The sequence below is a fragment of the Equus przewalskii genome, chromosome 25, assembly GCF_037783145.1.
Source record: "Equus przewalskii isolate Varuska chromosome 25, EquPr2, whole genome shotgun sequence".
In the NCBI taxonomy this organism is placed as follows: Eukaryota; Metazoa; Chordata; class Mammalia; order Perissodactyla; family Equidae; genus Equus; species Equus przewalskii.
In genome coordinates this window covers 7555823-7627911 of record NC_091855.1, presented here as the reverse complement: position 1 = coordinate 7627911, position 72089 = coordinate 7555823, and the positions used below count along the sequence as shown (strand labels likewise).

At 43.5% G+C, this 72089-nt stretch overlaps 1 protein-coding gene, 1 long non-coding RNA gene and 1 pseudogene across 2 annotated transcripts; 2 read left to right on the top strand and 1 right to left on the bottom strand.

Moving 5' to 3' along the window:
- The first annotated feature begins 15574 nt into the window (after positions 1–15574).
- On the top strand, positions 15575–15789 carry LOC103563707 (SNRPN upstream reading frame protein-like; annotated as a pseudogene).
- Positions 15790–37234: 21445 nt separating this feature from the next.
- On the bottom strand, positions 37235–40110 carry LOC139079446 (uncharacterized). The gene is made up of 3 exons (XR_011533147.1): positions 39885–40110; positions 39115–39685; positions 37235–38970 (listed from the first exon to the last, which is right to left on the bottom strand). It is a non-coding gene; the product is annotated as an uncharacterized lncRNA (long non-coding RNA).
- Positions 40111–41578: 1468 nt separating this feature from the next.
- Positions 41579–46770, top strand: SIX1 (SIX homeobox 1). The gene is made up of 2 exons (XM_008539156.2): positions 41579–42957; positions 44909–46770. The coding sequence occupies exons 1-2, from the start codon at positions 42398–42400 to the stop codon at positions 45201–45203; spliced, it is 855 nt and encodes a 284-aa protein (XP_008537378.1). The 5' UTR covers positions 41579–42397; the 3' UTR covers positions 45204–46770.
- The last annotated feature ends 25319 nt before the right edge of the window (positions 46771–72089 follow it).

Genomic DNA, 72089 nt, shown 5'->3' with positions numbered 1-72089 from the left:
TCTGCCTGGAGTACTCCCAGAGTACCACGGCTGTTCTTATCCTTCCTCCAGAAACCCCACTTCCAATACGCTCACTACACTGTTAGGGTAACTGCCAAAATCAGAAACTTCCAAATCTGTTAGAGAAAATGTTCATCACCAGGAATTATATTAATTTCTAGCCCCACCTCAAGAACCCTTAAAAAGGTTTCTTGGAGTCTAAAGTCATAATAAGCTTTGCCCAACATGTGTTCCAAAGAACATCAGTCCCTTAAAATGCTCACAAAGGGGCTGGCCCTGTGGCCGAGTGGTTAAGTTCGTGGGCTCCTCTTCAGTGGCCCAGGGTTTCACCGGTTTGGATCCTGGGCGTGGACATGGCACTGCTCATCAGGCTACGCTGAGGCAGCGTCCCAAATGCCACAACTAGAAGGACCCACAATTAAAAATATACAACTATGTACTGGGGAGATTGGGGGGGGAGGCGGGAAGAAAGAAGATTGGCAACAGTTGTTAGCTCAGGTGCCAATCTTTAAAAAAAAAAAATGCTCACAAAATCCACAAAAATGGATTAAGTTTTGGCCATTAAAGTGATCACTTAAGTTTTGGAAAAGCCTTTCTTGGAAATGTATTTTTTGCCACTCTTGAATGTCATACTGTGCACAAGCATATGAAATTCTTTGATAAATCTTGCAGTAAAGAAATGTGATATGATTCTGTGCGTCCCAATCATCTTGACCCTACCCCTTTTACTCTAGCAATATCTCAATAGATCTTATTATCTGAGAAGCTAGTGTTCTACAGAATCTATTTCGTGAAATCTTAACTCAGAAGGAGGACTCTCAAATGAGGAAATTTCTGGTATTATACAAGCCAATTAGAACATACATTTTAGGCCTCTGTAGTGCCTATCATACCATATGACATTATGTAAGTATATCAGTTAGTATACAGGCCAATCTATTGTTCCAGAGGCCCCAAATTACAGTGACTTCAATAAGATACAAATTTATTTCTCTAACATAGCAATCCAGAGGTGAACAGTCTAGGTTGACAAGGCAGTTTTGCCTCATCAGTTCATCTAGGATTCCAGGCTGGCAGCTGGTCTCTGGGACCTCAACATTGATTTCCAATCCCTGTCATTTCCCAACCCACAGGAAGAAAGTCTGGAGGAGGAGCTTCCTCTTTCAAAAACGATAGAGATATTGCTTGTATCACTTCTTCCATATCACTGGCCGAAACCTACTCACACGTCCCATGCCTAGCTCCAAGGGAAATAGAGTCTCCAGCTGAGTGGCCATATGCCCTACTAAAAGAGGAGATAACTCTGTTCCTAAAAGGAAGAAGGGACCACAGACACTGGGGTTCAATGAGCGGTCTGCCGCTGTATTTAGCCTACCTTCTTGAAGCTATGGACTCTCCCTTTTAGATAATAGAACGGTAGTTATATAAATGAGTCAGGAAATGCCACTTTTCCACTACAGATCTATAGATCCTGCTTCCAATCAGAATGATAAACATCATCTTCAAATTATCCTAGTCTTCTATCTCCTTAAAAAGTTTGAGGCAATGCGCAATTCCTCGTTTGAAATACAACTTGAAATTGTTCATTTTTTAATGTTCAGACTCATTAGTAATCAAAGAAATGTAAGCTCCTTGAGGACAAGGAAAGTGTCTTACTACTGTTAGAAAAATGTTCCACACTACAAGTGCTTGGAAAGTAAATGTTGCATAAATGAATAAGATGCAAGCTTTAAAAGTGATATACTATTATCTCCTATTAAATTATTAAAGATTTAGGGGCCGGCACCATGGCCAAGTGGTTGGGTTCGTGTGCTCCGCTTCTGCAGCCCAGGGTTTCAGCGGTTTGGACCCTGGGTGCCGACATGGCGCCGCACATCGGGCCATGCTGAGGCAGCATCCCACATGCCACAACTAGAAGGACCCACAACTAAAAAATACGCAACTGTGTACTGGGGAGATTTGGGGAGAAGAAGAAGAAAAAAAATTGGGAAAGATTTAAAATGATGATGCTTAATGCCGATGAAGACAAAATAAGGCAGACAATTTCACATATTGTAGATGGAAGTATAAATTAGACCAACCTTTCCAGGGGGCAATTTGTCAAATTACAACTAAAAAAAGAAACAAATTTTTGTCGATCACATGGACAAAGATAGAAAAATTCATTAATACATTATCTTGGTGAGAGTATCAGGAAGCGTGCTCTTTCCTGTATTACTGATGGGAGTCTATTTGGGGAATGCCTCGCACAATAAAAATGTGCATACTCTGACTCAGTACTCTCTCCTCTAGAGATTTGTCGTATAGATATATTCACACATTTGTGATACTCCTAGTATAAAGGTACACAATGCAGGCTTGTTTGTAGTGGCAAAAGCTTGGAAAAAGCCTAGAAGTCCATTATTGGAAGGGGACAATGAAATGCCATGCAGCTATTAAAAAATATGTTGTTAAAACTGTGAAAAGCAAAGTACACAAGAGTATTTCTACAATACCATAATTTGATGTGTTTCTTAGAAATTGGCAGAGGAAGGGGCTGGCCCCACGGTCGAGTGGTTAAAGTTCTGCATGCTCTGCTTCAGCAGCCCAGGGTTTGCAGGTTTGGATCCCGGGTGTGGGCCACACACCGCTCATCAGCCATGCTGTGGCGGCATCCCACATACAAAGTTGAGGAAGATGAGCACGGATGTTAGCTCAGGGCCCATCTTCCTCACATACACACACAAACGGGTAGAGGAAGACACACACATATACATATGCAGAGAGCGGGAGAGGGTCTAGGGAAGAAGAAACACGATTCAAGGTCAGAGATGCAAGGATAACTTGTCCACTTTTATATCCTTTTCAATTGTTTAATTCTTTTTATCATATATCATTTTTTCAACAAAAGTAGAAAACTTTCAAAATCACTATTCATACTCTTTGGCTCAAATTCTCTTTCTAGTTTTATATATCCAAAAGAAAAAACTTGCAATACAAACAAAAATTTATGCCCACAATGCATCAAAAACTTAGAAATAACCTACCTGTCCAATATTATGGGAACAGTTTTGAAAGCTATAATTATCTAATAACCTTTTCAAAGATACTGGAAAATGATATAATGAAAAAACAAAAATAGCTTAGTAAAAAGACCACAGGTGCATATGATAGAACGTTATCAGTTGTTGCCACTGAGGAGTAGCACTATGGATGTGTATCATTTCATTTCTTTATACTGTCTTATTTGATACCAGTCAGGGCTCTTCTGATTCTGACAGAAACCAAAATCAAACTGGCTTAATTAAAAGGACATTTATTGGCTCACTGAACTAGTTACTAGGACTGACTGGAACAGGGACTCTTTCCAACTCTCCTTTCTGCTCCCCTCTACACACTGGGGTCAATGTCTCCTTTGGTAGATCTGTGTTCTCCACAAGGCTTATAACTCTGCTGCCAGTAACTCCTGAATTCACATCTTCTAGTTTTGCTACTAGAGAAGCAAAAAACGTTCCCCCATTCTTTGAGGGTGGGGCAAATCCAGCTAAAATAACCCCAATGAAAAATTCTCATTGGCTCATTTTAGATCACATGTCCAACCATTACCCAATCACAGTGGCCAGGGTAGTGGTAGTAAGAGACTGTGATTGGTGAATTTGGGTCCTGTATCTACTCTTAGACAATCACTGTGGACAGGAAGGCAGGCTTATGAAAGAAGACAACACCAAAGGGAGGGAACAGGATGTGTTCTGCTTGAGTTTGGGGCAAGTCAGCACAGCCCACATTCCTCACAATGTAGCAGAATTTTTTAAAAAAGGAAGAAGACAGGATACCCACTCTGGCCAGAGGGTTAGTGTGATGAGGAGTGTGATGTACCTAGAAAAGAAGAGAGCTGCTGGGTCATCAAAATAACAACTGTCCGTTGCACCATATTTTTTCTTTCTTTTCTTTTCTTTCTTTTATTTATTTTGTGTGTGTGTGAGGAAGATTGGCCCTGAACGAACATCTGTTGCCAATTCTCCTCTTTTTTTGCTTGAGGAAGATTGTTGCTGAGCTAACATCTGTGCCAATCTTCTTCTATTTTATGAAGGATGCCACCACAGCATGGCTTGACAAGCTGCGCTAGGTTGAACCCAGGCCGCCGCAGGCCCCCTGTTGCACCCTGTTTGCACTGAGCATGTTTTACTTGGATAACCAGGAAAAAAGTTTTAAAGCGAAAAAAGAACCTACTCTCTTCCCCTCCCTCCTGCCCTGGGGTTTAGCGGTGCCTCTGGAGTGCCTCCTTACAGGGCTTCTGGTCACCTGAAAAGACAAGTATAGTCTCCTTCTGGCTAGAACTTGAAATCAGACTGGCTCTCCCTTAAATGAACTGGAAGATAGTTTTCTGAAATTCAGAACCTGGTTGGTTGTCTTTTTTGCAAGTTACCTTCCAGGCAGCAGAAACCCAGCTTCCATCTGAGTCCTATCCTATGGTTTGAAATTTGGGGTGAGGCTTGATTCCGAAGGCCCTGGTTTCTCCATCTCCCTGCCTCTCCTAAACTAGCCGAGTATCGGTTTATTGACCTTCACAGCACAATACAAAATACCCTTGTTTGCTTTGGCCTGTCCTGATAGGCAAGAAATCCTGTCTGAGTTTGCCTTCTGCTGTTTGATTTGCTAATTCTATTGTGTATTTTAGTCACTTTCTGTACACATCACTAGACACCTTTCTCAATGACTCATTATATCAATGTTTTGGGAAAAAAAAAAAAAGATTATATAACATGCTCTACTTTCTTATGACTTAATTCCCTTCCTTCTATAAAATTACAAGAGTAGGCACCAACCCGTAATTAGAATATACTTGTTACAAATTCAATTCTGAGTCCAGCAGAAGCAACTACTATTATACTAGATATAGGATAAAAATTACATAGAATTATAAAAAGTTGAAGATGAAACTCATCCATTCATTTTTAGTTTTCATTTGGTAAAATACACATGACATAAAATTTCCTGGTGTAACCCTTTTTCAGTGTACCGGTCAGTGGTGTTAAGTACATTCACTATGCTGTGTAACCAATCTCCAGAATTCTTTTCATCTTGCAAAACTGAAACTCTATACCCATTAAACAACCATTTCCCATTGCCCTCTCCCCTTAGCTCCTGGCAACCATCCTTTTATCTTCTGACTACATGAATTTGACAACTCTAGGTAGTTCATAGAGTTGGAATCATACACTCTCTGTCCTTTTGTGACTGGCTTATTTCACTTAGCATAATGTCCTCGAGTTTCTTCCATGTTGTAGCATATGTCAGAATTTCATTCCTTTTTAAGGCTGAATAATATTTCATTGTATACATAGTCATGTCTCACCTAACGACGAGGATACATTTCGAGAAATGCAACATTAGGTGATTTCATCATTGTGCAAACATCATAGCATGTAGTTACACAAACCTAGATGGTATAATCTACTACACACCTAGGCTATATGGTACTAATCTTATGGGACCACCATCATATATATGGTTTGTCGTTGACTAAAATGTCATTATGTGGTGCATGACTGTATATACCACATCTTGTTTATCTGTTCATACCTCAATGAACACTTCAGTTGCTTCTATCTTTTGTCTATTTTACATAATGCTGCTATGAAAATGGGTGTACAAATATCTCTTTGAGACTCTGCATTTCACTCTTTTTGGTATACACCCAGAAGTGGAATGCTGGTCATACGGAAATTCTATTTTTGAGTTTTTGCGGAACTGCTATACTGTTTTCCGTAGTGGCTGCACCATTTTACATTCCTACCACCAGTGCACAAGGGTTCCAATTTCTCCACATCCTCACCAACACTTGCTATTTTTTGGTTTTTGATAGTGGCCATCCTAATGGGTGTGAGATGGAAAACTCCTTTATTCTTAGCCTCTCATTTTGTGCATGAGGACCTGAGACCCAGCCATTTTAAATAAATTGTCCACAGTAATGCAAATCATTTGAGAGAATAAACTGTAGGGGTCAAAATATTGGACTCTGGAGCTAGATTCCTGTTTTTTAATCCTGGTCCTGCTCCTGACTGGCTGTGCAACCTTGGGCGAGTTACTTAATTTCTCTGTGTCAGTTTCCCCAACTGTAAAATGAGTATAATTTAAAGGTACCTACCTCACAGAGTTGTTGTTGTAAGGACAAAATGAGATAATACATGTAAAGTGCAGCTTGAAGGTGGCCACAGGTTTTTTTGACATTCTTCCCCTGGGAAGATGGAATCTAATTCCCTTCCCGCGAATCCTCACTGGCCATAGGAACTCACTTGTCACTAATAAAATGCAGCTGAAGTGATACTGCTTGACCTCCAAGTCTGGGTCGGAAGCAGCCTTTCAGCTCTGCCTTGGTCTCTGCCGGAAGCCAGCTGCCAAGTAAGAAGTGTGACTGTCTTGCTGGAAAGATCACATGGAGAGACCCTGAAACTACACGGAGAGGGAGAGGGGTTCCGTGGAGCTCGGCTTTCCTGCCATCCTGGCCAGGTGCCAGGCCTCTGAGTGAGCCTGTCCGGACCCTCCAGCCCAGACCAGCTGTCAGCTGAAGAGGAACGACTGACCCCAGTCAATACCGCATGGAGCAAAAGAATTGCCAGCCGAGTTTTGCCCAAGTATTATTTTTACATAATTAATTTTGGTATTAAATTACGCAGCAATTGATCACTGCAACAAATGCCTGGTATATAATAAATACAGCTAGAATGTAAGCTAAGGGTGGGGATTTTTGTCTTTTTTTCTTCGTTGCTGTTTCCCCAGGGTTTAGAGCAATGCCTCACATATAGTAGATGTCCAGTAAATATTTGTTCAATGAATGAATAAAAGTTACCTCCTGTTTTTCTTGGTGGTAGATGGTCATCAGAACCAGTGTGATGATTAGAGCTCTTTGTAACACTCCATGCTGACCTGCAAGCTGCTAACCATTTTACTTATTTCTCCTGAGATTCTTAGGTCCTTAAGATAAAACTCTCGATGTATTCTCAAAAAAGTTAGTGGTAGGGGCGGCCCTGTGGCCGAGTGGTTAAGGTCGAGCGCTCTGCTTCCACGGCCCAGGGCTTCGCCAATTCTGGTCCTGGGCGCGGACATAGCAGCGCTCATCAGGCCATGTGTAGGCAGTGTCCCACATGCCACAACTAGAAGGACCCACAACTACAATATACAACTATGTACCGGGGGGGATTTGAGGAGAAAAAGGAAAAAAAATGTTAGTGGTAAAGTATATTCTGACTTGCGAAGAATGGGGAGCGTCAAGAGAGCCGGCATGGTGTTTCTTATACTAAGACTACAGCACTGAGCACTTAAGACTTGTAGCTCATGAAATGCTAACCGCCCTGTGAAGTTTCTATCGCTTTCTTCCCTTCTCCCTATGAGGACACCAGGGCTCAGAGAGTTTAGGCACCTTGCCCAACCAGAGATGAGAAGTGGAAGCTTCAGGAGTCGGAGCCAGATCTGCCTCCCCATTGAAGAGCACTTCTCAGTCTAGAAGACTATTTATAAGGATGATCAGCACATAACAGTGGGTGGGGAGGGCCGATTGCTTTAAAAGTTAGGAAGAGCCCTTCAAATTCCAGCACTACTGCTGCCCCTGTGAGACCTTCTCAACTCACAGCGCCGGTCTCGCTTTCCTCAGCCAGAAAGGAGGATGAGTGATCCCCCTCCTGCCTCCCTCACAGCATGATTTGGGTGATTCTCACAACCCAAACACTTCTGCAAATGTGCTTCTACACAAAGACCCTCCCGTGGCAGCGAAGATAGAAAACGGCGGGCAGAGCTTTCTGAGGTCCCGGATAGACCAACACAAACATTTTTGACAAAATGGTGGGAATCGGTTACTCTACAGTTGAAATAATCTTTGGCAAAGCAAATTGAAATAAATGTTAAGACTATTAAGATATTCCCAAATAAAGGATATATTCATCTAAAGTGAAAATTTTACTTAAAACATAATTGGCAATGCAGTCAAAATCTGAATGTCTGAAGTTGATTACCTGATTTGGGAAAGTTGGGTTACGTGTTAAAATATTTACACTCCCATAGCTTGGGGTACAAATTTAACTTACCTAGTTTTAAAATTGTTGAACCAAGAAAGGATGAAGCGCTCCTTCCGATGTCGTATTCAGCCTAGAACAGCAGGCTCAATCATTTGCTTCTAAAGCACGTTCTCTATGTTGAGGTGACGCTGTCAAGAGGGACATCCAACCTCACCAACACCAAGACCTCCCAGACCCTCTAAGAGTGGTTGCTGTTCCAGGCCACCAGGTCAGACCTTTCTTGCCTTGGGGTAACTTCCATTTGGGGGCTATTGGCGTCCTCTCCTATCAATTGACCTTGGTCAAGATTATCTCAGTCCTTCAGAGATGTTCTAACAATGTGGAACCACAGAAGAGAAAATGTTGGTTCTCAGGAATTTCTGCACATTTACTCATTTCACCCCCATTTCCCCTCTCCAGGGTCTAACTGCAAACCAAGGGCTCCTTGGTTTGAGTAGTCTTTGTCAAGCCACAAAAGGACCTGTTATACACTTGCCCTAGGGCACAGGGGCCTAATTCACACACATTTGCATAACTATGTTAGGCCTCTCAAGTGATACTTGAGAATAAAAAAGAACAAGGAGAATCTGCATCCAGGGGTCTGGCTGTTTTGAAACTGGGTCAGTGTTCAAATGCAATTTATTTGGCTGAAATTTCTGTCTAATGAGGCAACCTCACCACCACCGACATAGTCAGGCACACACATGGATGTTTACACACACACACACACACACACATGCACGTGCACGTACATACACACTCCCATGGACACGTGCATGCACACACTTACACTGAGCTAGGTTTAGCACCTCCAACTCAGATCCATAAATGTATCTATGGTCTATGATTGTATATACTCTAATAGTTCTCAATTAGAGAACTTTTGAGAGTTTAAAGAAGATCTGAACATGTTAAAAACTTTTTTGAATTTCGCTATTACAATTGTAGAATCCAATTCAACAAACAAAATGTAAGGCTATGGAGGTGTCGAATTTAACAAGAGAGTTTCTGACTCTTAAATTAGTGAAATATAAGAGCAAGTAATTGGTAACTCCAATATCTTTCTGAATATATCAGTTTTTTGGACTTCCCACACTTTAAAAGCCCAAGAAGGCTCCGTTCGTTTAGAATATATCTAGAATCACGACTGCTGAAACAAAGCGTGCAGGGCAAGGGTTCTGGGTCTGCAGTTGGCAGACCTGGACCCAACCTGTTGAAATATGTTTCTAGGCCCAAGACTGAGCCGTTCCTGCCCAAGATGCCACATCAGCAAACGGAAACTTAGCCTCAATTTCGTGTCCCTGTAAATGCTGCACTTGACCAGAAATGCAGAATATCCAGTCAGCCAACCCGCAAACCCCAGGCCAGCACTAGGCTCTGTGCCCATTTCCTTGTTCCTTGTTCATTTTCCTTTCTTCCCTTTCTTTCTCCTTATTCTTTATCTCGTCCTGTCCTGTCCTGTTCTTCCCTCCTTCTGCCCCATTTTGCAGTTCTCCAGACCGTTGGGAACAGAGACTGCTGCTTCATGAAGCGTTAAATAAAGTTTGTATCACCTACATTGTCTTCTCTGATCATTTTTAAGAAACCCAGCCTGTGACTGAGTGGAGGCAGATTCTCCTCGACTCACTTGGTACCTGCTTCATAAGGTTGTTGTGAAGATTAGATGAGAAAAAACAAAATAACAGTGTCAAGCATCCAGGGAGTGCTTAAAAACATCAGTCATTGGGGGCTAGCCTGGTGGCGCAGCGGTTAAGTTTGCACGTTCTGCTTCTTGGCGGCCTGGGGTTTGCTGGTTCGGATCCTGGGTGCGGACATGGCACCGCTCGGCATACCATGCAGTGGTAGGCGTTCCCATGTATGAAGTAGAGGAAGATGGGCAAGGATGTTAGCTCAGGGCCAGCCTTCCTCAGCAAAAAGAGGAGGATTGGCAGCAGTTAGCTCAGGGCTAATCTTCCTCAAAAAAAAAAAAAGAAAGAAAAACATCAGCCATTGTAATTACTATAATCTGTCGTCAAATTCACTGCTAAGATACTTTAGTTTCACAAACTACACTTATCCTTACCCCTCACACCTGTGCCACTACCTTCATTTATTTTTTTATTGAGGTATGGATAGCTTACAACATTGTTAAATTTCAGTTGTACATTATTATCTGTCAGTCACCATATAAATGTGCCCCTTCACCCTTTGTGCCCACCCCCCAACCCCCGTCTCCCTGGTAACCACTAATTTGTTCTTTTTGTCCACATGTTAGTTTATCTCCCACATATGAGTGAAATCATACAGTGTTTGCCCTTCTCTATCTGCTTATTTCACTTAACGTAATACCCTCAAGGTTCATGCATGTGGTTGTGAATGGGATGATTTTGTATATTTTATGGCAGAATAGTATTCCATTGTGTACCACATCTTCCTTATCCAATCATCAGTCGATGGGCACTTGGGTGCTTCCACGTCTTGGCTACAATGAATAATGCTGCAAGGAACATAAGGGTGCATAAGTCCCTTTGAATTGTTGACTTCATGTTCTTTGGATAAATACGCAGTAGTGGTATAGCTATGTCATATGGTATTTCTACTTTTAATTTTTTGAGAAATCTCCAAACTGTTTTTGACAGTGGCTGCACCAGTTTGCACTCCCACCAGCAGTGTATGAAGGTTCCCTTTTCTCCACATCCTCTCCAACATTAGCTATTTTTTGTCTTGGTTATCACAGCCATTCTAACAGGCGTAAAATGGTATCTTAGTGTAGTTTTGATTTGCATTTCCCAGATGATTAGTCATGTTGAGCATCTTTTCATGTGCCTATTGACCATCTGTATATCTTCTTTAGAGAAATGTCTGTTCATATCCTCTGAACATTTTTTGATCGGGTTGTTTGTTTTTTTGTTGTTGAGTTGTGTGAGTTCTTTATACATTATGGAGGTTAACCCCTTGTTGGATATACGATTTGCAAATGCTTTCTCGCAGTTGGAGGGTTGTCTTTTCATTTTGATTCTGGCTTCCCTTGCCTTGTAGAAGCTCTTTAGGCTGGTGAAGTCCCACTTGTTTATTTTTTCTTTTGTCTGAGTAGACGTGGTATTTGAGAAGATCCTTTCAAGACTGATGTCAAAGAGTGTACTGCCTATATTTTTTTCTAGAAGTTTTATAGTTTTAGGTCTTATCTTCAAGTCTTTGATCTATTTTGAGTTTATTTTTGTGTGTGGTGTAAGATAATGGTCTACTTTCATTCTTTCACATGTGGCTCTCCAGTTTTCCCAACACAATTTATTGAAGAGACTTTCCTTTCTCCATTGTATGTTCTTAGCTCCTTAGTTGAAGACTAGCTATCTGTAGATGTGTGGTTTTATTTTTGGGCTTTCAATTCTGTCCCATTGATGTATGTGCCTATTTTTGTACCCGTACCATGCTGTTTTGATTACTGTAGCTTTGTAGTATATTTTGAAGTCAGTGATTGTGATGCCACTAACTTTGTTCTTTTTTCTCAGGATTTCTTTAGCAATTTTGGGTATTTGATTGCCCCATAAGAATTTTTGGACTCTGTTCTATTTGTGTGAAGAATGTCATTGGGATTCTGATTGGGATTGCATTGAATCTGTAGCTTGCTTTAGGTAGCATGGACATTTTAACTATGTTTATTCTTCTAATCCACCTGCATGGGATATCTTTCCATTTCTTTATGTCATCATAAATTTCTTTCAGTAATATCTTAAAATTTTCATTGTATAGGTCTTTAATCTCCTTGGTTAAATTTATTTTAAGTTATTTTATTCTTTTTGTTGCAATTGCAAATAGGATTGTATTCTTGAGTTCTCTTTCTGTTAGTTCACTATTAGGATATAGAAATGCAACTGATTTTTGTAAGTTGATTTTGTACCCTGCAAATTTGCTGTAATTGTTAATTAATTCTAATAGTTTTCCAATGGATTTTTTAGGGTTTTCTATATGTAAAATCATGTCATCTGCAAACAGTGAGAGTGTCACTTCTTCATTGCCTATTTGGATTCCTTTTATTTCTTTCTCTTGCCTTATTGCTCTGGCCAAAACCTCCAGTACTATGTTAAATAAGAGTGGTGAGAGTATGCACCCTAGTCTTGTTCCTGTTCTCAGAGGGATGGCTTTCAGTTTTTCCCCATTGAGTATGATGTTGGCTGTGGGTTTGTCATATATGGCCTTCATTATGTTGAGGTAATGTCCTTCTATACCCATTTTATTGAGAGTTTTTATCATAAACGGATGTTGAATCTTGTCAAATGCTTTCTCTGTGTCTATTGAGATGATCAGGTAGTTTTTCTTCCTCATTTTGTTAATGTGGTATATCACATTGATTGATTTGTGGATGTTGAACTATCTCTGAGTCCCTGGTATAAATCCCACTTGATCACGGTGTATGATCTTTTTAATGTATTGCTGTATTTGGTTTGCCAATATTTTGTTGAGGATTTTTGCATCTATGTTCATCAGTGATATTGGCCTGTAATTTTCCTTCTTTGTGTTGTCCTTGTCTGGCTTTGTTATCAGGGTGATGTTGGCTTTGTAGAATGTGTTAAGAAGTGTTCCGTCTTCCTCAATTTTTTGGAATAGTTTGAGAAGGATAGGTAATAAATTTTCTTTGAATATTTGGTAGAATTCTCCAGAGAAGCCGTCTGGTCCTGGACTTCTACTTTTTGGAAAGTTTTTTTTTTTTTTTTAGGAAGATTAGCCCTGAGCTAACTACTGCCAATCCTTCTCTTTTTGCTGAGGAAGACTGACCCTGAGCTAACATCTGTGCCCATCTTTCTCTACTTTATATGTGGGACACCTACCACAGCATGGCTTGCCAAGTGGTGCCATGTCAGCACCCGGGATCCGAATCGGCAAACCCAGGGCCGCCAAGAAGCAGAGTGTGTGTACTTAACTGCTGCGCCACCGGGCCGGCCCCTGGAAGGTTTTTGATTACTGTGTCAGTCTCTTTTCTTGCCACTACCTTCATTTTTATGACCACAGCAAGTTATTTACATTGTCCTTTACAACAGTAGGTATTTTTCATCTCTCTTAGATATGCTCAATGTTCTAAAATGGAGAAAACAAAGAATAATTCAATTGGGAAGTCTCATTCTCTTGTTAGTACCATGATATTTAAACATTCAGCTCAAGTATTGATTCTTTTTGCTTTTAAGTCAATTTTAGATATTAACAATAGCTAATCTAATTGCTAGTGACGCTACAATTAACACAAGAACACAAATCATGGACATCAAGTACATATTAAAGTCAAATAACAGGTAATTTTTTCCTCTTAGTTCTTTGAGGTTATTGATTAAGCCCAATGTAATTTCTCTTTCCAAATGGAATTCCGGCTCTTATATGAGAATGAGGAAGTAACAACATCCCCTGGAAAGGGCTAGCAGACCTCGCTGACTGGGTTAGGATGTCAATGGAAAGGAGGAAATGAAAATTAAACATCACAGCTGACGCACAGATGGGAAACTGGATAAGCTGATCACCTTCTATTTTGCTTACTCCCTTTGTTAGGACTCAATGCCCAATTTGTGTTTGGGAATGACAGTTACTCTGCAGAAAAGACAGGAAATGAATGATCCCATCAACGTTGTGATGTGGTTGAGATTTATCTGTGTCAAATCTAACCATGTTTGGGATATGTTGAAAATCTTCATCTCTTTAAAGTTGCCAATTTGGCAGATCTTTCTTCCCTGTCAGCACTCAGAAAAGCCTTTGAAATGGATAGGAACTCTACAAATGAAGGGGGAAATACAAATGGAGTGCATAATACCCCAAACATTTTGTCAGATTCTAAATGTCTTTTCCACAGCCACATTCTCCTCTCATGGTTACTCTATGCTCATTTTAAGGGAAAGATAGTCAGTTAACCAGAAACTGGAAGCTGGTCCTGGTGCAGCCTACAGCATCTTTGCTGTGATGTCAATGATTTGCAGAGCCTCTCCTTCCTCAGCGCCTTTTCCTCTCCACACCCAACTGGTGTGAACTGCGCCAAGGTTAAGCTGATGGAAATGCTTGACCATTCCCTCTAGCTTTCCCTACAATGATCAGTGCGAAGATTGCAATGGTGGTGTTTATATTAGGTTGATTTACTATTTCATGCTGCTCCTTATTCCTAACCTCCAGGATTCATTCACAATATTTCACTAAATGTGCTCACAAAGTGGGGTTAATCACTCTTGTCTATGATAGTGGACAGTTATTGCTTTTGTCTTAATCTTCAGATAAAAGTATTTGAATTTCCTCAGAGGAATACAACTTTCCTACTCAATCCATGGTGTTTTGAGTACTGATGCCCTCACCCTCTATGTACCAGGACTGATGGAGCCAAAGCATGAAGTTCTGCTGCCTTTGGTCTTTGGTCCCCTGCTCCTATCATCCCATGCAGCAATGACTTTTGACCCCAGGCTAAGTTGGAAACATCATCTCTGAATAAATTTAGGTAGTGTATGTAGTGTATTCATGCAATGGCAATTTAGAGTAGAGGCAGAGCCCCAGAAAGGACTCAGTTTAATTTGGCATTTCGGGAGAGGCCCAGCCTGACCACTTGCTCCCAACACTCTAAAGAGAATCCTGTCATTCACATTCCTACCCACAAACACAAAACCTAGCTCTAATTCAGGGGAAGGACAAAAGAAACCCTGCCCAAGCCACCTATTTCAATCAAACTTGTCCTTGATTCACAAAAAAATAAGTAAAAGACCACGGATGGTTAGGAAATTCTGTAGCTCAACTGAGAATAGCCAAAACAAACATCAAAAGAACTGACCCAGAGAGTGCATATATAGATAATTCATAAACATAAAAAACTACAAGGAATTCTCATTGGTATCCAGAAAGAGAAGGTACTGTATCCATTTAAACCAGAAGAGACTACTACGAAAAGATGCAATTAGAAATTAATGGAGAATTCGTGGATATTAAAAACATAATCATCAAAATAAAAAAATACAACTAAAGAATGCAAGAAAAAGTCAAGAAAATCTCCCGGAACATAGAGCAAAAAGACTAAAGACAGAACACATGAGGGAAAAAATGTCAAGAGGGATAGAACAACTAAAAGAACCAATATCTGCAGTGAACACAATGCAGTCCGTACAGAAGCCAAAATAATGACGCACACTTGAAATGTACACAGTGTTATAAACCAATGTGATCTCAAAAACAAAAAGAACCAATATCTGTTTAATACGAGTTCCAGGAATAGAGAACAGAGGAAAAACTGGTAAAAATAATAGAAGAATATCTCCTAGAGTTGACACGAAATATAAAACCAGATTGAAAGTGCCTATTAAGTACAGAACAGGAGGAGTCAAAAGACAAAAAAGATTCATACCTAGACACATTCAGAAATTTCAGAATGCTGTGGATACAGAGAACATGCTAAAAGCTTGGCAAAGGGGACTTGGGGGAACAGATTATTACAAACAAATAACAATTTCAGAGATTCTGTTGCCACGTGGGATGCAAGAAAGCAATGGGGTAGAGCAGAGCATCCACAAGAGATGCCTGAAGTTCTGGCTGGAGAAGCAACCAGTGGTGTGATGGAGAAGGCCAGGGACCACTTACAGCTGAGATGGATTACAGAACAGCACATAAGAGAGGTGGAAGTCCCAGTCAAACACAGAAAGACAGCCTCACTGGGCAACCAAGAGCGTCAGCTGTACCCGAGGCAATCCAGCAGCTGCAAATACTTCTGGTGGATTTCCAGGTGGAACTGAGATAGGCATTCTTAGCTGAGACACCAGGAGGGGTTTAAAGCAGTATTTGAATATCGAGACAGCTGATTCCAAGTAAAAATCAGACAATGTAATAAAGATATTACCCATAAAAAAATTAGAAAAGCAAAGAAGCAAACAATGGAGTAAAGGTTTTAAATGACTAAGGAAGAAATATTTGAATGTAGAATTCTATACACAGCCACACTATCAGCCAAGTGTGAAAGTGAAATGAAGACATTTCAGACGTGCGAAGGCTCAACGTTTATTCCTTATGTACCTTTTCTGAAAACAGTTGAAAGGTACCAAAGTGTACTTCAGCAACACCAAAGAGGAATCTCATGACAAAGGGAGACATGTCATCTAAGAAATAGCAGAATTCACGCAGAAAGGCCATGAGAAGAAATATGGGCAGGCCGGCCCCAGTGCCAAGTGCTTAAGTTCACGTGCTCTGCTTCAGTGGCCCAGGGTTTTGCCGGTTTGGATCCTGGGCGTGGACTTGGCACCACTCATCAGGCCATGCTGAGGTGGCATCCCACATAGCACAATCAGAAGGACCAACAACAAGAATATACAGCTATGTACTGGGGGGATTTGGGGAGAAGAATAAGGGGGAAAAAAGAAGATTTGGCAACAGATGTTAGCTCAGGTGCCAATCTTTGAAAAATTTTTTTTTAAAGATTTTATTTTTTCCTTTTTTCTCCCCAAAGCCCCCCGGTACATAGTTGTATATTCTTCGTTGTGGGTCCTTCTAGTTGTGGCGTGTGGAATGCTGCCTCAGCGTGATTTGATGAGCAGTGCCATGTCCGCGCCCAGGATTCGAACCAATGAAACACTGGCCACCTGCAGCCGAGCGCACGAACTTAATCACTCGGCCATGGGGCCAGCCCCTGAAAAAATTTTTTAAAAAATAAATTATTAAAGAAATATTGGGGATAGAGTTTTGCAAGGTGACTATAAAATAGTCTGCTTAAAAGTAACCCTTCCTGGGGCCCGCCCCATGGCCGAGTGGTTAAGTTCTTGCACTCCACTTCGGCGGCCCAGGGTGTCACCAGTTCAGATCCTGGGCACGGACATGGCACCGCTCATCAAGCCATGCTGAGGCAGTGTCCCACATGCCACAACTAGAAGGACTCAGAACTAAAAATATGCAACTATGTACCAGGGGGCTTGGGGAGAAAAGGCAAAAATAAAATCTTAAAAAAAAAAAAAGTAACCTTCCAAAAATAGCATGAATAACAACCAGGATGATTATAAAATATATCTCTTCTTTCAACAAGAAAAAAGGAGGGACAATTATTAACTCAGTGAAAATCGTGGTCCAAAGATGAAGTAAGCTAAAACAAAGCATTCATTTGAGAAATGGATAAACTATAAGAAAAGAATATCCAAGAGAATGTTATAGGAACATTCTCTTTAGAGCAGCACAGGTTTAGGGACATAAAATTATAAATCCTTCTCTATGGATTCAATCATATTACCTAGATCTGTAACAAACACTAGTTACATAATCATAATACTTTAAATGCTATTATTTGGATTTTAATTTCATAATGAACTTAGAGATGAAGCATGGAAAATTTAATTATAGTTACAAATGTAGACATTATTAAAAACTAACTATGTAAAAGGAATTACAAAGTTGAAAGCACTTCTGGTTTCTGGTCAGGAATGTAAGGAGCTTGGAAATCATCACTCCATCCTAACAACAAATAAAAAGTTGAACAAATTGAAAATCAACAACTTTTGGATCCCTCAGAGAATTCAGGTTACAGGGCAAACTGCTGCCCTCAAAATTGGAGAGACAGACAGGTAGATACAGAGAATCACAACTTAGTGGAGCAGAAACCTACATGGAAACCAATACCAGCTTCCTTTTACCAAGTCCGTCATGACCAGTTTTCAATAAAAGTTCCAAAGGCCAAATAACACAGTTTGAAGAGACAGAGCAAGCATCAGGATCAAACTCAGATGTAACCGGGATGTTGGAATTATCAAACTGAGTATTTAAAATAGCTATGATTAACATGCTAAGGGCTTTAATGGATAAAGCAGGCAACATGCAAGAACAACTGGATAAGAAAAGAGAGAGAAATTCTAAAAAAGAATTCAAAAGAAAGCTAGAGACCAAAGACACTGTAACAGAAATGAAGAATTTGATGGCTTCTGATGGGCTTTGTTGGACTCATTAGGAGACTGGACACGGCTGAGGGAAGAAGCTTGAGGATATGTCAATAAAAACCTCCCAAACTGAAGAGCAAATGGAAAAAAAGACTGAAAAAAATGGAACAAAATATCTAAGATCCGTGGAACAACTACAAAAGGTATAACATAGGCAGATACCAGAAGAAGAATTTCCCCAAATTAACGTCAGACACCAAACTACATATCTAGGAAGCTCAAAGAATAATAATCAAGATGAACACCCCCGAAATTACACATGGGCATGTCATATTCAAACTGCAGGAAATCAAAGATAAAGAAAAAAATCTTGAAGGAGGCCAGTGGGGGGAAAATTTCTGACGTATAGAGGAAAAAAGATAAGAATTACAGCTGACCTTTCATCAGAAACCACGCAAGCAAGAAGAGAATGGACTGAAATGTTTAAAGTGTTGAGAGATAAAACCACTAAACTAGAATTCTGTATCCTGAGCAATTATCCTTCAAAAGTGAAGAAGAAATAAAGACTTTTGCACGTGAAAACTGGGAGAATTTGTTGCCAGTAGATTTGCCTTGTAAGAAACGGTAAAAAAATTCTTCAGAGAAGGCAAATGATAAGAAGACAGAAATTCAGATCTACGTAAAGTATTACAGAAGGAACAAGTGACGGTAACACAAAAACTTTTCTTCTTAATCTTAGTTGATCTAACAGATAATACTTCTTTCAAGGTGATAAAAGCAACAATATATTCTGATTATAGCAAAATGGAAAGAAACTGGGAGGTAGAGACAGAACGAAGGGCACTAATTAGTAGGGGCACTAATTTCCTCATCTTACCTAGAGAGAATCAAGTTTTACTAAATAGTTTATGGATCAAGAAAAAGAAGGTTTAAGTATATTCTTGAACCCAAATAGTAACTCAAAAAATAACCAAAATTGCTTGGGGAACTGAGAAGTGTTAAATGGGCTAAACTCCATAGAAGTCCACCGCTTTCATTGAAGAGGGGACTCCTGACAGGTGGTAAACCAAATAATAGAGACATAGCATATTACTTAGAGTTCTAGGTATATCCATAAGAAGGACCCAAACCAGGAATGGTCAAAGTGGCTAATCCAAGGAACAGGACTAATGGGTGTGGGCTTGGGGGAAGAGAACAGAAAGACTTAGACTGGTCAGTTTATACACTTCTAAATTGGAGGCTGAGTTTTTATTTCCATGACCATGTTTTTTATTTACACATTAACAAAAAGTAGGAAAATCTATAGGATAAAACTTCAGAGGAAAATCCATGGCAATAATTATGTTATTATTACACAAGAAAGACTGAACACAGATGGTCAAGATTTCAACTCAAGAAGCCCAAGAAAATAACAACAAAATAAGCCCAAAGAAAGTAGACAGAATTAATAAAGATGAAAGTAAAAACTAATTGGGGGAAAAAACCAGAATAATGACGGAAATGATACATAAAAGCAGTAGCTGTTTTTTCAAGACATTAGCAATATCAGGAGAGAGATTTGTAACTTTGATCAAGGACAAATGTTTTAGTTTCAACAGTGAAAGAAAGGTACTACATTTTTTTCCTTCTGAATGTGTGAACCTTTACTCACACTTAAGAGTGTGAGTAAGGGGCCGGCCCAGTGGTGCAGTGGTTAAGTTCGCAGGTTCCGATTCTCGGTGGCCCTGGGTTCGCTGGTTTGGATCCCGGGTGAGGACATGGCATCCCTTGGCAAAAGCCATGCTGTGGCAGGTGTCCCATGTATAAAGCAGAGGAAGATGGGCATGGATGTGAGCTCAGGGCCAGTATTCCTCAGCAAAAAGAGGAGGATTAGCAGTAGTTAGCTCAGGGCTAATCTTCCTCAGGAAAAAAAAAAAGTGTGAGTAACGCAAAAGCAAGCTTTAATGCTACCTCCTAGTATCCTCAGCTCTCTTGGAGAACAAAGAGGATGATCCTTAGCCAGAGGGCAGTGGAAAGTCTCAGTTCTCCCATATTTCATCCAGGATTTGGAGCCCATCAGAGAGAAAGAGGTTGGGCACTATTTGATCAGAAATTCCCGAGGAAAATAAGTCTTTCTTCACTTAGTTAAGGGAAGAACAGTTGTTCTTTCACCAGTTGAGCTTCACCAGCAGCTCAGGGTCCATTGCCTCAGACCCTCGGCAGGGGAGAAGCTCATCAAACCCTCTCTATGAGTCATCCAGGCATTCAGGGCCAGGCTACCCAGGCCCAAGAACCATGTCAAATAGGTAAATAGACAGACAGACAGATAACGTCACCAACACCGCTTTAGTTCAGCGTAAGTTTTGCCCTAAATTAAAACTGCTGCGTTATAATCAAGTTTACTTAGTTAACTGTTTTTGTTTTTTTCTTTTTCTTTTTCTTTTAATTCTTTTTGAGGAAGACTGGCCCTGAGCTAACATCTGTGCCCATCTTCCTCTATTTTGTATGTGGGACGCCTGCCACAGCATGGCTTGACAAGCAGTGGGTAGGTCGGTGCCCAGGATCCAAACCAGGGACCCTTGGGCTGCCAAAGCAGAGAGCTTGAACTTAACTGCTGCGTCACTGGGCCAGCCCCAGTCAACTGTTTTTTAAGGTCTACATGTTTCGACTAATTTAGGGGAGTGAGACTACTTAAAAAAAAAAAAAATTTCTCATTATAAAGGGCATAGTTTAAAAACCCATACTCCAAAAGGAAATTGTCCTCAATATAGATTTAATAACCCAGATAGAGAGAATAAATAAAATTAATATTCTAGGCAAAATAGACAGTTTCTAGGAAAATATAAATTACTAACATTGATTTAAAAGGAAAAAGCCTGAATACAGTAATAACAATTTAAAAAATAAAAGATTGGCAAAGGTTCTCAGGACTTTAGACACAAATTCTTTCAAATCCGCAAGGAAAGGAAAAGAAAAAAAAACAGGTGAAGACAGAAAATAGAAATGAGAGTTTCTGATTTCAGCATAGTTATGATACCAGAACCCAGCAAAGGAGGCACTGAAGAAAGAAAATCAGGGGCCAGCCTGGTGGCGCAGCAGTTAAGTTCAGGCGCTCTGCTTTGGCAGCCCAGGGGTCCCTGGTTTGGATCCTGGGCACCGACCTACCCACTGCTTGTCAAGCCATGCTGTGGCAGGCGTCCCACATACAAAACAGAGGAAGATGGGCACAGATGTTAGCTCAGGGCCAATCTTCCTCAGCAAAGAGGAGGATTGGCAGAAGATGTTGGCACAGGGCTAATCTTCCTCAAAAGAAAGAAAAAAAGAGAGAAAGAAACTCAACCTATAGCTCTTAACCTGGAGTCTTTAGACACTGAGATATTCACGATGGTACTTCAGGAGGGCCCACAAGTCCCTGGCATTGTATAGATAATTGGGTGTATGCATGAAATAGATATACATATATATGTTATTCTGAAGAGAGAGTACAGGGCTTTCATCAGATTTTCAAACGTGTCTATGACCTACAAAAAGAACCATGACAATAGAGCAATTTCACCAAAGAGAATAAATACATTGTAAATAAAATATTAAAAAAACAAATCCAGTAATGTACTAAAAACCATTATATCATGACCCAGGAGGCTTTACACAAGAATTTGAGAGTCAACACGAAGAAATCTGCTTATGTTAACAGTGGTAATCTCTGGGTAGTGGGAATATAAAATTTTATTTTCTTTTTTTGCTTTTCTATATTTTCTAATTTTATTACAATGAATATGCACTGCTTCTATAATAATAAAAGGTTATAAAATAAATCTGGTAGCACATTTTAAAAACTATTATAGAGAAAATTTTTAAAAAGCAACCTAAATATATAATGTTCTCTATTAATAAAGGAGAAAATCCACAAGTACATGTTTATGGAAAACAAAAAGGTATTTAATGAATTTTAACAGAAATTCCTAAGAATTATAGAAACCAGAAATAGAAACTTGCTTAATGCAATAAAATGTAGCATTAAACATCATATTTTTCTTAAAAATGAAATGTTGAAGGCGCGCCATTAATATTGGGACGAAGACAAGGCTGCCTCTACCGCTGATTTTACCCAACGCTGTTACGGAACTTCAAGCTGAGCCAATAAAGACAGGACAAAAGAGAGAGAGTAGGTTGAACTATATGAAATTGTCATTTTTATAGGACAAAATGATCAAATATCAGCAATTTCACATGGTTCAACCTAAGACATATTTGAAAGGAAGAGACGTCTATTATTATTTGCAGATGATTTGAGGTCAACCTGGAAATCCATGGGAATAATAAAAAATAGTTACAACAAATATGAGAGTTCAATAAAGAGGCCAGATAAAAGATAACAGCTTTCCTAGATTCTCAGTAGTAATCAGATAGATGATTAAAAAATTTTTTGATATATAAATATTTCAAAATACAAAATTTTATAAATATATAAAGTTTTAGAAATTTTAATATAAAATATATGTTGAATCCAATAGCCTAAAATAAATCTAAGAAGAATTTTCAAAGATTTATGTTAAACTCTCCAACTTTCCTGAAGTTGTGTTAGTTTCCTGGGGCTGCTGTAATAAATCAGCAAAAACTGGATGCTTAAAACAGCAGAATTATAATCTCCCACAGTTCAGAAGGCTAGAAGTTCTAAGTGATGGTGTCAGCAGGGTTGGCTTCTTTATGGAGGCTCTGAGGGAGGTACTTGCCCATCTCTCCCTCCTATCTTCTGGTGGTTGCTTGCAATTCTTCTCTTCCCTTGGCTTGAAGACGCATCTTTCCATTCTCTACCTCTATTTTCACATAGTCTTCTTCTCTGTATCTGTGTGTTCTTTTCTTTTTTTTCTCTTGGTTTTTTTTTTTTTTTTTTTTTTTTTTTGAGGAAGGTTAGCCCTGAGCTAACATCTGCTGCCAATCCTCCTCTTTTTGCTGAGGAAGACTGGCCCTGAGCTCACATCTGTGCCCATCTTCATCTACTTTATATGTGGGACGCCTACCACAGCATGGCTTGCCAAGCGCTGCCATGTCCGCACCCGGGATCCAAACCAGCGAACCCCGGGCTGCCGAAGTGGAACATGTGCACTTAACGGCTGCGCCGCCTGGCCGGCCCTTCGTTTTTATTTTTATGCCTGATTTTCTTTTTTTTAATTTCAACTTTTTTTTGAAGTACAGTTGACATCTATGTGTCCTTTTCTGTCTCTTACAAGGGCTCTCGTTGGATTCAGAGACCACTCTAGTCCAATACGATCTCATCTCAATCTTTAACTTAATTACATCTGCAAATATCCTATTTCAAATAAGGTTACGTTTTGGATTCTGAATAGACATGAATTTGGAGGGAACATTATTCAACCCACTATGGGTTTAACACGACCTGAATAAGTAAATATACTATGGTCCTGAATGGGAGGACAATATTTTAAATATATCATTTTGTAATTACTAAAAAAAGATACTAAATCAAAGTTAAATGGAGATAAAATAAAAACTTAATTACTACAAAAGGAGACAGGAAGAATAAACACAAGATGAAACCAATAGAAAACAAATACAAGATGATAGACAAACTCAATTATATCAATAAACTCATTAAAAGTAAGTGGATTTTGGGGCCGGCCCTGTGGCTGAATGGTTAAGTTCCTGTGCTCTGCTTTGGTGGCCCAGGGTTCCGCTGGTTCGGATCCTGGGTGTGGACATGGTACGGCTCCTCAGGCCATGTTTAGGCGGCATCCCACATGCCACAACTAGAAGGACACCCAACTAAAATATACAACTATGTACTGGGGGGATTTGGGGAGAAAAAGCAGAAGAAAAAGAAAAAGAAGATTGACAACAGTTGTTAGCTCAGGTGCCAATCTTTAGGGAAAAAAAAGTAAGTGTATGTCAGAGAGTGTTTTAGAAAAGACTAAATTATATACTGTTCATTAGAAACACGTTTAAACATAAAGACACAGATAACTTGAAAGTATAAGGATGGAAAAAAGACATAGCATGAAAACATTAAGGAAAAGAAAGCTGATATGACTATATTTCGGGGAAAAAAAGTACATTAAGGCAAGAAATGTTACTAGAGTTGAGAAAGAACATTTCATGATAATAAAAAGGTTGGTTCAATAGGAACACCCAACAATCCTGAATTTGTGTGGACATAACAACATAGCTTTAACATATACAAAGCAAAAGTTAAGTGAACTGAAAGGAGAATTGGACACAGTCACAGCCATAATTGGAAGTTTTAACACACATCTATCACTAAAAACAAGAAGACCAAATAGTTAATAAGGATATATTTAAACAACACTATTAAGCAACTTGACCTAATTGATATTTATAGAACACTATACCTAACAACTGCAGAATACATATTCTTTTCAAATGCTCACCAAAGATACACCACCTGCTGGATCATAAAGTAATACTCAATAATTTCAAAGGACTGAAACCATACAGAGTGTATTCTCTGACCACTAGAAATTGACACAGAAATATAAGGAGAAAATCCCAAAATAGATTAACATTAAGGAACATACTTCTAAATGACCTGTGAGTCAAAGAGGAAATCACAAAGGAAATTAGAAAATATTTAGAACTGAAGAATAATAAAAATAATACATATCAAAATTTGTAGGATGCAGCTAAAGCAGTGCTTAGAAGAAAATTTATGGCTTCTAATGAATACATTAGAAAAGAGGAATGGTTGAAAATTAATACTCTAAGCTTTCATTTTATGAAACTAGAAAAAGAAGAGCAAATTAAACTCAAATAAAGTAGAAGGAATGAAATAGAAAAGATATATACAATAGAGAAATCATTACAGCCAAAAATTTATTCTTTAAATAGAGTAATAAAATCTATTACTAGCAAGAATAATCAATAAAAGAGAAAACACAAATGGCCCATATCAGGAGATTCAAAATGTCATGTCACTACATATTCTACAGATATTAAGAGAACACAATGAACAAGTTTTACCAATAAATTTGATAATGTAGACAAATTCTTTGAAAAATATAATTTATCAAAACAGATACAAAAAGAAGAAAAATTATAGTACTCTGATATATGTTAAACAAATGGAATATATAGTTAAAATCCAATAAAGATAATCCAGATCCAGATGCCAGTCAAGGTGAATTCTGCTCAATATTTAAGGAGAAATAATGATAATCTCAAACTCTTTCAGAGATTGGAGAAAAAGGCAACACTTACCTACTGTTTTAGGAGGCTAACATAAATCTGATGCCAAAACCAAAACCCTGGAGCCCGGCCTGTGGCTGAATGGTTAAGTTCACATGTTCTGCTTCGGTGGCCCAGGGTTTGCAGGTTCGGGTCCTGGGCGTGGACCTACATACTGCTCATCAAGTCATGCTGTGGTGGCATCCCACATAGAAGAACTGGGATATACAACTATGTACTGGGACTTTGGGGAAAGAGAAAAAAAAGAGGAAGACTGGCAACAAATGTTGGCTCAGGGCCAATCTTCCTCACCCCCAAAAAGCATTTAAAAAAAGGTTAGCATAAAAATCTAACTTCCGTTTAAAAAAACAAAACAGGGGCTGGCCCCGTGGCCGAGTGGTTAAGTTTGCGCGCTCCACTGCAGGCGGCCCAGTGTTTCGTTGGTTCGAATCCTGGGCGCGGACATGGCACTGCTCATCAAACCACGCTGAGGCAGTGTCCCACATGCCACAACTAGAAGGGCCCACAATGAAGAATATACAACTATGTACCTGGGGGCTTTGGGGAGAAAAAGGAAAACAATAAAATCTTAAAACAAAACAAAAAAAACAAAACAAAACAAAACCCAAAAATCCTTTCTGTATATGGATACAAAAATTCTAATAAAACATTAGCAAATTGAATACAGAGATTTTAAAAAGATAATATATAATAACCAAATATGGTTTATCCCAGGAATGCAAGGTTGGTTTAACAATCTAAAATAATCAGTGTAATTCACCACATAAACAGGAAAAAAAGAAAAACCACATTTGATACAAAAATGCATTTGATGAAATATATCACGCATTCAGGATAAAAATTCTCAGCAAATTAAGAATAGAAGGGAACTTTATTAATCTGACAAAAGCTATCTACAAAAAACCCCCAAAAACTGCAGCTGACATATTTTGGCAGGATTTTGAAAACTTTCCCTCTGAGGTACCAATGAAATTCTGTGGAAGAAAGTATGTTTTTTTCAACATATGAGGCTAGAACTATTTTATATCCACACGGGGAAAAAAATCTCACAAGCTTAACTCCTTCCTTTCACCATATACAAAAATTAATTAAAGATAGGCAAAGATTTCTTAACTAGGATACAAAAGACGATAACCATAAAAGAATAAAAACATAATTGAACTTAATTGAAATTAAGAACTTTTGTTTATTAAAAATAGTATGAGAATAAAGAGGCAAGTCACAAACTAGGATAACATTTTCTCTATCTTTCTATCTATCTATCTATCTATCTATCTATCTATCATCTATCTATCCATCTTTCTACCCAGCTGACAAAAGGGTTATATCCAGAATATATAAAGAACTCATATAAATCAAATAAGACAAAAAAACACAAACAATTTAAAGAATGGGCAAAAGCCTTGAACCAGTACCATGCAAAACAGAATATCTAAATAGTCAATAAGCATATGAAAAGATAGCCAATATCATTATTCATCAGGGAAATGAAAATTAAAACCACAAGATACTATTACACATACACCAGAAAGTCTAAAATTTAAAAGACTACAAACACTGAGTATTGGGAAAGATGTGGAGCAGGTGGAACTCTCATACAATTGCTGGTGGGAGTGCTACTTTAGAAAACTATTAAGTGGTATATATCAAAGCTAAACATACACCTACTCTATGACTCAGCAACTCTATTTTAGGTATATGACCAAGAGAAATGAGTTTGTATGCCCAGCGAAGAACACGCCCAGGAATGTTCATAGCAGCTTTATTCATTATAGTAAAAAACTAGGAGCAACTCAAATGTCCATCAGCAGGAGAATGAATTACTAATCTAGTGTATATTCATATAATGAAATACAAAACAACAATAAAAATTAATGAACTACTGATACACACAACAACATAGATGAATACCACAGATACTATGTTGAGCAAAGGAAGACATCATAAACTGATTTCGTTTACATTAAATTCAAGAACAGGCAGAACGAATTGATGTTGATAGCAGTCGGAAGAATGATTACCCCTGGGGTGGGGGTGGAGGGGGGTGAAGTGGCAAGAGAGAATTTTCTGAGGTGATGGAAATATTTTACGTCTTGATCTGGATGGTGGTTACTCAGATGTATACATATGTAAGAAGCCATGGAGTGGTACACTTCAGATTTGTACACTTTCCCATCTCTTTATATCCATTTCAGACATGATTTAAAAGATGCTAAACTTTAATAATAACAAAATGAAAAATTTTAAATTAGTTACATTTTACAATTAGATTGACAATGATTAAACAGAATAGATAGGCACTTGGGGAAAGAAAGTCTATTGTATACTGACAAGGGGAGAGCAAAATGGTACAAATTTTTGAAGGGTAATCTAGCAATATACATAAAAATTTTAATGTACATATCCTTTGACTCAGCAATTTCACTTTTAGCAATTTACTCTAATGAAATATTCACTCAGGTACTCAAAGATACATGTGTAAAGATAGTCATAGAATCATTATTTATAAAAGAAAAAGGTTGAGAAAAAAGACATATCCATTAATAAAAGAATAGTTAGATAAATTTTAAAAGTCCATGAAATATAGCCATTAAAGAGTTTGAGATTCATCTATACATTTTGACCTACTGTAAATGAGACTATGAACTGGGTAAACAAGGATGGGACAGCCTGGACTTCTAGCCTCCATTCTACCACATATCTAGCCACTTATATACTCTTTATCTCAGCTTCTTTATTTGTAAAATGGAGTTAATGATATTGTTCTTCCTCAACCATCTCACAAGTGAGGATCAAATACAAGAAACCCTTTGAAAAATAGAAACTATTACACATGTGCAAAGTATTATTTCTGAAAAATATTTTTTTATTAATCAAAATTTCGTGTTTATCTAAAATCACCACTCAGTCCAGATTTCTTTTCCCTATTATGTATTTAAACCAATGTCTCTCAAAATGCAGGCCACAGACAAATCCCCATCAAAAGGGCTGTGGAGAAGTTAGTAAAAATACTGAGCCCAGTCCCGAACCTACCAAAATTTTGGAATCTCTGATTTAGATGGAAATAGACATTAAGTCAACCTTTTCCCTTTGATTGAGAAGGGCTGAGCTGACTTCCATTAATGGTAGCAGGTCATCAGGTTTAGCTTTGATGTGTCTTGGCTTATGGTTTGCCCTCACTGTAGGAGTCAAACGGGCTGGTAAAGTAGTACAAATGGTGCCCCCATTTACCCACCCAAACAGGAGCCAAAGAACATTCAATGAAGAAAGCAATGCGATTGCCACTTTGTAGACAAACATGAAGCCAGTTTAGCTTTAAGGATTGTAGCTATTGGAAAACACCATCTCCTGGGCAGCTGCTTTGGCTACTGTCCCCAATTAACTTAGCAGAGTCTCAAAAATAGAAGGCAGCCTCTGTTCTGTTATATAATAAACAGTTCTTTATTTGAAATGACAATATTTACTTTTCCTATAGTGAACTCCGGCAGCCTACTAGGCAGTGGGCAAACAGTAGAAATGCCTAAAATGGAAACTTGAGAAAGCAGTTTAGCTAGTACAGTTTACTCTAACTTTCTGCTTGACCAATAAGTAATAAGAAGATCCACTCCGTGTTTCTCTCACGTTTTATCTAGTTTGTACAGGACCATGGATGCCACGTGACTTTGTTTCCGCCATGTACACCTTTCCTGTTTTGGTGAGTCTTGAAACATGCAAAACAGATGTGAGGTAGTGAGTTCTCCTATGCTCGAGTGGTTAAGCCAAGCTAGGGCTGTCCCATCAAGCACGTTTTCTGAGAGATTCTGCTTAGAGTGGCAGGTTCAACTGATGACCTCTTGGCTTCTTCCAATAGCAAAGAGTCTGGTGTCTGTGTTTCCATGATCTCATTTTCAAACGCTCTTTAAGGGAGGAAAATAATAAGTTATGATTATTAATTTTTTCTGGCTTTTAATCTCCCTCTTATAAGCAAGAAGCTGTGATTTACGTGGTTGTGTTCTTTATTGTAAAAACCCTTTCTATACCTTTATAAGCAACAAATGACCACTATTTGCAGTGTAGACAACCACTTTTTTACCTTCCTTTTAGATTTTGTTTTCCATTCCTTTGATTATATTGTGGCAACTCTCCAGAGCATCTCCATTTCTTGCAGATTGTGGGGAAGTGGGGCCCAACTGGGTCACACTGTTCTAAAGGGGTCATGCATATTGCGAGATGTTTAAAAAAACCTCTTGGTTTTTAAGGTGGCCTTCAGGAAGCAACACTGACTCCTTGTTTTCCATCATGCTCCCATGCACTGTTCTTTAGCCATTGAGATTTACTTAATTTTTGTGACCGATGCTTGGTGCTCAGCAAAAGCAATCACTTAAAGAGCACAAATGGGGGTCGGCCTGGTGGCGCAGTGGTTATGTGCGCACGTTCTACTTCAGCAGCCCAGGGTTCTCCAGTTCAGGTCCCGGGTGCAGACATGGCACCGCTTGGCACACCATGCTGTGGTAGGTGTCCCATATATAAAGTAGAGGAAGATGGGCATGGATGTTAGCTCGGGGCCAGCCTGCCTCAGCAAAAAGAGGAGGATTGGCAGCAGTTAGCTCAGGGCTAATCTTCCTCAAAAAAAAAAAAAGAGGACAAATTATTTCCTATCTATTACTAGTTAGAAATATTTTAATTCCTACAAAATTCTTCAGAAACCCAAAGATCCTCCCCACCAGTAAAAACCTACTCTGAAAGTCCTCTTTCAAAATCATACAGAGAAAAGTAAATTCTGGTTAGGTAAAAATTTGGAGTTGAAGCTTTATTCTTGCTGATCAAACTTTCCTTTTCTTTTTGCTCCTATCTCAGGCAGAGTGAATGTTTCTTCTCAAAGAACAGCCCATGAACCAGTGCATTAAAATTACCTGAGGTGCTTGTTAAAATGCAGATTCCAGGGTCCCACTTTAAACCGAGGGAATCAAAAACTCTAGGGGTAGGACCCAGTAAGCTACATTTTTACAAGTGCCTCAGGTCATTTGCATGCCCACTAAAGTTTGTGAAGCACTGCCCTCAAGATTAACTAAATCCTTAATTTTCTAGAATTTCTAGTATTTCTTCTCCTAAATAAGACAAGGAAAGAATTGAAAGCATTGAAAGCATTGAAAGTACAGGCCAAATCTTGTCATAGAATACGTATTCTATTGTAACCCTGTTTACGAACACTTAATAGCCTCTCTGTGGGACAGTTAAGCTGTAGTAATTACCTCATGGTTCTGTAATCCGTATGTCTCCTCTCACATGGCATTTGCACCAACTAAGACTATGGCTTATTTCCAGACAGGATGGAAGAACAACCAGACCTATGTGGACCCACGCCACTTGATGTTACATTTTCTTTTTCTTGGTAATTTAGAGACATTTATGAAATTTCTTACCAATCTTGGCCTGAATTAGAGAGTCTAACTTAAGGAGAATAACATTTTACAAGGACTCACTAAATGCAAATCACTTTAGTCACTGATCTCTTTATGGAAATTTGCCTTTTAGATAAATTGGGGAGGGTCTGGGACTCACCACCTCTGAATTATAAGTCCAGGGGCAAATTATCCAACCTCTCTGCCATGTTTCTGTAAAGGCGCAATCGCTCTTTGCCCTAAGGGTAACACCTCCCAAACTCCTGAGAAGATGAATGAGATCAAGCCTGTAAAATGTTAAAGGTTTGTAAGTGAAGGATCCTATAAAAAGTGTAAATTATTAGGATTCCTTTTATAGGTCTTTAATGAGTTATCAACCTGTCAATGATGATCCTGCCTCTTGAAATATTTCACTTCTTTTTCAGGCTTACTGGTGTGACCCATCTGTTCTTAAATTTTCCTGGAGTATTTTTGGAAGCTTTAAAATTTAGTGAGAAACAAAAAAAGCAACATTACCTCCCTCCCAAACACACATGCACTCCCCAAGACTACAGTGTTCGCATCCTTATCGACTAAATTGATTGAACTTAAAACCATTTGGGTCATCAAAGCCTCAAGCGCTTTGAGTTCATGAAAGTATCACAAAGTCCACTAGCTTATTAGCAGCAAACCCTAATGTAGGAAAGTGATTAGAAATAAATTATTTACTTGACGTCATTCTTGGTTGTGAAACTGTTCTACCCATCTATATTTTCAGTTGCTATTATGCAAACTGTTTTTTTTAAAGTTTTGCTGATCCAAAATGAAAGATTTTTAAAAATCTAACTAGAAACAAAGTAAAACCAAGACTTATCTGCATATCACGGTCATTGATTTCATCAGTAATGAGACACCCCTAGTTGGCTCAAGGGCACATTTGAAGATTGTGCCAATATTTTCAATGTGCAGAGTAGAAGAGAGACTTTTTAAATATCATTGAGTCTACAATTTGAACCTACCTGATTATCATCCATACTTGTCTTATTTTTTCAAGTTTATTTTATAAGAACAAAATATGTAACTTTTATGTAAAAGAAGAAGAAAACTGAAAAATACAACCAAAATCTGGGATATGTGATAAACAGCTAAAAGGGGTTGACAGATATAAAGGAAAGTGAAGAATGCATGTAACGATATGGTGAGACTGTTCCTCTTGGAGAATAGGTCTACATGGAAAAAGAGCTTCTGGAACTGAGTAAATGACAAATCACTACGGAGAAGTTTTTTTGCAGAGTTACATGAAAGAAAAATATTTATATCCATCTTGACAGTGGCTACAAAGAGATCTGGAGATAGTTCAGTGACTTGGCTTCGGTCGACTTCACTTCTTGAACAAATCTGACGATTGAACATTCACAAATGTTCCTAATATTTTCTGAACAAGGAAGTGAGATAGTAGCACTTTTTCTTTCAGTGCTATATCTACCATTATAGCATCTGTCAGTTAGCTTTAACTTTAAGCCTTCTAGAAGAATCAACATATTCTGATTTGAGAGTTTCCTCCACATGGTCAAAATAAAATGTGAAATTTCAGTAACTGGCATGAAAAATTTTAGTCGTACCCAGGAAGTTTTCAGAAACTAGAGCTTTTACATAATATGGAAGTTTTAATGTTTTTGAAGGTTCAGTAAATTATGTAGTGTACAAGAGTGAAGTCTAAATTACCCACTCAGAAGGGTAACCCTATAGCCCACATGTCTGGATCCATGTAAGCAGATGGATAGACACACTTCATTTCTCCTGGGAAGCTGACTTCTAAAAAGCTATCACTCAGAGCAGACGGTTTTATGGTTGCATGAAAAGGAAAGGAAAGATGACAGAGTCGCTATAAAAATGAAAGGCCTTTTGGAGTATTAACAACTGAAAACATTACAGCTTAAATGAAGATGTGAAACAAAAATCAGCTTAAAACTGTAAACAACAACAACAAAAAACTGCAGAAGGTTTGAAGCATATGGACACCCACCCAGTTCGCAATGAGGGCAATGGGAGCCCCAGACTTCAGCTTATTAAAGATGACCTTTCCCCTCTCTAAAATTTCAAAGCTGACGTTTCAAGTGCTGAGCAGACTGTGTGCCATATGTAACATGACCTCAGCTCCACTCTGCCCGAGCACTGATGGCATCACTAATGAGAGGTGAAAGGTCCTTTTCTTGCAGCTTTTTCAGAAACCCACCAACTCTTGCCTGTGAAGTAAGGCTCCGCCCTCTCCCCTCAGCCCCCTTGATTTCAAGAGAACTGCATGTAATACACAGCCTCAAAATGCTTTTATTATCAGTCGCTTTGCTTACAGCCACATCCAAATGGCAGGATGTACAATCACATGCAGAAGAAAATATTTATTTTGACTCAGAAGGCAAAGGGATTAAGAGAACATTGTACTAACCTTGCCTTTCATCTGTTTTAAAGGGAAATTCTCAAGAGACATCCATTGAAGTTCTATTTTTTTTTATAAAGAATATCAGACTTTTAGGAGCCCAGGTGTGTGTTTATCTGAGGGGAGGAGAGGGAAGAAACTATATTAGGGTGGAGAAGGCAGCTTTCACAAAGCTGCTTCAGAGACTGCGTGCGAAAAGATGTGTGTGCAGGAATCTGTTGCAGGCATTCCTACTCCCCCACCCCTTTTTTCTGCTGCTTGGAAACAAAATAGCTTTTTTCCAAGCAGGTTGTTATCATATTCATGGCATGGTCAATTTCCGTTTGCCAAGAAAATATTTAGGCTGATCAAAGAAATTAGAAAATCGGATGAATAGAAACAGACGTTCCCACAAGAGAAGCGTTTCTCAACGTGAAGAGGCAGGCGGGCTGCAGCCCACCCAGTTATTCCTAGGAAATAGCTCTCTTGCCAAAGGCGGAGCTACAGGGCCACCTGGATTCTGCTGGAAGGGCTGTGGACGAGTCACGACTCCCCAGGAAATTCACAGGGAGACTGGAGCTTGAGATTCTCTGTTGGCGGACATGTAAGGAGACCATCGGTTATAGTATCTATGTACAAACCAGAACGGCCTTTAACTATGTCCCTGAATACGGAGGGACCTTTCAAGACAGAAGATGAGTGAGTGTGGGATCCTTTTGTTTTGCTTTGCCTGATTTATTATGAGCATGGAAAGATGAGAACACGTTATCCCTTGTAGATGACAGAGGAAAAGTATGTACTTTTGGAATGGACGAATAACAGTTTCTTGCGAATTAATATAAACTGAGTTTTTAGATTTGTGGGTTTGGGTGGGAAACGGTTGATAGTAGCTGTCTTCAGATCCCTCTGGTCGCCAAGTGTGCGTCCAGCCAGTCGGTGACAGTAAATTAGAGGGTCTTCTCTCTCTTCTGGTCCCCGGGCAAGGCGCGGCCAAACCAGGTGAGGCCACTTGCTGCGCACCTTCGATGTGAAGGATTGGCTGGCGTCGCGGTTTTACTTCCGCAGGACTCACGAAACCCAAAACCTGGCTCGGCTCCTGGAAAGGGGATCGGGACCCCCCTCGCCGCCGCCCCCGCTCGCCTTGGACAAACTGGGGCGCCTCACTCGCCAGGGAAGCGTCGCCGACCTCACCCTGACGCCTCCAGTTTCCGAGGGAGAAAGCGAGGGAGGGATGACCCTGAAGGAAGGCCACTGTGGGGAGAGCAAAAGGGGCCAAAGGAGCTCCCTCCCCGCGAGTCCCACTCGGGGCTAGCGGCTCTGGCAGGGCTGCGGCGGGCCAAGCGGTTCCCGGGCTGGGGGCTGAGAATCGCTGTGCCACCCGAGCCCCTCCCCGCCGCGCGCCCCTCACCCCGCCGCTCAGCTGGGCGGAGGTTCTTGTCTTTTTGTTTCGGTTCCTGCCGGCCGGGCCAGGGATCCTTTGCCAGGAAGACAGCGCCCTCTCTGTCCTCGGCCGCGCCCGCCGCGGGCCCGCGCCCCTCCCCGCTCCGCTGACCTCCCCGCGCCTCCTTCCCGCCCCTGCGGTCCCCGGCCCTGTCCTCTCCTTCCTCACGCCCCGACGCCTCTTGGCCCCAGTAACGCCCCGGGGAAGCTCCCGAGAGAGCGGCGGGGTCCGAAGCCTGCTGTCGCCCGAGCCGCTGGGCCGGCCCGGCCGGAACGCCCAGCCTCTCGCTGCCCGACTGGGCGGAGCCGTCCCGGCGCAGACGCGGCGCCCGAGAGCTCTCGGCGGCCCCCGGGCGGGCTTCGTGGCGCGGGCGGCGGGACCGGGTGAGGCCCGGCTGCTCCAGGCTGGGCACAGCCAGCCGGCGGGCGGGGCCGCGAGCGCGCACCTGGCAGAGCGGCTTCCCCCGAACCTCGGCCTGCATGCGGGGCGATGGGTGGGGGTGGCGGGTGGACTCGAGCAGAGGCAAGAAAAGCTCTGACGGCCTCGTTCCAAGCCCGAAAAGCGCCCCTCGCGGTCCGCCGGCTGCCTGGAAGCCTCACCCTGCCGGCTGCGCCAAGGACAGCAGCAGGGTTGCAAACGTTGTTGCCAAGTCCAGGCCCTGGCGGGTGGGCGAGGCGCGCGGGGGCGTGGGGGAGTGGGCCCCTTCCCGGCAGCCTCCACCCGGCGCTTCTTTCCCCACAGCGCAGAGGACCGTGCTTCAGACAAACGCCGCGCGGCTCATACCGGAGCAGAGGCAGTCAAGCTTCTGTCCGCGAAAATCTGGATCCTTTAGAACCCGAGCAATGTACTCGTGTGGGAATACAAAAACATTTCCCGCGGCGTGGCTTTGCACCGACATAGGTACAGGCCCGAAGTGCTCCCCCACGCCCTGCCGGCGCCCGGGAGCCACAGGGGGAGTTCGCCTCGAGCTGACCGGGCTGCAGAGGGCGGGCAGCTCCCAGAAATGCACTAATTGAGTCACAAACCACGGGCCGCCCCTAACAAAGCGATCCATCTCGGCCGCTCCGCGCCCAATTTGTCCGCAGTACTTTCTTCCGCAATTCAGAAGCATTATCTTGTTTTTAGAAGTATCGCGGCAGAAACGTGGCAATTATCCTGGGCTCGGGTTACGCTAAATGGCTTTAGGCTGAGAAATGGAAGAATACAAATGCCGCGAACGTGCTGATCGCCTCGCTGCCAGGCCTGGACCTGGGGTAGGGGAAGCGAGCCAGAAGATTACGGAGGGGAGAGGGAGGTCCGGCGCAAGTGCCCACTCTTGGCCCACTCCCAATGGCACCGGCCAGAAAGAAGTGTTGGGCCTTTGTCCCTAGAGGTTAAGGATTCTGAGCGATGAACCCTCAGAGGTTGGGAGAGAAGGGGTCATATTCTAACATCACCCGGCTAAGCTTCTGGCCTCGGCTTTGGGTCAGGAACAGGTTGGGAGCTTCAGGCACTGATGAGGTAAGGAAGAGAGGTCAAGGGTCAGTGGGGGAGATGGGGAGGAATCCAGTTCCTCTGGGGGACAACTACTTTAAAATTGGGGAGAGGGGATGGCACTGGGAGAAAATAACCAGGAGGAAAGTGGAGCCGACTCTGACGAACGGGGGGGAGGCGTTCCCTCCTCAGCGACGGTCAGGCCTGGCCCGGGAGCCCGGGCGGACGCTGCAGGGTGGGAACCTGCCAAAACTGGAGAGGCCCAGGCACCACCAGGCGTCTCTGCACCACGAAAAAAAAAAAACTTTTAGAATCTTCGTCTCGGTCCGCCTGGATGAGTTTGGGCCTGGGAAATTGAGAGAAAAGGAGAGAGAGAGAGAGGAGCGAAAGGCGTTCGGGTGCCGGCCGGGCGTACAGACGCCTTGCTCGCCCCAGCCGCCCAGCCCGCAGTGGCAGCCACGCTGTGCGCGTGTCTCTTTCTCCTTCTGCTCAAACCAGCCCCCACATCTTGAAGTAATCAGCAGCCGAGAAGGGACTCGTCCCCCTGGCATCTCAGGTTAAAGAAGGAGGTCCAGGAAAATGTGGTAGAGCCATTACAAGAAACCCGAGCCGCAGTCATCAGGGACTCCAATTGCCATCGCATTAGGATTGATTAGAGACCAGCAGTACCGTAATGACCCGGAAAGAGGGGCAGCCGGGGATTATTAATATCAGAATGTGGCGGGGAGGGAGAGTGAAGGGAGGGAGGGAAGAGCAAAGTGGGGAGGGAGAAGTTTTAAGTTACTAGGATTTATATATAAGTGCAGGCTTACCTGAGGAAACCGGATAGTCAGTGAATCACGCGAACAATAAATCTAATTGCATCTGAAATTCCACGAAGCCTGATTTTTTTGGAGGGATGAAGTAAAATCGTCGCGAAAACTGGGCCAACACCTTAGTTTTTCTAAACACGTAGTTACATAAACTTATTGTAAGAGTCCAAGTGAAGAGCTGAGGAGGGGTGCTGGATGTCCACTTTCTTTACCAATGGGCCTCTAAAAAAAGATTTGGGGGGCGCATTTTTGAGCCATTTTGGGTCTTCTCTCCAGGGCCATGGGGCAAGGGAGTGGACATTTTTGCAGTCTGCAGAGGAGCAGTAAACCAAATTTTAATTGAAACAGTGATACCTGGGTAGTGGTTTTTGTATTTTGTTTTGTTTGAGAAACCAGTGATCAGGATCCCTAAGAGATGTAGAGAAGAGAGTGGTTTGTCTCCTTCCTACGACTATGAGCCAAAACAAATCAGCCCCTGATGGTCTGGGCTGAAACGCAGCTCACTGGATAATTAACTCCATCTTTCCAGTCCACCCTAACTGTTTATTTAGTGTCACCCTGCATTACCGTCACTAGCACTTTCCTCTGAACAGGAGGAGCTGCAGGCTTTCACCTCCCAAAAGGAAATTCTTCTTAGCTTAGACAGATGCGGTATTCAGGATGTACATTAGTTGAGAAAAAAGTTTATTGGACATTCAATGGAAAACAAGGACTCTTGGAGAGTATCTTTTTGTAAACTTGCCCTAAAGCAATATTAATAAAGAGAAGGGGGCAAGGGTGTCTTAAATTCTTAAGAACAGATTCTTATAACACTCTCCTTCACTTTCCAGAAAGGTGCTTGGCATCTGATGTTGAGTGCGTCTTCTGGCTAAGTCTGGCGCTTGGCGAGTCCCTGAGCCTGAGCCTTCTCAGAGCGCAATTGAAGTCGGCCCTTTTCCTCCAGGTGGCCAACCCACCTTCTTCCGCCTACCCGTGCCACCCTTAGACGACGCCTCCACTCAGCATGGCGGGGTCCCGCTGACAGAGCCGACGCCCTGGCGGGACTTCAGAGTCTGCTCGCCCGGCGCTGCCTGGGTGCCCGACATCAGCACGCTGTGTCTGTGAAACTTCGGAGCGCCTGGTCCCGGGCAGAAAGAAATAGGCACAGGCACCCAGAGCCATGCGGGAGGGAGGGGAACCGGAGAGAGAAATACAGAGATCCAGAGGTGGGGGTAGGGGAGAGAGAGACAGAGACAGAGGAGAGAGAGACAGGAGAAACAATGAGAAGAATGAGACAGTGAGAGAAAGAGCGAGAGTGAGAGAGAGAGATAAGAGAGAAAGAAAGAATGAGAACCAGAGGTTCACACAGAATGAACGAGTTTCTTCTTTCAGAGTGAAAAGAGAGAATGAGATAGAAAGAGACACAGAGAAAGACACATTCAGAGAGAGACCAGACGTGGGGACACACAAAGAGGGAGAGTGTAACCCCTCCAAATACACACCCCCCAGTTCTGTCCCTCTTCACTCTGAGCTCCCTCGCAGCGGTGTCCCTCAGTCAGTCTCTGTCTCTCCCTTCCCTGACCCCGGGACAATGTGCAGACTGTAATTCAGGAGGCGCGCGGGGCGGCGGGGTTTTCAGCAGCCAGCCGCGCGCGGCCCGCTCTGTTTGTCCAGGTGTGGGCGGGGGGCGGCCGGCCGGCGTCCTGGGCTGGCGCTGGGTTTTCGCACCAAGGAAGCGGGAGGCCCTGCTCGCGCGCTTCCCGCTTCCAGGAGAAAACTCCCTCCTTCCCTCCATACATAAATATATTAGGGGAACAGACAAATCTTCATTGTTCAGAAATAAGCCGAGGAAGCCGGCCGGCTCCCCTTGGCCCGGCGGAGCGAGGCTGGAAGAGAGGGAGGGAGACAGGCGGGGGCCGCGCGGATCCGGTGTCACGTTGCAGATTCCCACTAAAGATAACGAAACGTGATCTATTTTTCAGAACAGCAAGTGGATGGGAAAGAACCTTGACAACACAAAACTCATTTACTAATGGACTGGTTTTGGGTTTCTCTTCTCCGGGTCCGCAAATCGCCCTGCCTGAGCCCTCGGCCTATTCAGACCTCGCGGGGAGCGGCGTCCCCCAGGAGGCAGGTGGGCGGCTGCTCCGGCCGCCGGCCTCGGGGAGCCCCGCATCCCAAGGGTCGAGGGCACCCGGAGTTTCCGACCAAGCAGAGGAAAAAGGATGGATGCTGTCACTTCAGCCAGGATTTGGGCAGTCTCTGCACTGCCGCAGAGCGACGACGCTAATTTGTTAAAGAAACGCCTCCTGTTGCCTTTCCCTTCCAAATATACGTAGCTAGAGCAGGATCCCCGCTGTCGTTCTTGATGGCGAAGGAATTCCAAGAAAGCAGGCCGTGAGCCCCAAAAACACCTCGCTCTAAGCCAGAAGGGAAATAAGTGGGTCCCAGTCAGAGGTTTTTTGAACCAAGGCCTTATGTCAACCCAGCCGAGAAACCCCAGCAGCAACCAGTGCCTCCGCATTGGCCTTTCCATTGACCAATTGTGCGCACCCGGCCATTACCTGCGCAGCAGAGGCACAGAAGAGCCGAAACCCGGCGTCGGGCGCCCCTCGCCAGCCGCGTTACCCTCGGGAGCCACGGAGCGGCGGGGGCAGCAGCTGGAGTTGCTCGTTCCCTTTAAATCTCCGACGCATCTCTGTTTTTCGTGTGATTTGCATTGACAGCAAAGGTTTTAAGTTACTAGAACAACTCTAACCTTTCTGTGCGCGATTTAAAATGGATCATTTGGTTTATGTGGTTTGTAAATTCATGTCATTTTACCTCTTTTAGTGGTTTTCAGTGAAAGGTTCCATTTTGGGAAACCTTATATATCCGAGCCAATAATTAACATTTATAACAATTGGTTACCCTGACCAAGAGATCGAAATAGCAGGTAGGCTCGATGGTACAAAGCGAATAGCACTTTTCTTTTCTAGTTACGGGATCTGTTGGATTAAACACAAGGAGAAAGGCTGGCGGCCCGGCACAGCCTCCGAGAAGGAGCACCACTTCTCACTGACCCCAGGGCCCACAATCACAGCACCCACACGGTTGTCTTCCCAGTTGTCGCCAACGTCTTGTATGTCCTCATTCCTTTTGAAGAGAGAAGAAAAGAAGTGGGTTGAGAGGTCTGGAGGAAGTCGAAATGAAGGTGGTCACATCGGTGTCTAATTGCCTTCTCTCTGCTCCCGGTCATCCCCTGTGAATTTATACCCGCCCTCCTTGGCCAGGCTATGCCTCATTTCCTTATACAAAATTTTTAATTATAAAGTACACCCCATGCTCAACTTACCGTTTGTCTTTTAAGAGACGTAGCTGTACTTACAGCCGCTCCCCTGCCCCCCATACACATTGTAATTCTGCGCACTTGCTCCAGACTTTAGGGTATTAACTGATTTTTAGAGCCAGTTTAAGCCTCTGTGCTGGTCCTCACACAGCTGCCATGTCAATAAGGATTGTTCCAAGCAGAGACATTCCTTCTGGCAGGACGGACACTACAGCTCCTTAAGACTTCATCTGAAACATCCTGAGCACTAAAATAAGATGGTGAGGGAAAATTACCAGACACATGGGCTTGCGCTCAGCTGTGCCAGGTTCTAGTTAAGAAAGTAAGTCATTGGGCACACCATGTAATAGGTAATAACTTTTGAAATAATATGCACCCATTAAATGCATTTAAAAAATAATCCTAAACGTAATGAAATATCAATATCTGTTTCCAAGGTCTAATTGCACGAGATACTGCAGAGTTTCACTGATGTAAAAAGCATTGTCTGGGAGCTCAGCGGAGAAGCAGCTTCCCTTTACTTGGAATCTCCTGAGAGGCAGCCAGGAGGTGGAAACCCTTCATGAGTTTAAAATGTACATAGCAGGGTGCACCGGACTGGGTGCATTATTTTAAAACAATATAAATAATACAAGGGGAAAGCCGCACAGGGCTGCTCCTTCTCTCGCTTATGTCTCAGGATGCAAACTGTCAATGGAGCTGGGCTCTGGCTGATAGACTCAAAACATATTTAAAGGAGACAAGCAAGTTTAAAGAGCCTAGAGTTTGTTCTTTGCATTCACTAAGAGGGTGCATTTAAATCAAAAGCATTTTTGAAGTGTACTTAAAATTCTGTTTTGAACTTATCTAATCAGAGATAAGTATAGTCATAAAGTCACTCTCCTTGCACCATTTGGCTCCCCTTATCTCCGCGCATTGTTCTTATCTCCTGCCAGTCTCAGCTACTGACAATAGATTATCTTTGTTTAGAGACCCTAATTGTTTTCAAAATCTTTTTAATAATTGCTTTGGAACAAGGTGTGCAAATGAGGCTTAAGATAATTACAGCTTCATTTGTGTGTGCAGTTTTACTGAACAGTCTCCACACATACACAAAATAACAGATATGGGACTGGAATTGCAGGACATCTCTCATTCTCTGGCAGTAAAATAGGCCAGCATTGCAATCTACACGCACACACACACACACACACACTCATGCGTGCTCTCTCTCTTTATTTAATCTTCTTGGAGCCGCTGTCGTCCTCACTTTGAGGGTAGTATCCCTCTCCGAGCAGGGTAAAGATTATGTTACAACCGGACGGCTATTGGAGCCGGACACAGTTTTATTTAATTTACACCCCATCCAGCGCCTTTCGTACGAGGTCCTCAAAGCATTTTGCTAATAGCAAGTAAAGCTTCTCTGCGTTCCTCAGGAGTCTCTGCAAACGCAACTGCGCAGACGGGGAAACTGAGTCCAGAAGCCTGCCTGCTTAAACCGTCTCATTTGACAAGATACCAAATCACAAATGAGCCCTCGGAATCTTTATCTGCTCAGCAACTATGCTCTAAACAGCTCCTCACGTGGTCCCAAATAGTCGCGGCCTTTTGAGAATGAGAGAAGCGCTATTCAGCCGGGAGTATTTGTGCCCTTTGGAGGGCGGGGGGGGGGGGGGGGGGGGGGGGGAAGGAAGAGGAAATTAAGTTTGGCTCCTGGAGCTGAAGTCAGCCCGGAGAGAAGCCACTCTTCCAGCGGCTGCAGAGCCCGGAGCCCTGGTCTGCTCTTGTATTATTTATCGCGTTCCATAAGCTATTCATCAATCCATTATTTATTAATTCCAACATTAAGGTAATTAAATATGAGCTCACCGGGAAAGGGCAAGCCTGCAAGGGACAGGGACAGGGGTACGGAGGGAGAGGAGGGGAATTAGAAGGTCCGGAGTAATTGATTTGTGCAGAGATGTGCGCGCCTGCCCTTAGGTGACACTGGAGAGGGGGGTCACGTTGCAGGGTCCTGACGCGCTCACCCACTCCCATCCCCCCCTCCCCCTCGCTTCCCACCTCTCCGGGTCCTTCTCCTCCCACCACTCCCTATCCCCGGCTCCACAGCCTTGCCCTCCCCGCGCGGGGCGGCGCGGCCTCACTGCCCTGCCCGGCGGCGCGCGGGCTGGCCAGCCCCGGATAGGCGCCGCCTGCAGCCAATCAGCGCGCCGGGGACGCTGCGCGCTTTAAGGCCGCTGCGGGGAGAACAGAAACCAAGTTCCCCGGCAACAAGCAGCATCCACCCGGCGGGAGGCCGGAGCCAGCGAGGCCCGAAAGGCTGCGGAGTAAGCCGGCCGCTCCAGCGCGCGCCCCACTCTTCCTCCTCCTCTTTCTCTGCCGCCCATCCTCAAATCTCGGCTCGCTTTTTCGCCTACGGAAAGCCTAGGGAGGGGGTTAGGAGCAGCCGCGCCCCCCTCCCTGCGGCTGCCTCCCCCTGTTTTTTCGGCTCTGCTCCCTGCCGCGTGCGCCCGGGCAGTGCGCCCCGGCAGGCCCCAGCCATGTCGATGTTGCCGTCGTTCGGCTTTACGCAGGAGCAAGTAGCGTGCGTGTGCGAGGTTCTGCAGCAAGGCGGGAACCTGGAGCGCCTGGGCAGGTTCCTGTGGTCACTGCCCGCCTGCGACCACCTGCACAAGAACGAAAGCGTGCTCAAGGCCAAGGCCGTGGTCGCCTTCCACCGCGGCAACTTCCGCGAGCTCTACAAGATCCTGGAGAGCCACCAGTTCTCGCCTCACAACCACCCCAAGCTGCAGCAACTGTGGCTGAAGGCGCACTACGTGGAGGCCGAGAAGTTGCGCGGCCGACCCCTGGGCGCCGTGGGCAAATATCGCGTGCGCCGAAAATTCCCGCTGCCGCGCACCATCTGGGACGGCGAGGAGACCAGCTACTGCTTCAAGGAGAAGTCGCGGGGCGTGCTGCGGGAGTGGTACGCGCACAACCCCTACCCCTCGCCGCGTGAGAAGCGGGAGCTGGCCGAGGCCACCGGCCTCACCACCACCCAGGTCAGCAACTGGTTTAAGAACCGGAGGCAAAGAGACCGGGCCGCCGAGGCCAAGGAAAGGTACGCGGCGTGCTCCCCGCTGCTTGGGCGACCCCGGGAAGCTTTCCTTTCCCCTCCGCCCCTTCCCGCCCCCGCAGGCAGCAGTCACCGGGTGCTCCCGGCCGGCGGGAGCCGGTCCGCGGGGCGGCGCCCAGGCTTCCGCGGCACTGCAGCGAAAGTTCATGAACTCTGAGATCGTGTGCTGGGGATGGGGACTCAGTTGATTTGAGCGCCCGCGCGTGGGTTTCTTGGGGTGTGTGTCGGGAAATACTGGCGCTAGGTCTGTTTTTTATGCCTTCCTGGCTGGCTGGAGCGAAGAGTTGGGGTGGGGTGTGTGTGTGTGTGCAGAGTGAGTTTCTAGATCAACTAGAAGGGAAGTGTTGACTGCGATCGCCAGGAAAGGGGTTCGGTGGGGGCTGAGGGTCGCGACCCTCTCCCCTCCTGCTCCCCAGAGGGCTGGAGCTGGCCTAAGACGTCTGCGCTGCCCCCCTTCCCGCGCCGCTCCTTACTCGCTCTCTCCGAGCCTTTTGGGCGAGAGGTCGCCGCTTCATCCTGCACTAGCTGCACAAAGGAAGGAGGCTTTCCAAAGAGATCCGCAGGACGGAGAGCTTTGGGAGAGTTGGCGCTGCATTTACTTCCCGGCGCCCCAAGTCCGTAAAGGATCGCCCTCGCTGGGCTCCCTCGCGCGTACCGGGCGCCGCGGCCGGTCGGTCTTCTCTCTGGAGCTCAGAAGGCAACATTTTTTTTAACCTGTCTCTGCCTCCGCCCTCCTCGCGCCGACACCCCCGGGCCTGGCTCCCTGCGATTGCTGTAGGGTTTCCAACCGAGACGCGGCCGAGCGCCGGGGAGGCGGCGGGAGAGCGCTCCCGGAGCCCAGGAGTTTGGGGAAACCAGAGCGCCCGGGCCGGCTGGCTTTCCTTTGTTCGCTTCCGAGCCTGGGGGCCCAAGAGGTTGCCTGCGAGTTCCCCTCTGGGTGGGAAAGCACAGTGCCTCGATCACTCCGGCGGAACCGGGCTTTCTGGGAGACGCAGACCGCGAGGGAAGGGGGAGAGGGGAGACGGGCGGCCGCTCGGGCTGGGGAGGATGGCGAGCACGCTGAGAGCGGAGGCGCCGAGGGCTTCGACGTCCTGCGTCCCGAGACGCTCACAGGCTGTGCGGGGCCGCGAAGTCGCCCCTGCTGGGAAAGGTGCGCTGTTGTGGCTGTGCGAGGGGAGCCTGAGGGGGGACCGTGAGGGACTAAGGATTGAGCGAGTAACACGGGGACAGGGACAGTATGGTTGCAGTTAGACTTGAGTTATAAAGCGGCCGTCCTGTAAGCCAGGCCTGAGGGCCCACTCCCTGATGAAATCGGAGAGACTGGCTGCGCTCCCTGTGTTTACTCAGGTCACTGGGCCGCTCTGGACACCACTTCCCATGACCTGTCCTGTGTCTTTGAAACCACAACCTCCGGCCAGGGACAGGGAAACTCGATGGTTAATTGTTTCCTCAGATGGGGACAGAACAATTGACTTGATTCACCCCAAACATCTGTGCGCTGGGCCCTGTTTGTCCCCATCATTTTCATTGCCAACAACCATTTGTTGGAAGATTTTCAAACTTAGTTACTTCTAAATGTGGTGCTAGTTGACAGGTATTTAAAAATAACTGCTTGAACGAAACTTTAAAAATAATTTTTGTGCGTTTCAAATAAGTCCTGCTGATCTGGCTTTTTAAATTCTGGAAGAGGGGAGGACCCGGCTCCCCACAGCTCTGTCCCTTGCTCCTAGCTTCTCCAGTCTCCTGTGCCTCCTCACCTACCCAGGGACCCTTGGGGATAGGTGGGAGGGCAGAGCTTCCCCATTTGGGCCTATGACTGATTGCACAATGACCCTTTCCTCCTTCCAGCTCTCCTCTCTCCGTCGTACACTTTTTTTTCTTAATTTCCTTTTTTTTTTTTTTTTTTAACCATATGGTGTTGTCCTCTATTTCTTAGGGAGAACACCGAAAACAATAACTCCTCCTCCAACAAGCAGAATCAACTCTCTCCTCTGGAAGGGGGCAAGCCGCTCATGTCCAGCTCAGAAGAAGAATTCTCACCTCCCCAAAGTCCAGACCAGAACTCGGTCCTTCTGCTGCAGGGCAATATGGGCCACGCCAGGAGCTCAAACTATTCCCTCCCGGGCCTCACAGCCTCGCAGCCCGGCCACGGCTTGCAAGCCCACCAGCACCAGCTCCAGGACTCCCTGCTGGGCCCCCTCACCTCAAGTCTGGTGGACTTGGGGTCCTAAGTGGGGAGGGACTGGGACCTCGAAGCAGCGACTGGGGACACTTGTAAATAGAAATCAGGAACATTTTTGCAGCTTGTGTCTGGGGTTCTTTGAGCATAAAGGAATGGTGGACTTTCACAAATATCTTTTTAAAACTCAAAACCAACAGCGATCTCAAGCTTAGTCGCCGCCTTCTCTCAGACTCTTTCCACTCTTGCATTTCCCCTCCCAGATCAGGAAAAAAAAAAAAACAACAAAAAAACCCAAACAAACAAAAGCCCCCAGTCACCCAGTCTTGGTTCTGGGCAACCATGTGCCTGCTTCGGAAGCCTTTTTTTTTTTTTTTTCCAATGGATGGGAATTACAAATCAACTGGATTTTAATTATTTCCTTTTAATTTATTTATGGAAAAATCTTTTGGGCAAAGGAAAAGGAAATGAAAAAGAGAGAGAGAGAAGTCAAAATAGTGAGAATAGGAGCCCCCAGCCTGGGAGGAACTGGTTGCATTCTTAAGGTGAATAGGAAAAATACGACCTTATAACTTTTTTTGATGGGGAAAAATTAAGTTTACATTTTTCATATTTAGTGTTAAACAATTTTATGTAGATTAAAATGCAAGAACAGTATTAGGGGGAAAAAACAAGTGCCTAAATGTCTTAATGCTCTCTATGTGAGGCAGTTAGAAATAGAAGTGACCATTAGTAATACAACTATTTTTGTCAGATTTGGTGGGGTTTTTTTGGTTGTTGTTTGTTTTCTTGGGTTTTTTTATGGCAAACTTTTAAAATGTACCAATGTGAAAAAACACTTTCCTGAATGCCATTACTTCCCACGCCCTCGAAGCTTTCATATCTGTAGCCTATCCTGTTAAGGGTTTCTCCTGTTCCTAGTTTATAGCTTGCAAAAATATTCGACAAATCTGGCAACCTGGTATTTGTTACTAAAACAGCATGTGTTTTCAGGTTTCTTTTCTATTGTACCTAAACCAGTCTAAATTAAAACTTAGTAGAACACCAGGAGTATGATTCTCTTTCTGAAAGGTGAGTTGTGTATTGCTGTCATTGGGCCCTATTTTTTTTCCCAACTAGTTTTCTTGCTTTCTTACTTAATGGTGGCTGTGAATTACAGGGTACTTTGAAGGCCATCACCTGAACCAAGAGTGGTGACTGAATTAATTATATGACAGAAAAAGAGTGAATTTAGCTTCGGATATTTATTTTTTTTATTATTTAGATATGCAGTTTTGTTTACCACTAGCTCTTCTCCACAGCATTTGTCTGTTAACTCAGCTCTTTTGTATTGACAAGTTTATGACAAGACTGTGAAAGTAAAATAATTCATCTGCTTGGGGAAAAAAGGGAACTCGAACAAGGATAGCAACATTGTGAATTAATCTGTACAAATAGAAAGCAGACCAGCAGGATAGGAGCTCTTTGCAACGCTGCCGGAGAGTATCCAGAAAAATCCCAGTAACCATGTAGGCTCCATATTATTTTTGCCTGGGGCAAAAATGATGTATCTTTGTATTTAGCTTTTAAAATTAGTGAAACAAATGGCATTATTTATTAAAATTCTACTCAGGATAACAGGATTGGCTTGCTTGTGCTTTGTAAAATATTGTTCCTTAGAGAGAGTCTATTTATTTTCTGACATGACAGTTTCATAATTTTGATTTCTCCCCATCCATAAGTGTCACCATTAATATATTCACTTCTTTGTTACACTTTCCTATCTTTCTTGTCCTTATCTAGGAGACTGAGGCAGGGGGGAGGATTAAGGCCTTCTTATTAGGAGCTTCTGTGTTTTTTTTTTTTAACGTCAGATGGCTTTGGCTGAATTCAAGGGAGAAAGAGTCACTGTACTTAACTGTAGTCACTTTTACTTATAAAGTCATTTTCCCCCTCCATGATGGACAGATGTGCACGCAGCCGCTCAGAGACCGTCATTTGGTTTGGGAGCTCAGGGTCCCAATCTCCCTTGTTAGTGTTTTGGATCATTAAGTTGGTGTTTATTTAAGTCACCAGGGTGTTTATTCTCCACGTCTTGGGCCACGGAGAAATGCCACCCTCTGCAGGAGGGGCTCTCACAGGGGATCTCTGCACATTCTTCACATTCACTCCCCAAAACAAACACCCTGCACAAAGATAGCTTTCAATGACCCTGACAGGCTTCAAAGGACACCGCGGAAATCTCCCTGGAAAATAAGGAAGGGCCAATTACTTTAATTTCTTACATGCCCTCTCTTCCTACTCCGATGACTGCCCCCCACTCTTCCAGCTCTGCTTAGTATAATTTTAGGCTCGTGGAAGCTCTGTCTCCCTGGGTGCCCCGGCCCACTTCCTGCTCCCTTGGTTGGCGAATCTTGGAAAGGTCTGCAGATCTGGGGAGGAGAAGAGCCGGCCGGTCCCGTGTAAAAGCCCCTCTGATTACTGCTCGTAACCTCGTTAAAAGGACAATTTTCTGTCCCAGTCGTAAACTCTTTGTAAAATCCCTGGCACTCGACCCAGAGCGCGCATATTCCAGATGTGTTTAATAAGAAATTGCACAATATGCCTGCGTCCGCCATCGGCTCAGTCTGGCTAAACCAGGGGGAAGCAGGAGGAGGCGAGAAAGCTGGATATTGCTTTGTTTTCTTGGCAATCATTTTAGAGCGATCATTAGGGGGAACTAACCATATTTTTTTTTCCTCGAGGAAATCTTCGAGGACCAGCTGTTAAGGGACCTCCAATTTACCTTCTCGGCGTCGCAGTTTAACTGAATCAAAAGCCCTTTTCGTTTCTTCTCTACAGATTTCATGACGATAACCGAAAGTAATAAACAATGGCTTATAAATAAAGTGTTTTTAGGACGAAACCTTACAGCATTTTGCCAAGTAAAATGAAAAAACAAATGCTAGAGCGATATTTTTTTTTGACGTTTTAAATCTGAACACACGATTGCTTGGTCCTGGCTGCCTGCTCGCCTTGACCTCTTGGCTGAGAACGAGGCTTCCTAAACACTCAGAGGCCAAGGGGCTGGGCCGCCGCTGCCCAGTTTGGGGCTTAGCAGGTAAGGACTCAGGGACGCCCCAGGCCCCGCGAGCTGCGGGCAGGGAGGAAGGCGTCCCTGGGGCCGGGCGCCGCTGGTCTTGAATCTCTTCTCCAGGCACGGACAGCTTGGTCTTGACCCCGAGCTGAAGCGGAAGCTTCCAGGAAGAGACAGTGGCAATGGCACCTATGGGCGAACTCTAGGTTTGCTGAGCGGTGACCCTCGTTCCGCCGCTCTGTCCCCCGACTCGAGAGCGCCGGGCACCCGGCACTGAATCCGCGCGGAGCGGCTCCCCCGGCCCCGCCGCCCGGCCGCCGAAGGGGGCTTCACTCCTGCAGCCCCCGCGCCTGGAGGGCGGTGGTCAAGTCTGCAGGCTGAGCTCCAGCCTGGGGATACACAGGCTTCCGTTCCGCGCGGCTCCGGCTGCAGAGCACGCGGGGAGCTGCCGTGCCCGCGCACGCCAGAGGCCGTTCCCCACCCCGCCCTTCCCAGCGCAGGGTCGGGCGCCGCGGCCCCCAGCTCTTCCGCCCCACCGAGGGCCGCGCGCGTCCCGCACCCGCACCCGCACCCCAGCGCCGCTGCAGCGCGGGGCTGCCGCCCGGGCCACGGAGCCTGCGAGCGGAGGCCGCGAGGCTGGCCTCGAAGGGTGTGCAGTGGAGGAGGCCGCGCGCGGCAGGAGCTCCGAGGACCACGCGGCCGCTGTCGTCCTGGGCACCCCAGGGCCCCTCCCAGGCCTCAGGCCCCAGGCCCGGCTTCCTCTCTGAGCCAAGGAGCTAAGACCCCGACGAGGCGCGTGAGCGGCGCGGGACGCACGACTGCGGGGGACCCGGCCGGTGGCTGCGGGATGGAGCCGTCCGGACCCAGCTGCTGCGGGCCTGGCCGCGGGTGGGAGCGCGCCCCGGGTCTCAGAACCCGCGCTTGGGGCCCACCAGTCGGCTCGGGCCTCGGAGCCCAGCCGGGAGGCGGCTTAGCCTCGCCGCCCGCTCCCACTGCCCTTCCCGCGTCAGCTATGGCCCGTCTCCCGCGGCCCGGGCCTCGGCTCTGGGGCCTGGCTCTTCACCCGCGCCCGGCGGAGGGGTGCCCGCCAGAGATCGCGCCCCGTCCCGGGCTAGTCGCTAGAGCTTCAGCGGCCGAGCAGAGCCGCCCTGGTTTCCGGAGGTTCGGGCAGGACCGGGCGGCAGCTCCGCTCCCTCGGCGGGGCCTGGTCGGCGGCCCCCTGGCCCGTGGCCTTGCGGGAGCGTCCGCCTCTTCCCCTCGCGCGGCCCGGGCCCCAGCAGGACGGCACCGGCGACGCCCGCAGCGCGCCTCGGGTCGGGCTGTCGCGGCGCACATTCTGGCCCTTGGTGGGGTAGGTGGCGTAGACAGGGACAGGTGGGTCAGGGGTAAGGTGAGGAGAGTCGCTGTTGGCCCACGTGCTCCCTCCGCGCTATTTCTCCTTTTCCTCAGCTTTTCTCAGGAGTAGAAGACTAAAACCTCTCCCTGCCTGCGTCCTCCAGCCGCCCAAGCCAGCAGACCTAGTGTCTGTGCCCACTTCGCCCCCGAGGGTCAATTCGCGCTGAGGGTCCCCAAGGGCTCAGTCGCTTAGTCTGCATGTATGCCACCTTAGGTGGGGACTTCTGAGCCTCCTCAAGGTCACAGTGACCCCTCTCCCCAGTCTGCCTGAATCCAGTAGCTTCACCTGGAAGATTCTCTAAAGAGAGGATGAGCCAGCCTGGAACGAAGAGTCCAAATCGTGGACGAACTGTTGACTTATCCTCTACCTAGGAGACGCGCTGCCCTCGACAGGCCGCGTTTTCTCTAGTGTTTTAAACTGAGTATACACACACAACTCCGTTCCAGCTGATGAAATTGGAAACCTGTTCTCCCACTGAGGATGACAATCAGTGTTTTAGACGCTGTGGTCCTTTCAGACAGCGAGGAACAACACTGCAGTAGCGTTTAAAAACAAAGAGAAAGAGACTTCTTGAGGCGTGTGGACACCCGTCTCTTGCCCAGCCTGAGTTCCGGCTTCTGTCCTTGGCGCTTGCCAACGGACAGCTGAGACCCCGCTTCTCAGCAGGTGGAGCGCAGCCACCTTAAGGTTTGCTCCCCTCCAGAGCCTCGCTCTCTGGGAGGCTTCCCTGCTTCACTCTCCCTTTGGGAAGGACTAATCGTTTTCCTTTGCCATAACGTTAAAATATTTCTAAAATCACATTTCTTTTTCTGTAATCAAACAGGAAAATGCAGAAAGAAAAACACTCAAAAACAAAGAAACTAAAAACCAAAACCCACACAATCTTAGCTTTGAAAGAGAAAAAGGTTAACTTCAGATTTAACACACACTTAAGTGTGCCTGAAGTGGCTACCCAATTGTAATTAAAATACTATTAGGTGATATTGGCTGCTCTCCTCTCTTTCTTCCCCCGCCATTAGTGGTTGTCATTAAAAAGACAGATAAGTAGAAAAATAGATTCTGGTGGCGCTTTACTAACTATAATAAGGAGGCATGGAAATGTATACCAGCTCCCTCCGTCTCGTCCCCTGTCCTTGCCACCCTCCCTAGCTTAGAAGATAAATCTTTTATGGGACTGATGTAGACAGATCCAAAGAGAAGCACTCCTGGATTAACACAAAGCAAATTTATTTTAATTTACTATATAATTTACTTTAATTTAGGATTTAAAATTGATTTTGGCTTTTAAAATGCCATGATTTATTTATAATAGATACATTTTTTGGGGGGGGGGAGTGTTGGTGGGCTAGTGGTTCAGGACCTGAGCTGATAATGCACGTGAGATCTCAAAGGGAAAAATAGTCCTAGACTACATATTTTTATTGACATAGGCCATTAAATGTCGTAAGATTCTTAAGGAATATTGAAATGTTCTTTAACACTTCAGAGAGCTGGTTAGTCAGCGTCCCTGATAGAAAATTTGTAGGTTCTAACCAGCAAGCCTGTAAAACCAACTCTCTAGGTGTTCTTTACTTTGTATTATATATTTTTACAAACTCAACTACTCTCCTTTTTTTCCCCTTAAGGCATAGCTTTAGCTGCTTTGCAATACTTCAGTTCTAATTTGAGTTGCCAGTTATCCAAATGATCTAAATACCAGGAAAAGGCAATGGGACTGTGAAAAACAAAAACAAAAAAACCCCAAACCTACATAGCTGTGACATCTTTAGTTGGCCCTCACATAGGTATTATATTTAAACTGTAAGCATTCAATGTGCAGCAGTGTTCCCCTTAGCTTTCGCAGCTTTTTTGTGCATGTGGTAGTGGTGGAGACTGGTGTGGTTGGCGGAGGGGAGCAGAAACTTACAGTGCTTGTACAGAAAATACACATTTTGAGGGTGAGCTGGTATAGTCTGCAATACCTTGCAAAAGGAAAATTTACATCTAAGTCAAGGAGGAAGTTATAAGGAAGAAGCATTAGTTCTGTATTTATTTCGAATGCTGTGAATATGAAAGTCGGTAACAAGATTAAAAAAAATTTAAGCTAGATAGATCAACGTGCCTTAGTATCTATGAGGTGAAAAGAACATTTAAACAATTGAAGCCTTGTCTGTCTTCAGATATGTGTGGTGAATATTTTCTATGCGTTGCTGATGCTATATAAACATGACATGCTTCCTCCTAAAGTCAAGTTCTTGATTTTAATTGAAGAATAATATTGCTCAGGGCTCTACCTCTGAGTACAAATAGCTAATCTAAGAAAATCAGTTCTGGGAATCTGGAACCAATGGCTGTTTTCAAAGTAAACAGACAAAATCTTCATAAAGAAGGCCAGGAGCATTATTTTTACCTACAGTATATCTCCTGATTTCTCACACACACAAAAATCTTTTGTGGAAAAACCAAAAGGCAGAATGACAATGCAGGCAGGCCCCTTACCATATTTCTATTTTAAAGACTCAGTCCAATTTAAGGCTCCCATCTGTCCTGGTGAACTTGTCCAATATCTTAAAAGCAAATCTGTGTGCATTTCCCCTTTCCCTCTAATTTTTGGAATTTCTAGAGAGGGAAAGAGATTTAGGAAAAGGAAAAGTAGAGCAAAATAGAAAATAAAGTTATAATTTAAAATCTGCATTATAACATGTCATAAGTAGCAGTTCAACAGGATCCACACAGCAAAGAACACCAGCATGCTAACCTTTCTGCTTTCGTCCAACTAAGGGAAGAAGTAATTTTTTTAAAATTAAAATTAAGTTAGGAATGAAATGAAAGGGGGAAATTTTGAAATCCTTTGGATTTTCTAATGCAGAGCCCAAAGTGGGTTCTCAAGGTTGATCTGGGGAAGAGCCTGGGGGAGGAGAAACACCCATTTACAGAAATTTCTCAGCAACTCCTGTTAGGGTAGAGATTTTCCTTCTATTAGGATCCAGCCCAGCTGCACTGACACCCAGGCAGGAAGGAGACCCTGCCAAATCTGCCTAAGTTCAGAGACCACCCCTGGGGCTCCTTCCGTAGGTAGAACCAGGTGACCCCAAGATGCCCCATTCTCTCCTGCTTCTTCCATGATCCAAGTCCCACTAAAATGGGAACCCGACAAACTAAGAAACTGCAAAGTGGAGCAGGATGTAAAGACGTTCCCTCCAATTCTCATTTGGGTCATTTGGTGTGAATGTGTGCATTGGGTTTTCTGAAACTGTATTTTTGGTTCCCCTGGGGGACAAGAAAGAGTTAATTTGTTTTCCGACAGGTTTCACACTGTGGGCAGGTCCGCCAAAATGGAGAGGAAACAGAGAACAGCCCTATGATTAATTCTACCTGTTTTTCCCATGAGCAATCACCTGCTCCAGGGGTCATGAATAGCAGGTAGCTCTCCCTCTCCAGGGCTCTGAGAGCTTCGTTTGTTTGGTGACAGCTGAGTGACAAGGCCTGAAACCCGAGCCCCTCGCCCGGCCTGATGGGGGGATAAAAACCCTGGATGTTCCCTCAAACATTTCAGGAAATGAAAGTTGTAACGCGATCCCTCCTGCGCCCACATCTCCCCCAGCTAACACAAAAGCTCAAAGGAGCCTTCTCGGATTGAATTCGGCCTGGAGTTGATGGAGGGAAAGCGGAGCCCCGCGCAGGGTGGGGGAGGAGAAGGCAGAGGGTTGGGACTGCGGCTGGCAGGCTTGCTGAGGCCGGCCGGGACGAGAGGAGAGCGGGCAGAGAGACGGGCGCGAGAGGCCCGGGCGCCCCTCAGGGCCGGCGTCCACGCTGCGGCCCAAGCGCCCTGCGCCTCCAGACAGCGTGGGCCGCCGTCGCCGCCACGGGACATCTGTCCTGAGGGTCAACCGGGAGTCGGAAGGCAAACCCGGGGCCTCAGGCCCCGAGTAGACCCCTGTCGGGTAGCGCGGCCTCTGCACAAGGGCCTAGAGCCCCCGCAGGCCCGGGCAGCCTTGGCGCCCAGGCTCGCCCGGGTGGAGGCTCTGGGAGCCCGCGCCAGCCCTTTGGCGGAGGTGTCCCTTCCGGTCCGGCCCCAGGCCGGCGCAGGGGGAGCTGCGGGCAACCCCGGGCCGCTCGGGCCTCACTCAGCGCCCTCGCGCTCGGCCGCCCCCATCATTCAGCAGCATCCATCTGCCTCCGGGCCTCGCCCGCCCTGGCAGTGGCGCTCCCCGCCAGCCGCGGGGAGATGGCGTGGGGGGGGGGGGGCGATGAGAAAGAGGAGCCGAGAAGGTCACGCTCCGACCCCCACGCGGCCAACCGTCCTCCGGTCGTCCTCACCTGTCAGTCTGCGCGCCCTGTGCCCGCGCAACCTCGGGGTTGGTAGGAGGAAGTACACCCCGGGCCCCTGCAGGCTACTTTTTCTCCTTAACCCAGACAGCCACGACTGCTTTGTTCTCTTACAGAATTTTCTTTTTTCTTTCTCCATGAATTTAGAAATCTTTCCCAAATAGCACTATCAGTCCCCATCTCTCTCTACAACCTTCATGGGGACTAGGGAGGTGATTTTTGTTTTTCTTTTTTAAACCTAGAAACACGTTAAAGAGAACTGAGGAGGGAAGCAGAATAATGCATTGTCACAGATCCATCACTTGCACACACTTGCAAATTGTGTGACTTTGGGCAAGTTACCTAACTTCTCTGAGCCTCATCAGGAAAAATAGGAACTATGATACACCACAGGGGTACTGTGAAGTGCAAATGAGCTGAAATATTAAATGTAAAGTGCTGGCACAGAAGACATTTAATGAATAGTATCTATAATTATAACCTGCTTGCAGCCTCCTTAGACTTTCACAAAGCCGCCTGGGAAAATTCCCATGATGCTAGAGTTTCCAGTGAGGGCAGATTATGGCCATTTCCTCCTTTCGTCTGAAACTCTGGAAGAAGCACAAGTCATTCTACTAGAGACCTAAAGTCTGATTAGCCTTGGGGCTAGCCAAAGCTGAAACTTATTTCTTGAAGTCCTTGCATCTAGAAATTTAATTCCAGAATTAATTCCGGAATGATATTTAAATCTACGATGCTTGGGTTTTGTCATCTCTGTTGTTCTTCATGGTTTGAACACTTATGTAGATGCCATCATATATGGTAGAATTCCATTGACAAAAAATAAAACCCACTTAAATGTGCCTGAAAATGACAAATTACTTAGAAGGGAACTAAAGCATTCAGCTGAGTAGAGAATTTAAGGCCCCACCTAAATGTGTCAACATAAGTGTAGAATAAGAAACTACTTTGAAGATTTAATGCCTTGCTGATGTTAACACAGTGCTGGATATAATAGCACCTGATAAATATTTTTTGAGTAAATGAATGGGCTGCTGAAATGACTGAGAGTATTTAGATGGAACACAATTCCCAGGGTTGGAATTTTACAAGACCCTCTTGGGCACATTTCTTCTCTTGTGACACACTCTAATGATCACCAGGGGTGAATAGCTCATTTTGACATATCGCACATCCTTCTCTGATTTCAAGGACTTTCTCATTCAGGTATTATTGAAAACAAAATGCATAGCTGAAATTTGCTTGGGCAAAGGAGAGAGAGAGAGAACTTCTGGGATTACGTTGAGACTTTTTCCCTCTAGACTGACTCAGTGGTAGAACCAGAGAACTACTGATAGGAGGAACAACCCAGCCCAGGTAAAGATCAAATGTAGACAGTAGGTGGAGTGTGTATGTGGTAGGTATCGTCAAGGATGGATCCTCGCACACTGCAGTCCTTTCACAATGATTTCATTGTCATTACTGGAAGGAGCATTTTGTATTCAGTTTCTTAACACTACATTTTCCTCCAGCATCTTCATTTTCTTCAAAAGTATCTTAGCCAACTAAAAATTGTGTATATTTCAGTTTTTAGTATAGGGAAGTTGATCAATTTGTAGTCAACCACCACACATGCTCAGGAAGAGTTCAACAATTTTTTTGTTTAAAAATTCTATATTACTTGGGCCAGCCCGGTGGCACAGCGGTTAAGTGCACACATTCTACTTCAGCGGCGCAGGGTTTGCTGGTTTGGATCCCTGGTGCAGACCTACGCACTGTTCATCAAGCCATGGTGTGGCAGGCATCCCACATATAAAATAGAGGAAGGTGGGCATGGATGTCAGCTCAGGGCCAGTGTTCCTCAGCAAAAAGAGGAGGATTGGAGGCAGATGTTAGCTCAGGGCTAATCTTCCTCAAAATAAATAAATAAAACAAACAAACAAACAAACAAATAAATAAATCTATATTACACTTAAAAATTCCATGAGGTAGAGGTAGAGGGAGCATATGCATGTTTAGAAACTTACCAAAAAGGTCTGTTATATACATAGACTCTGTCTTATGCCTGCAGAATTGCACTTGTTCACACAAATGCTTATTTTTGGCAAATGCATATTCTATTACTTTTATTTGCAAAGTAAAGATTTGAATGTAAGCAGTACACAGACAGAAATGGATAGAAAAAGTGAGGGTTGAGGCCCATCACTTTTAAGAACACATCCTATAAACAGAGAAACATTTGGTAGGAACTATGACTATGTTGCTGCTAAATTATTTGCATATTGTGAAATGATTTACTAGTGCCAAGGCCAGGAGTTCTCAGAACTATGCTTTCTGCCACTGCTTTTAACATGACTGAAATAAAGAAACATGTAGTGCTTTTTTCTTTCTAAATTGTTCCAGCATCCACATGTTTAGAAACACAAAAATATGTCCATGTGCTCACTCAAAAAATAAAGAGAAATAAGAAAGAGCATTTTATGCTGAGGAGTAAGTTAATTTAAATTAGATTAAACTTTGCAGAGGGTGCTTCAAGGAGGTTTGGGTGGATTCCAAGCTGTAGCATATCATTCAAGAAATGAAAGGCCTCAGGGCATTCCAAAAGGCATGTCCGCTCTAAATCAGCTTGAGTTCATTTCAAATAAAAAAATATATGACTGAACTTGAAGGCTGGATAAAGAGGGGAGTCTTATTTCTACTCTGCCGAAGATATCATAGTGAAATAAAATAAATGTGGAAATTCTGGCCCCTTGATTTTAGAATTTCTCTAAAGGATATCTATGTAAGTGCTGAGCCAGTAGTCCCTATTCAATCACTTAACCTCCACGAAACTAAGGACTGATCAGTCAATATGCTCAGAAGTAGAGTATCTAGTTTTCTATTGGAACTTCGTCATAGCTAAACAAATTAGCCCTCATGGAGTGCTTAGAAGATAACATACTGAATGTTTTCAGTATATTTTAGGATGCATGACATTTTATGATTTTAATTATAGGTCAATCTCAGACTGCGGACTGGTCCTTCAACTGTTGAAAGCATTTTTTTTCCTTTTGATTAAGGCCAAAAAACAATGGAAAAATAGGTCAATTTTCTATAAAATTTAAAGATTTCAACATTAGTTAGCTGAGCTAAACAAGAAATGAAATATAAACTTTATTTTTCAAAGTTCAAGCTTTTAGCATTATTCGATGGCAAATTTACTGTAAAAACATGCACACAATAAATGTTATAATTTGTGACCCCTTCTCTTTTTAAAATACATCATGCATGACTTTGGGATAATGAAGACTTGAGTTTGAATAGGTGAATAAAATATAGTAAAACAAATGTACCAAATTCTTGTGAAGTATGAACAAAACTCACAAACAAGACTCAAGATTGATTCTAATCTTCCATTACACTTCTTATGAACAAGACAAATGATTAAGAAAGACCTATTTTCTTTGCTCATGCTCTCAGCCATACTTCCCTTGAGAAGTGTACCAAAGGAAGTATGGTAATGAGGATTAGGAGAGTCAAATACTGCTAGCCGGTGGTGTACTGCGGATTGTATTACCTGCAGGAGTGGAGGCAAAATACCCATAAAATAGCCTTTCAGATTCAGCCTGTCTCAAGTTACGTTGTGAAATTCAGTGGTATGGTACTGCTGTATACCCATTGGCTCTCGAGAATTAAACAGAATTGGGGTGGGCCAACCCTTGTGCAAAAGGACATGCAGGTGGTACCAGAGGTATTGGGTTTTGTGGTTTCCTCTGGGAAAGTCTTTGGTGATTGCATCCCCTCCTGGGTAGAGTGGGGAAGAGGCAGACGGTCCAGAGCTTGATCTATAGCTCCTTTCGGTGCATAGGCTAGCGTAAATTGTGAAGACCAATTCAATGCAGACTACTATTTGTAATTCCAGCGTTGGCCCTTTTTGAGGGAGCACACCAACTGTTTAAAAGCTGAAATTATGTCTTTCATCCATTAAGAGAAGAGAGTTCTAACATGCCATATTTCTTAGCTGAGAAATCAAACCTCAAGTCCTGAGCAATAATTCACCTTAATATTCTTTAGTTCTCTTGGAAATGGTGTCAACAATCCTGGCATCCTGGCTGAAACTCAGGTTGAAGACCTCCCCCATGCTCACTTATGTTCCAGCCATAACTGGAAGCAGTATTTACTCTATACTTCCTGTTCTAGACTTTAGTGTGGTATTTTTTTTGTGTGGATGGCTGTTAAGCTGATGGCTGAGGAAGCTTTGAAGACTTTCTGTTTAGACATATTTTAATTGATTTAACCTCTTAAGACCGAACGAAAAATGTAATATCTACAAATAGTTTTTATGAGAGAAAAACAAAAATTTCTAAATTTTTGGTAAATTATTGAGACTATGATACTCATGGCTATATGTATACTGTATCTATTTGGGCTACCAGATTGGTAAATGTTTTTAGTAAGAAAAAAATAAATTATTGGGTTTTATGGAAAGAAGTGGATTATTAGGATGATGAAGTACCATCCCAGAAGAAGGGCACTCTGGCTCAGCTCAGTGTCAAAAAATGTCTTATGTTGGATCAGGGGGCTGGCCCCGTGGCCCAGTGGTTAAGTTCGTGCGCTCCACTGCAGGCGGCCCAGTGTTTCGTTGGTTCGAATCCTGGGCGCGGACATGGCACTGCTCATCGGACCACGCTGAGGCAGCGTCCCACATGCCACAACTAGAAGAACCCACAACGAAGAATATACAACTATGTACCGGGGGGCTTTGGGGAGAAAAAGGAAATAATAAAATCTTAAAAAAAAAAAAAATGTCTTATGTTGGATCAGCTGTGAGATTATACAAGACCAGCAGTGAATTTCTAAAGTCCACAGTTTTTGGTAACGTACGGGAAGTGAGAGGTCACTGTAACATTTATTTTCTCAGCAATTTGATTTATCTAGTGATCTCTTAAAACCTGTGCCTTTCTTTTCCTTATGTCTTCCTCTTTCACATATTCCCATAACCATTCCAGCTAGGTTTGATGCAATTGCCTTTAGAAATGGAAATAAATACTATCTTTATTGAATGATTGATTGATTCATCAACAGTGGGTAATTAATTAAGGCTAGTGGGAGGAGACATCAGAGTTGGTAATTAAGGTGGATTAAAAGGGATAAGAGAAAATATTTTCTCTTTTTTCCTGATAAGGTTGTGCTTTTAATTAGCCAAAGATTTGAAAAAGGAAAAATGTAATGTTAGAAGGGATTAGATGAGTGAGTGAACTTTGCTGTGCTTGTGCTGCCTGGTTGAGCCAATAGCTTCACGTAGAGGAAGCCGACATGTCAGCACAGCGATCTCTGCTAAACTTCTGGCCCCCCTGCTTTCACCAGAAATGAATCCAAATATTTAGATATGCTCTCAGTGTTATAATTAAATTAGAAATTTTGCCTAGAATGAAAGCACAGAGAAAAGTGAAATTCGTGGCCATGTGTGTACAAGCAATGATAATAAAAGTAAGGTTTAAAACAATAAGCATCTCATGAGATTTCAGACTCAGTACTGTCTTCGTTTATGATGGATGCAAGGGAAGGGGGTGGTGGGATGTACATTTAACTCTTTTTTTTTTTTTGAAGATTTTATTTTTCCTTTTTCTCCCAAAGCCCCCTGGTACATAGTTGTGTATTTTTAGTTGTGGGTCCTTCTAGTTGTGGCATGTGGGACACTGCCTCAGCATGGCTTGATGAGTGGTGCCATGTCTGCGCCCAGGATTTGAACCGGTGAAACCCTGGGACACTGAAACAGAGCAGGCGAACTTAACCACTCAGCCACAGGGCCGGCTCCACCTTTAACTCTTACAAGGGACGTTTTTTTACATTGAGAATTTGGCAATAGTTAGAAAACCACCATCAAGAAAGTCCTTCCCCCTCCTGGTAGTGTAATTTAAAAGTGGCCGTCTCAGAAAGAATCTGCCATGGCCACTAGCTAATTCACAGAATTGAGGTCACATTTATTTTAAAGAGTTGACCAGTTAAATATAAAGAAAGCTCTCCTTGGTAACAATGAGAAGAGAATTATGGTTAAAAATGTTATTCTTGAGCAATCCACAAAATGGTTCTTGGATCAAATGTAGCTTTAACAGTGGGATTTGGCCATGGACTGTAGATGCAATCATAAATGGGATAGCCTTATCTTCCCTCCCAGTCTTTCCTGATAAGATCACGCTGGTGGACTGAGCCCTGAGACAGATTGTCCCTGAGATGTGAGAAGTACAGTCACATGGAAAAGCTTCATGGTACCATCACATATTTTGTAACAAAAGTATAGACTGGTTTCATTGAATTGCACATAATATGTATTATCACTCATGTTTGGGGGGATAAATATTTTTATTATAAAAATTTAAAAAAGAGTATCTTTGTCTTTAGAATGTGACTCTAGACCTTTGCTAGGCATGGTTTTCATTAAAAAATCCAAAACAAAAATGTTGCCAGAGCACCCCGGGAAAGTGTTAACCATAGTAAATATTCATAAGGTAACGAGAGAAAGATTTTTATCTAACTAGATTTGGTGGAATTTATTGGTGTTTAACTGTGTATTAAACCAGGAAGAACAAATCTAATATAAACAGCACTATCTTTTTGGAACAACTGTAGTTGTATTGGTTAACAAGTAAAAGCATGTGTATAAGATGTGGTTACATTTTTAAAATCAGATTCTTCCGAGTGCCTAAGGTTGTGCCTATGTAAAACCAGCATCACAGTCCCATAAAAACAACTACCCCAAATCCAGTGAGACTGGCCATTTGGCAGGGCAGAAAGCAAAATGCCTGTTGGACTGCATGTTCCAATTTTATAAATAGTTTGTAAAGTTGCGCAGGCAGTTTCATCTGCCTCTCCCCTCACCCCTTAGTGAACGGTAGGTCTGTGAAGGCATAATAAAGCTTTCAGGCTGTCAGGGTTCCATTTCTATATTTTTACATTTTTAGATTTCTTTCTATATTTTAAATCAGAACCACATTTTCATCAGAGATCTGCCAAGGAGAATTCCGGCAACCTGAAAGCCTTACTGTGCCCATCATGTTGGCAAAGTCTATTTATTGAGAGTGTAACTTGTACATAATAATTTCCTTTTATTGCAATTGTCTAACCTATCATTTGTCAGGGTGGCTAGAAAAAAAATTGAGGTTCTAGACAACACTTGAGAACAGGCTGTTACTTACTGAATAACTGTAGTTTTAAAGGCTCTTGGCAGAAGTGTTTAAAGCTTTATTGTCACCTTTCATGCCCACTCAAAACACCTCAATATTTATCCTTTAAAAAAAGATTTCTGGAGCCAGCTCTGGCAGCCTAGTGGTTAAAGTTTGGTGCTCACCACTTCCGCAGCCCAGATTTGTTTCCCAGTTGTGGAACCACACCCCACCGTCTGTCAGTTGCCATGCTGTGGCGGTGGCTCGTGTAGGAGAGCTAGAAGGACTTACAGCTAGGATATACGACCATGCACTGGGGCTTTGGGGAGGAAGAAAAAAGGATTTCTGGTATTATTTCCAGAAACAGTAATTATCCTCTCAGTAACCCCCCTCTAGTCTTATTCAGGAGGGGGTTAGAGAGGTGAGTATAAGGTTGGGTTCAGCACATTAATTAAACACCAAAGGGTCTAGGACTGGGGATAAAATCCAAATAATATCTTATGGATTCTCAAATTGTCTGCACCTCAGATGGGATCAGCATGCAGTGATTGGGGACTTTGTCTTGGTCAACTTTAGAAGATACAGTATAGTTCCTCTTTGTTTCTTCCTCCTATCAATGAGAAAACCTTGACCTCAGTAGTTTATAAACATCTAGACACACAGTTTTCTGAGTATTCAATACGTGCCTCTGGAGTGCTCTCAGGTTGTCAGATGTTGTCCTGATATTAGAGGCTGCCTCTTCTTTGTTTAAGGTTCAGGTAAGAGATTCATAATACGAACGGATCCACATGCAGGATCTGAGGAGAGTTTCATCAGTCTATATTTTTCCAAAGTTTTGTTCTTGAACATTCTCCTGCTCCTGTTTCCTGCTGAATCTAATTTCTTTTTGTGTTCTCTTTTTTCTCCTTCATAATGCTGTGCAAATTTTATAGTGAAGAAGGCATCTGAGGGAAGATAAATAGAGGAAGAAGACGGACATCCATCATACAAGAGGGTGTGTTTTATTTATCTTGGTATGACCAGTGCCCACCTTGGTGCCAAGCACCTAGATGGTGCGTAATAGGTGCTTTTAGGATGGATGAAAGAACAATGTTCAGGAATATAAGGGACAAGGAGTGATAGGAACCCTTCTTCTTTTATTGAGCACAGCACAAGGGACAGAGAGGCTGTGCTGGGGGAGACTGAGGCGAGACTGTAGGAAAAACCATGTTACTCTAAGGAGTTTGGGACTTAAGGACTTTTTACCTGAGAAAGCTGGAAGCCCCTATATTGGGAGAACATAAAGAATGGGAGGTGGTTATTTTTGGAAGGTGGTCTTAACCACAGAGTCAAAAGTCTTAAGCAATGTCTCTATTTCGGTGTTTCACAGGTGTGGCCTGTAGACCACCTGTGTAAAAATCCACTGGTGTGCTTACTTACATTTTAAACAAATACCACAAGCAGTTCTTCTGCAAACTAAGATTTGAGAATAACTGTTCCAATTCATATTCCCACACATAGCCCAGGCCATCATGGTCTCTTACCTGGATTCCGGCGGTAGCCCCAGGTGGTCTGCCCACTGCTCCACTCCCTCTTCCGGGATATTCTCCAAACAGCAGCAGCCAGAATGATCTTGGGATCACATCACGTCTCTGCTTTTAGTCCTTCAGTGACTCCTTAGTACACTTAGAATTACTCTAAACTTCTTACTGTGGCCAGGAAGGCCCTGGATGATCTTTTCTGCTAATCTTATCTCATTTCACGCTCTCCTTCAGTTACTATACTTCAGTCCTACGAGCTTTCAGTGTCTCAAACAAGCCAAAGTCGTTCACTCTTTAAAGACTTTACAGATCCTGTTTTCTCTGACTCTTAACATTGCCTCTCTTCCACCTAATCCTTCCTGCCTCAGCTTGAGTGTCACCTTCTCAGAGAGGCCTTTTCTCTAAGGCCTAAGTGTAGCAGCAGAGAGTTAAGGGGAGTTTGGCTGCAAATAGCAGAAGACCACAAGGCAAACCGGCTAACAGTAGGGCAGACTCCAGGCATGGCCTCCAGGAGCCTGCTCTCAGCAATGCTCCGGGCCAGATGATCTTCCCGGAGTCCATGTCATCCCTGGGTTGGTTGCAAGATGGTTGCAGCAGTTCCAGGCATCTCATCCAGTGACAGCTGCCTCTAGAGGGACAAGAAGCACTTTCTCTTCCTGGAGCTCTCAGGAGGTAGGAAGCCTTTTTTAGAAGCCCCTTTCCCCCAACAGACTTTTCTCTGTCTCATCAGCCAGAATTGGGTCATATGCTAATTTATAAACCAATCACTGGTGGCGGGGAGTGGGGTTAATGTGATCAGTTGACCAGGGATTCTTATCCTATTTTGTACCTTGGGCAGTTTTGTGAAATCTACAGAAATAGTGTTTTTAAATGCATACCACTGAAATCAACTGTAAAGAACTGTGCTTAGCAAAATTACGAAGTTTGTGATCTAGTAATATATATTATCTTTTGTTAATTACTATTAGACCCTAATAGCAGTTAATAATAATTGGTCTAATAATAATTAGTGTAAGTTTTAAGTAGTGACTAGTATAAATCATATTTTGAGATATCTGCACCAACTGTCATGTGACTTGAAAGTATCTGGGATTTCTATTGGTGATAAGGTCACAGGTACTATGAATGTTATTTGGTTTGCTGCCTACAGTGATAATTGAAGGAAGTGCTAGATTTCATTTAGAGGTTAATTAACATATAGATGTGATTCCCCCCCCCCCATCTAATACATGGACACCTGTGCTTAATTCTAGGTTAAGAGCTCTTGGCCTAGACTAATCATTTGAAGATTAAATGATACAATAATGTTTTTAAAGTGCTAAGCATAGTACCTAGTGCATGGCAGATATTTAAGAAATGATAGCTTAAAACACAGACTTACACACTAGTCTTGGGAATCCAAAAACTCAAACAGTATAATTTAAATCAATTCACTTTATTCTGATAAACTAGAAATAGAGTTTCAGTGCAATTTATTAATATACTGCTCCAAAACAATTTCACATATGAATTCCAAGGCAGTTAGAAGAACAGCAAATGAGTGAAACTAACTTGTGGATGGACTAGAACCATAGCAAGAAATATTCAAAATCACACCAAGCTTAGTAAGGTTGCTAGACAGAGAACTTGTCCCTTAATGCCCTAGCTCGGCATCACCACTCACTGTGACTGACGTGACAGGTCTACGGCTCATTTTAAGTCATGTTGCCGATACTGGATTAGCCAGGATCAAGACTGGCTCTGCATTTCACGGGGTGGTGAGCGTGACTCAGTGCTGGGGGTTCTGGCTTGCACGAGTCATGATTCTTCATTAAATTCTAGTTCCTTACCCTCCTCCCTTGAGAAGGATGTAATTTTATGACCATTGAGACATCATATTTTGGTCAGAAAGATAACAGGTCATCTTGACCCACAAGATGGGCGGGAGGAGGCTAGGCATTTGCTTTGTCCATGTGTGTGTTTGGGTTGGGAAGGAGAAATTTAAAGAGATGGCTGTTTTTTGATGACCGTTCTTGTATATTCTCTGTTTAAAAAGGCAGTAACTTCCATATTTCCAGAAGTGTTATTTTATTCTCAGACTTACCCTGATTTAGTCATTTGGAGGCATTGTCTCCCAGAGGTTAAGACAGACCTGTTGGAGTCAGACAGACCTGAGTTCAAATTCTGACTCTGCCACATGCTGTCTGTGTGGTCCTGAGCAAATAATTTAGCCTCTAATAATAATAATAATAATAAATAGTAGTAGTAGTCATAGCAGCAGTAGTAGGAGAGTAGCGATAGTAATAGCAGTAGTAATCACATATTTAGGACTTCCTCTTATTAGGTTAAGCCCTTCGTGTGGACTCTTTTATTTAGTTCTCACAACTCTAAGAAATAGTTTATACTTTTATTCTCACTTCACACATGAGGCGATGAGGCTAAACTAGGTTATGTGACTTGCCTCTAACTTCATTTTCCTCTCCTACAAAGTGGAGACGGCTGTGTTACCTGCCCCACAGAGCTGCTGTGGAGATAAGCTGCTGTATGTTGCAGGTTTTCAGTGCACGACAGATAATAGGAGCTCTGTAAGTGGCAGCGTTGGCTAGTATCAATAAACCTGGTCTGATACAGTCAAGAGACCTTGCTGCACTGCTGTTTACTTTACCGGAATAATAGAGTGATTGACTTTGCTTGTTCAGCAAGACATGATGTGGACTAATAATAATAATTAGTACATGTGACTCAAGGGTAAATAAATTCTAAGCATGGTCTATGATCATGAGGATTCCATCGTTTTTGCAAAACAACTCCTGGGCCTTCATGAACATCATTTGGCAACTGTAGCCACTATTGTCATATTAAGAGAATCTTTAGCAAAGAATATCTTTTTGTCTTTTATTTTTCTCTGCTCAATTTATTCTTATTCAGAATGGTTTTGGCTTGCTTTTTTAATATTCAAAGTGATATGTGGTTCCTTAATCCTAGTCCAGATGTTGCCAAATCAGGAAAGGGACAACAGAAAAATCTTAGGCCAAATTGCCATAGACTGGGAAGCTTCAGCAACAAGCAACTATTTCTCACAGCTCTGGAGGTTGGAAGTCCAACATCAGTGTGCCCACATGGTCAGCTTCTTGGTGAGGCCCTCTTCCTGGTTTGCAGAGGGCTGTCTTCTTGTGGTCCTCACATAGACAAAGAGCAGAGGGGTAGTTCACAGCACTCTTCTTTCTTATTTATTTATTTATGTTTTTAGTGAGGAAGATTGGCCCTGAGCTAACATCTGTGACCCTCTTCCTCTGTTTTGTATGTGGGACACCACCACAGCATGGCTTCATGAGCAATGTGTAGGTCTGCACCCGGGATCCGAACCTATAAACCTGGGCCACCAAAGCAGAGCACATGAATTTAACCACTACACCAGTGGGCTGCACTGCCCTCTTCTTATAAGGGCACTAATCCCATTCATGAGGGCGCTACTCTCGTGACCTAATTACCTCCCAAAGGCTGCACCACCAAATACCAGCATATCATGGATTAGATTTCGACATATGAATTTGGGGGGTGGGGGGACACACACATTCAGTCCATAATATCACAAAGCTGTATTTTCAGTATGGAATTTCTCCATTCTTGGATTACTTTATACAAAAAAATGACATTAATTGACTAGTGGCTTATATTCAATGCCAAAACTTCATTTAAGAAGACACTAGGAATGAAATTCACGGTCTTTTACTAAGAAGGCATCTGTCTACTCTTTACCGAGCTGTAATGAGCCAATTTTTTGTCAACAAAGATTTCCCAGGCCAGCAGGAAAGCTCCTTGTAGCCTTGGATGTGAGTGCCACCTGCTGGATGCTGCATACATAAACGATCCTATACCTCAAGCCAAGAGGGGCGAATCATTTGCACTTCCTGATGGGGAAAGTGCCCAAGTAACACTCCTTTGATTTTAGGTTACAAGGACGGCTGTGATTCCTATGAGTAATGTGATCTTTGGGTAAGCGTGCAGATTTATAAGAAAAACATACTCAGGAAACAAACTCAATGCAAAAATATTCCACTGAGCTATTGTTTATAAGCTTGCCAGTGCCAAGAATACAGTAAACAGTCCTCTGTTTATATTATGAGGTCACTGAGTTTTATACATTAGTGACGTAGGCAGTTGGTGGGTGGCTTTTTACCTTAGGGAGCCTGTACCTATATCTTGCAGAAGGGTAGGAAATTAGGGACCCCGTGGCTGTGACCATGTGTTGACTTCAATGCCAAGTGTGTAATCTCATCCTAGAATTTCGGTTTTGTTGCCATAGTGCCTGTTTGGGGCTTAGGGGAGATGTGTCACTTTGCATCACTTTAGTCTAATGGGCTCTGAGGATAACTTCACCTGTGACTTATGGGATAATTCAGTAGAATGGGACTCACAGGAGCATTGGGACAACTGTAATTTCCATTGAGGGCAAGAAGGTAGAAGTACCTCTCTAGGAAAAATAAAAACATGTCCTGGTCTATGAAGAGCTTCATGAGGTTTCTGCCAGATTGGTCCTCGGGAAGGACATGAAAATTGCAAAGCATCGTTTGTGTGCCAGTTACCTGGGAGGGGTGGAGGGACAGGGCCCCAGAAAGGGACAGTCAGTTAGCCTTCTCCCCCTGGGGTCATTCTTGATCACTTCGGCAGAAATTTTAAAGGTCCCCAGGTTATCACTGACCCAAGGATTGTCTTTTGTATATTCTTGACATGATGAGACCAGTTTTATGCTTTCAGGATTTTACAGAAGCTGGTGGCATGTATTTCTCCTGCCCTGGCTCCCTTTTCCTGTCGTTGAAAAACATCATGCATAATTCACAAAAGAAGTCTGTTGGGCTAAAGCAGAAATTCTCGTTCTTTGTTCCAAAGTTGGTTAATGGATTTTTGTGGGTAAATTTCTAAACCTACAAAACAGGATTCAGATTTGGAAGGGGCTCAAGGCAGAGAGAGCTTTATGTTTTTATTTCTGGTTACGTTCAGCTCAGGATCCCGATAATACAAGGGTGTTGGAATTTAGCATTTTATGGGAAATGATAGGGGCTTGGTGAGGTTTTCTCAAATATTTCTAGTTGATAAGAATCTGTGTTGTATGAGATCATGTGCCATTTGGCCTCTTGTCTGTACCTACATCAACGCCACACTAGAATACAGAATGGAGACATTACTTCGTACACTTACAATGGCAAAATCAGCTCATGAAACTGAGGTACTCTGTCCTCGCCAACGGCTGCACATTCAGATTCTTGGCTTCTCTCTGCATGTGTTTCCTGATTCAATCCAGGTTTGTGGGCTGGAAAACATGGAGCTGCTCTTCAGTGGGAGTAAATCCCCGCTGACTATTTGCCCCTTGGACCTTGTAGGATGCTATGCTGGTTCTGTTTCCTGTACTTCTAGTCTGGGGCAACATTTGTCAATTCTTGGGTTTCTTTCCCCCAGCTCCTCTAGCCCATGATACCCAACCCCCAGCAATTATTTTTTTACCATGACTTTCAAATTATTTGAGTTGTTGTTATAGTTGGTCTAATAGGGGTATCATGTAGATTTGCATCATATCTGTAGAATATTCTTGATTTTACACTGGATGGATTTTAACGATATTCTCTGCTTTTTCATCATTGGGTTCTCAAAAGATGTTGCTAGGCAGAAATTTGGTTCTGAGCTCATGTGGAACACAAGAGAAATTGCAGCGTTACACAGTCATACGCTATAGAAGTCACCAGGATTTGCAAAAAGAGTTTGAAAGAAGACAGGAATGGAAGTGCAAATCTCAGTGGGTTCTTAGTGTTTCATCACAAAATTTTGTGGTAAAACCAAGATGAAACCACAAACTTCACTGTTAGCCAGACCAGCACTGGAAGAACGATTGATTTCAAGGTTAGCCAAGGTCAGGTGGAAACTTGGCTTGTTTTATTCCTGTGTTCAAACCCCAGACTTACTCAGTTTTGCATGGTTTGGGGTTTCCAAAACAGAAAGCATTGTGGGGCCCCATCCAAAGCTGAGAGTGGGAGACTTAGGGGAAGGGGAAGTCGTTCCGTCTTGGTTCGCACTTCAGCAACGCCAAGGCGAGGATTTCATCTCCAGTTACTAGCTGAGTCTTATTTACTTAAACCGTTCTTTGGAAGTTTACGAAACCAAGGCACGTCTTTTCTCCCTGTTTCTCTACCTAACAGGAAGACCAGGCTTCTTCTCCCAGAGTCTCCAGATAGTTCTACAGGCCACAGGAAGATTTATTTCTTGAAAAATTTCATGGCTGCGCTTACCAGCACTCATACACTATATTCAATTTCTTCAGCTCAACATTGGGTGATTCTCTAGGGGTAAAGGTAGAAAGGTTGCCTAGTCTGAAAGAACTGGACCTAGCCCAATAGTCTGAAGAAATCATTTGCTCTTCTAGAATAAGAATTTGAAGAAAACAAAAGAAACAGTCAAGCCCAGAGCCTAAGACCTATCCCTCAGTGGAGTGTGGGAAATGTGACACATGAAAGACTCACTCCTTTGGCAACTTGGGCAGACCAAGTTCTGATTAGGGCATCAGTGGATGGTATGAGGCAGGGACCGACTCCAGTTATGCCAGGACCAAGTCTTCTAGGGGGTGGCAAAATCCATCAAGTCAGATATGCTTTGAGCTACAAATTATATAAAACCCTTCTATAAGAGTTCAGTCCTACAGGGTGTTATTTGTTATTTTCAACAGAAATTCTTAAGACTGGCAAGGTGGCTCACTGATGCCGTGAGGAACACAGACTCCCCCCTCCACCACCCCCCCCCCCCCCCCCCCCGCAACTCCACTGTCATCTTTATTCTGGCCATTTTAGGATCTCAAAATGGCTGCTGTGTTTCCAGACCTCATGTTTGCATTCCAGGCAGGAAGAAGGAAAAAAAGAGCTAAAGAGTAAAGGCTTAAGGGCAAAATGGTGAAAAGGCCTATTTTACAAGGAAAACAAGAGCTTATCTAGAAGACTCACCCAGCAGATTTTCACATGTGTTATAACGGTTAAAACTGTGACACATGCCATCTCGGGTAGAGGTGACCAGGGCTAGGTGGCTAGGTTGCAGATACTGGTTGGGTTATCCAGTCAACAATACCTACCTCAACTAGCTCAAGACAAGTGGTCATAACAGGATACCCTGGAACTGCACAAAAGAGCAGGTGCAAAGTACTCACGCCAAGGGAGGTCTCACCTACAAAGCAGACCCATGGAACAGTAGCCAGCAGAGAGAATTACAGTTACACTCTAGCGGGCTCTCAGAGAGAAAGTTCTCTGCGAAAGTTCACAAGAAGTCCAAGGGAGCTGGTATCAGATGGTCACAAAGTGACCGTGTAAATTGTAATAATTGGGCATGAGGTGATTAAAATGTTACGTTATGAGCTACTGTTGACTATTAGAGTTCCCAGAAAAAGCAAAGCAGCTAAACCCCACATCTTTCAGTGTCTTTCTGAAGGAAGTACTTCTTCCTTCTTTCCTTCCTTTCTTTCTTTTCCTCTCTCTTTCTTTCCTTCCATTAACTCTTTTAAGTTTTTAATCAGGAAAAATCTCAGCATACAAAAAAGAGAAAGAATAGCTAATACCAACATACCTTCCATAAAGTTTCAATAAATTATTATTTACCTATTTTACCTTATCTTTCTTTCATATACACAAAATCATGTAAACACAAGTATATAAGTATATATATGCATAGGTATGTGTATACATGTATATACGCACATCTGTCTATCTACCTAGCTAGCTATATCTGAGCTATTTAAACAGATTGCAGACTCTTTGCCCCTAAATACTTGAGCACACATCTCTTAAAGAGACATTTCTGTCTGGTTGTATAACTGTTGCACAGATCTATGGTAAAAAGACCGAAAAAAAGAAATATAATTTATAAAGTGAGGCAAGAGTAATCCGTGAAGCAAGTTGTGCAGACTAGGGAGTGTCTGCACAGCTTCATCCTTAAAGATGACGCTCCCCCAGCAGTCACAAGAAAAACATCAAACTCACACCAAAGAAAGATATGGCTCAGAAAACATAAATTTAATTTTCTAAATTGTAGTTTTTCTAACTGTATCCTAACTTTAAAGAAGAGAAAAAAGTCAGAATAGGAAACGTTTTCAAGTTCTTCTACTACTCTTTTCTTTACTTTTTAAGTTATGAAAAATTTTAAGTTAGAGAAAAGTTATTAAAATAAATATCCATGTATGTGTCACCTAGAATTAAAAATGAAAATTGAGGAGTAACTTTGCACTTTCAAAAGAGAACAACTCTTACTTTTCAAGTGCAAATGTATTGGAGGGAACGAAATAAAGGTGTAAGTAAAATATCCCAGAGAAGGGTTGTTTTGGGAATTAAAACAATGGAGAACAACTGGAGAAACGGAAGGGTTAATTTGATTTGTGGAGACTTTGACATTCTCAGGATGAAATTACACGAAAAGGATAAAACATAGCAAGATAAACGGTCCCAGCCACTCTTTCATGCCTACCTCGCGCAGAGTGCCGCCATTGTTTCTGCTGTTGGTGTCTAAATTCCCAAAGCCTAATCCTCGCCACCGGCCGGTGGTGAGGGCCAGTCCCAGACAGCCCCGGAGACGGTGGGTGTGCTGTGCCCCACCACCCCCTCCACGGAGGGAGCTGGTCCTTCCTCCTCTACCACAGAGAGCTGTGAGGGAGCCAACCTGCGGCCCGTGGAGCCCAGGCCTGTCAGACTCCAGCCAAAGCAAGCTTCTTTCAAGTGATTGGTGATGGGAAAAACAAAAAAACAAAAAACAAGGAAAACCCCATTGAGGTTGATTGAGAATCAAGGGTGAAAAGTGGAATTAGTGGCTCAAGCTCAGTCAACCTGGGGTAGGAGTGGATTACGGCATCTGTGCCCAGGACACACCCGGCTTTTTCTAACCCTCCTCAGGTTGCTGGACAACTTGATCCCGGAAGTTATCCGCCACCTTGATAAGCAAGGCAGAGAGAGCTAGCACCGTGAATTTGGACATACATCCCTTTCTAAACCATCTTGTTTGCAACATTAGGTTTTCAGGCTGCTTAAAGGACAAGCAGAATTGTTCGTTTTCTTCCTTCCTGAATTTTCTTTTGCCACGCTGTTATTTTTCCCTGGTTACCCTTCTGTGTCTGTTTTTGTTACTGTTTGTCTCACCAAACCTCCACTCTCACTGGCAGCATGTTTACACGCTGCTAGGCTAAAGGGTGAAAAAGGCTTCCTCATTGGCACTGACTCTCTCTGGGGCCAGTTTACTCTCTTATTATTATTTTATTTCTCCTGACTCTCAAAGTCTTCTCCCTTTTAATTAGGTGAGTCTAACCTCAGGGCTCTATTGATGGGAGAGGGCTTTCAAAAGCAGCATTCAGAGAGTTTTCTTGCCAGAAAGGTTAGTCAGCAAGCACCCAGCTCTTGTACAAGGCCGTCTGTTCTCTAAGGAATAGGACTCCATTAACAGACTTTGCTGCCGGAGGGTTTTTCATTCTTTTCCCTTTCAGACTTAGAAGGATGTCTAAAGTGTTTATTATTAGCCTAAACTGAGAGCAAGTGAGTGTTCT

Coding starts and splice junctions, on each gene's coding strand:
- SIX1 (XM_008539156.2), top strand. CDS start 42,398: ATGTCGATGTTGCCGTCGTTCGGCTTTACGCAGGAGCAAGTAGCGTGC. Junction 42,958..44,908: donor GCCGCCGAGGCCAAGGAAAG/GTACGCGGCGTG, acceptor TCTATTTCTTAG/GGAGAACACCGAAAACAATA.